The sequence below is a fragment of the Moschus berezovskii genome, chromosome 7 (genome assembly GCF_049115385.1).
Source record: "Moschus berezovskii isolate FMDL1 chromosome 7, NW_MosBer_1.0, whole genome shotgun sequence".
NCBI classification, from domain to species: Eukaryota; Metazoa; Chordata; class Mammalia; order Artiodactyla; family Moschidae; genus Moschus; species Moschus berezovskii.
In genome coordinates, this window is record NC_142466.1 from 67295395 (window position 1) to 67352376 (window position 56982).

Below are 56982 nucleotides of genomic sequence, written 5' to 3' on the forward strand. Positions count from 1 at the left end.
GTTCTACACATACTCCCCAGTTCATCACACGGAATATTGAAACACTTGTTACTACAGGACTAAGATTTAACAAAATGAATACTTTTTGCTGCTTCATCAAGGCCATTCTTCAGTAAGAAGCCAGCATTTATATCTTACATTGTTAGGCCTTGGTGGTGAAGAGTACAGTGACTATAGTACGGTTTGGGCTACTGCCTTGATTTGTGCTGAGGCAGCTTACCCACCTAATGTTCTTTCACTGTCAGTGCAAATGCTGACACTCTGAAAAAGGAAAATAATGTCTTAGTGTTACTATGAAAGTAATCTTTTCTCTATTTATTTTTGGCTGTGCTGGGTCTTCATTGCTGCGTGGCTTTTCTCCAGTTGTGGCGAGCGAGGGCTACTCTTCCTTGCAGTGTGTGGGCTTCTCATTGCAGTGACTTCTCTTGTTGTGGAGCACGGGCTCTAGGGTGCGTGGGCTTCATTAGTTGCGGCGTGTGGGCTCAGTGGCTGTGGTTCGAGGACTCCAGGGCACAGGCTTAACACCTGTGGCGCAGGGGCTTAGGCGCTCTGCAGCATGTAGGATCTTCCCTGACCAGGGGTCGAACCTGTGTCATCTGCATTGGCCAGCAGACTCTTCACCACTGAGTCACCAGGGAAACCCATATGAAAATAATCTTGACCTTATGGACCCCTGAAAGGATCCTGTGCACCCCTAGAGGCGTTGAGGGTCAACCGCACTATAAAAACTGCTGATCTAATAGGTATTTGAGTCTCTCTCCAGAAGGCTCCCTGAGGCATCAGTATCGAGAGGAACGTGATTGGTCACAGTTCCTGAGGCTATGGCAGGGAAGTGGTAGCAGGAGTCAGCTGCTGTCTGGGCTCATAGCTGGAGGAGTTCAAACGGTCTGGACTACCACTTGTTGGGGAAGTGGTAAAAGGGATTTGATCTCTAAGGTCCTCAATGATGCCAGGACACTGAATCTGGGGTTAGGGGGCCAGAGCCACATGGACTGCAGTTGCCAGTCTGCATCAGAGAGGTGATAATACATCTCTGTTTTCCAGTGCTTAGCCTGGCCCTGGCTTAGTAAATATTGAATGAATTAATCACAGGTGACACGAGTGATAGTAGGAAGCTGGCACCTCCCCTGATGGGCTTCCCTGGGGAGGACAAAGTCATTTTACTTTAAACCTACTCTAATGGGGTAGAAAATGTCATGCCTTTAAGGAGGTGACAAGAGTAGCAGCAGATTGGGTGGTGTTTGTGTTCTACTTGGAGGGAGAAGCAAGGAAGTAACATACTGAGCAATAGGGCTGGTTGAAGAATCATACATGAAAACAGTGGCAGATCTGAGACGACTGCCAGGTGGTCCAGGCGGCGTGGGCAATGTGGGCAGATGTGGGAGGAAGTAGAAGCACACGGCACTCCCTCACCTCCCCCACTCAACCTCCAGGTGAGCAGGGCAGCTGGCACAGGGCTCCCAGCACCCACCTGGCCATTAGGGGAGCTCTGGCCCCTGACGATGCGGCCTCATGCTTGGGTCTGGTTTTTTCAGTTCCTTTTCTTCTAGTGCTGTTCTGGGCAGGAGGGGAAGCGAGGCCTGGGAGGGGCTGGAAGTGCCCAACCTGGCCAACAGTTGAGCCTACCTGAGGCAGCCTCAGGCTGGATTTTTGGCTTGTTAACTGCCTCAACCAAATCTGGCTGTAGTTCTCTTAGGCTCAGACACTTGTATCCATAGGCTTGTTTTCAGCAAAGCTGCTTCTTGAAAATTCGGACTTGGTGAGGGACTAGATTTGTTCACATGAGTGGTAATGAAGAACAGATTGTGTCCCTGGTAGCCGCAAAGAGCACTGGCAGCTGCTGTCCCAGGAACAGAAGAATGACACTTGGTGTGGCGTGGGTGCTGGCCGGAGAGGCAAGGGACAGCAGGAACATGACTGCTCAGGGACAGCTTCCTGACTAGGATGACTTTAGGGCTCTGCGTGTAGTGGGAGCAAGGGGCCTCAGGGCAGACTTCTGAGCCCATCAAGCTGGGTCACAGAACTCCATCCCATTCTCTCCCCACCTGCCCTCAGGGCAGGTACCTTCCTCATGAAGCCAGGCTGAGGCTGCAGGTAGAATCACCTTTATTGGAGCATGACCTGTTTGGGGCTTACACCCCCGGCCCCCCAGGTAGTTGGGGTTGGGGGGTGGATAGTATAAAAAAGGATGAGTAGAGCGGAGGCTATGGGAACTGGCTGGAAGCTGCTGGCAGGGTGGAGCGGGCTGGGGCCCTGGCAGGTTCAGACTGAGGTACAGCAGCGTTAATAATACTCTGGGAACGTTAATACTCTGGGGAGGGGCAGGCACTTAGGAGGCCCTAGGGCATGAAGGCACTTGGAGTCCGGGAAGGGCCAGGGAACGTGCGGTGGGACTGGGTGGGGCCAGGCCCGGGGTTTGGCAGGCACTTGGGGGTGCTGGGGTTGGGCAGGCTGGGCCCAATAGCCCAGGAGGCTTTGGTAGTGAGGCACAGTCTCTGGGCTGGGTCTGTGATACACACAAGCGGCTGCCCTAGTGCTCGTCTCGAAGCTCTGAAGGTAAGAACTTGTACTGCTGCTGCCGGATCTGCGCTAGCTTCTTCCGTGCCTCCTCCAGCTCTCGTTCCTTCCGCAGCATCTCTTCCTGGGCGGCAATGATCTGAGGGAGAGAGATCAGGGCCTCAGTCAGTGAGGATGTGCATCAGGGTCTGGGGGAGTGGGAACCAGTCAGGCATCGTGACTGCCCTGCTGACGCCCCTCCGGGCTTACCTGGGCAATGCCCCCGACCATCTTCTCCTTCACCACCACGGTCTCATTCTCCTGCTCTTCAAAAGCTGCAGCCTTCTGGGCTGCCTTCACCAGGTTGTCTGAGGCTCGCTTCACTGCGTTGCCAGCAGCCTAGGTGGAGAGAGAGAGCAGGCAGTGTGAGTTGAGAACTCAGGAAGGTCCCAGCTGAGCAAGGCCCTCATCTCCCTCGCAGAAAGCACGTTGGGGGTGACAGTTGAAAGCAGCACAGCTCAAGGCACAGGAGATGGGCCGGGGGCCTCACCTGAAGCCGCTTCATTGCCTCAGAGTCCTGGTCGGCCTTGACCTTGCAGGCTACAAGGAGCTGGGCTGTGGAGGCGGCGACCTGCTTGGCCGATGAGATGAGCTTCTCCTGGCTGGCGTGGCCTTGGACAGCTGCATTGGCCGCCTCACACAGGTTGTTGGTGGCCGCAGCCACCATCCGGGCCTGAAGCAGGGAGATTAGGTTAGAAAGTGCCTCCTGCCCTGGTCCATCCCCTCTTCAGCCCCTCAAGTCCCTGAAGTGCAGAGGGGCACAGGGGTAGTTGTACACTCACAGCAGAGATGAGGCCCTGGGACCACTGTCCATCATCCAGTGCATTGGCTGGAATGGCGCCCACCTGTAGAGGAGGGCAGGAGTCCACTCAGACTTGTGCCCTCCTGAGAGCCTCCTGGGGGAGACCATCATGCCATGGGGAAGGCAAAGCTGCTGATATCCAAGCCCTTACCTTCCCCTGGGCCACCAGTTCCCTCTGGGCAGCTGAGGCAGCCTTCACCAGGGCGCTGGTGGCTGCTGCGATGGACTTGGCAGCTTCCAGTATCTGCTCCTCAAAGTTCAAGGACTCGTCCGCCTCCTGCAAAAAAGAGACAGGAGTGGCAGAGAGAGATGCAGAGTAAGAGGAGGCTGAAGGCACAGACACTCTGAGTGGAGGGGAGGAGAAGGGAGCAGGGCTGACCTTGGGTTTGGCCCGGGGCTTCAGCTGCTCCAGCTTCTTGGCCGCAGCCTCAATGGCAGCCGCGGCTCCCAGGAGTTCATTCTCGGCAATGACTGTGGGGTCCTCTGGGTCTACCCATTCTGTTCCTGGTGGACAGAGGAGGGAAGGGGCTAAGGCAGAGCAGGGAGATCAGGAGCACCGGGCAGCATGCTTACTGTCACCAGGTCCTGGCATCTGTGAGGGCTCTGCAGAGGCCATCTCTGAGTAGCCTCCCAGAAGCAGAGTTCTCCCCAGAACAAGGGTTTCCCTTCCCTCCCTGCCCCTGGTCACCCCTTACCCTTCATGGCCTCAGCCGCCTGGATGAGCTCAGTGACTGATCCAGCCACACGCTTTGAGTGCACCGTCAATTGCTGCTTCAATTCTGGGCTTGGCTTCTGCAGGGTCTGGGGAGGATGGGGGCAGGGGGCAGAGAGCATGAGATCTCAGCTTCTACCTTGACCCTTGAGACAGGGCAGACCCCGACCCCTCCCGCCACCCCCACCCTAGGCCGCTCCACACCAAAGCCTGAAACAGGACACAGCCTATCCAAGTGCACGCCAGACATCACATTGCATGCACGGTGAAGACAGTGGGGCTGTGTGTCACTCACCAGGTGACAAGGAGCCAGAAGGATGAAATGAGAAGAAAGAAGAGGTGATGAGGCAGAGAAGGGGGAGGTCAGGTGGGAAGAGAAGAGACAAGAGAAAGAGGAGGAGATGAGTGGGAGAACCAAAGATGCGAAGACTGATAGAGCCCCAGTGGAAGGGAAATGTGGAAATAAGGACACACTCAGGGAACACATGGTGGGGTGGGGAGGAGATCTGAACCAAAGATTAGAGTGCAGGGCCTGAGGCCTGTGTATTCAGGGAGGCTGCTGTGAGGAGCAGACACCTCCCGCCTTACCAGCAGCACGTGGTCCAGCAGTTCCAGGTAGCCATTGGCACATTCCCGGCCAAAGTGTAGGGCTCGGAGCCGCACATCTGGAGCCACTTCCGGGTGGTAGGCGGCTTCCTGTAGCACAGAGTATACATTAGCATTAGGATCCCAAAGAGCTCCCAAGTCCCTGCAGGTTCTCCCCTACCACATGCTGCCCTCAAGCTGCCTCACACTTCTGCCTCACCGCCGGGATATCTACCTTGCAAGCCCGGAGCATATCTGCAATAGCACGGCGACTCAGATTGGCTGTGGCAATGACATCCTCCTGGCGACAGGAGTTTCCAGCAGCAACGGCCTTGGCGGTTGCCATGGTGATACCCTTGGTCATGCGGATGAAATCTTCAGGGGTAGAGGTCTTGGCAGGTGGCTCTGGGGAGCAGAAGACCTGTTGGGGGAGAACAAGAAGAAAAACTCCACAGTGAGTGAGGCTGTGAGATGATGCAGCACTTGTGTGACTGGTTCATTCATCTGCGTATTCAGTCAACAAGCAGCCACTGAGTAGTTATTATAGATCAGCTCTTGAAGCTTTCACACATTCACAGCCAATACAATAGAAGGCAGCTAGTCCTCATTTCTGACTAAAGTGATCGGGGAAAGTATATTTGTTTGAAATTTAAAAAGTACCTTTGTGCTGGCTTTTCATTCCTAAAGAGAAGTCGTAATGCGGTGAGTGGCGAAGGTGGGTAAGGAGCTGGGCTTTAAGGATACAGATAACAGAAGTGCCCTGACATAAGTGGCAGAGCACAAATAACCAGGATGTCAAGTGTGAGAGACTATTAAGAAATGTTCCAGGGTACAGGGATGGCAGAGCAGAGGCTATTGGGACCTTGGATATCAGAACAAGGAGCTTAGAATTTTACACAGGATGTAAAAGTCATAAAAATATTTTTCTGTATGCGTTCACCCAACAAATTCAATCCCACTAGAGATCAGCTAGGTGGGAGACTACGTGAGGTGCTGGGGGTACAGTGGGGGATACGGTAGACAAGGTCCTTGTTCTCATGGACCTTACATTCTGGTTTTGGGTACAGATGATAAATAGGTGAACGAGCAGGGAAACTACACTGTGAAGGGAAAAAAAAAGAGGGTGCTGTAATGAGAAAGAAAAAGGAAATTCTTTTTCAGAAAGGTGGACAAGGAAGCCTCTGGCGGAGGGGATGTTTAAATTGAAGCCTGAAGGATCAGAAGGGGCCAGATGTTCAAAAAACTGGTAAAAAGCAAGAGCAAGAACAAGGGTCTGCAGTGGGAAGAGCTGAGAATGCAGGGGCCTGGGCCCTGGCCGGAGGAGAGAAGGGTGAGGAGAGACTGGGGAAAGCAGCAGGGGCCCTGGAGCCTGGAAGGCCCTGGTAAGGAGAGTGGACTTTACCACAGATGCCAGGGCAATCACTGGAGGATTGTAAGCACTGAAGTGACATAACCTGATTTATATTTTTAAGAGATTATTCTGGGAATTCCCTGGTGGTCCAGTGGTTAGGTCTCAGCACTTTCAGTTCCATGGCCCTGGGTTCAATCCCTGGTTGAGGAGCTAAGATTCCACAAGCTGCACGGTGAGGCACCCCCACACCCCCCTAAAAGTTAGCCTCTGTATAGAGAGGATTGACTGCGGAGGAGGAGGTGAGTGCAGAAGCAGGGAGTTTACATAGATGCTGTCACATAAACACAGCTAAGGTCTGATGATGGTTTGGACAAGGTGCTGGTAGCAGAGATGGGAAATGAGAAAATGTCTATTTGGAGGGACCACTAAAAGAACTGCTGATGAGCTCGGATGTGGGGAACAATGAAAGATGTTAAAACGGAGTTTCTGGCTTTAGGAACTGAGTTACTGAAAGGTACTGTTTAGTTACATGGGAAAGAGAAGGGAATGAATGATCAGGTTTGGGAAGTAGAAAGGAATTTCAATTTTAACATCTCTGAGGAGAAGTGAAAACAGAAGATGAAAAAGATAAATTTGGAAGTTAGAAAGATGGGGACTGCCCCAGTGGTCCAGTGGTTAAGAATCTGCCTGCCAGTGGAACATGGGTTTTGATCCCTGGTCTGGGAAGATCCCGCAGGCGGTGGAGGAACTAAGCCTGTGCACACAACTACTGAACATAACTGAAGCCCATGTGCCTAGAGCCCATGCTCCACAACAGAGAAGCCACTGCAATGAGAAGCCAGTGCACCGCAAGAAGAGCAGCCCCGGCTCGCCACAACTAGAGAAAGCCCACGCGCAGCAAAGAAGACCCAGCGCGGCCAAAAAATAAGTTAAAAAAAAAAAGATCAAAGTGACAAAGACTGAAGGCAAGGGGACCAGGAAGAAACCTGGCACAGCAGTCACAGTGAGGGAGAGTGGTGCCTGTGGGCTGGGCGAGAAGGGGTGAGAGGAAGAGACTGGAGGAGGGTGGGGGGCAGGACCTGGCGATGGCCTGCAGGCTGTGAGTAAGGCAGTGAAGTTAAACATGACTGGGAGGGAACCTTCTGGACCGGGAGGCTGTGACCATGCTTAGTGGGAAGCAGCACGTCAGGAAGAGTAGCTGGTGGGGAGGCACTGTGTCTCGGTGCTAAGGTCAAAGAGGAGGCTGAAAAGGACTGAACGCAGAACTGGAAGTCTACTTGTCAGAGAACAGTGATGAGAGGGTTGAACCTGCCAAAGAGGAGTAAGAAGGAGATCGGTGCAGTTCCAGGGAGGCCTCTAAGATTTATCTGGTTGAAGGTGAGTACAACTATAGAGGAGATGTGGGTGGCAACAGAAAAGCCAGTCTTACAAAGGCCAAAGGAAGAAAGGCTTTCAAAGAGAGGCTTGTTAGGGGGTCCACTGTTTTGGAAATGTCTGAAGAAGATGAAGGCCAAGAAGTGACCCCTGAATGTGGCAACTGAGAGGCCAGAGAAAGTGGGGGGAGGACGAAGAGGGTAGGTGTCAAATTCCGAGGAAACAGGTGAGGAAGGGGAGACACAGCGCAGCATGCACAGGAAGTCTGGCAGGGGGAGGAGGCAGTGTGCAGGAGATGCACGGTCACAACCACCCAGACCCCGCCCCCAGTCCAGGCCCCGCCCCCCAGTCCGGCCCGCTGCCCAGCCTGGCTCATGGCCCTCCAGTCCAGGCCCCGCCCCCCAGCCAGGCTCACCGCCAGCTCCTGCCGTATATGTTCCGTGGTGGCCTCCAGGGCGCGGGTGCCTTTGGTGGCCTCGTCCTCCACAGCTTTCACGGTCTTGAGCAGTGACGTCACATTGGTTACCATCACCTTCGGGCGTCAGAGGAGGGAGGGCAGCATCGTTTTAAGGACCGGGCAGAAGCACACTGGTCTACTCACCCCCGGGGGCAGCTGCTCTCTTTTCCTCCCACCTTGGCAGAGTTCTTGAGCTGCCACACAGCAGGGTCATCGCCGACTTTGCCAGCCGCAGCCTTTGTAGCGCTGATGAGGTCTCCCAGGGCCTTGGCCACATCTTTCACTGCATTGATCAGCACCACCTGTGTGCGAGAGCAGAGGCTCTGGTCTGTGGGAGGAAAGCGGGTAACAGGAAGTGGTTCTGGCCAGAGTGAAGAGTATGGGGCAGATACCTGGGTCTCTGGGTCCTCAGCTCCCAGGCTGGCTGCACCCAGCTTGACCACATCAGCGAGGCGGGTGATGGTGGCCACAGAGGACTGGGCTGCCTGTGCCAACTTCTCCTGGCTTCCAGCTGCGTTCTGCACCAGGACCTTGGTGTCTTCCACCAGCACCTTGGCAGTCTTCAGAATGCCCTCCCTGGGAGACAGCCCAGCCCAGTCAGCTCTTCTCAGGCCTTCCCCAACCCCTCTGGCCCCCCCCCTCCCCCGGCACAAGGCCCAGTTCCCTCCTCACCGGTGGTCAGCGAAGGTTTCGGCACCCTCACGGTTGAGTGTGCCTGCAGTGGCGAACATAATGGTGGTGTCCAGGTCGGCAATGATGCCAGACACAGCACTTGCGGCTGTGATGCAGGCCTGGGTGCCACGATTCCCAGCCTGGAGCGCAGCTAGCACGTGGGAGACCTGCGGGAGGAGAGTCACGGGGTGACTGTGGTAGGGGCCCCGTGACAGGATAGGTCCTGGGTCTGGGAGAAGGGACAGAGGAAAGGGCTGGGGAGCGCAGCCCCCAGGCCGTGGGGACAGGCTCAGTCACCTTCTCAGAGACTCTCCGGGCACACTCTATGAGCTCCTTCTTGGTGTAGGCGTCACTGGGGCTGCACTGCAGGGCGCCTGCCTTGGTGACCAGAGCGGCGCAGCCATGCCCCAGCTCCTGAACCCGGTGCTTGATGTGGGCGCCTATCTGAGAGTAGATGAAACAGGGAGATGGATTTTACGAGAGGATTTGGGATGCCCCTGCACTTGGAGAAGGCACTAAGGACCTAAAAAAACACGCACTGAGGACTAAAGAGGTAGTGAGAAGTACCCTGCTTGTCCTGTTTCACAGTCTTTAGTCAGGAGGTCTCCTCCCACACATGGAAAATACTAGCCTGTGGGCACCAGCTGTGAGGACCGTGTAATAAGCACAGCGAGGAGGGGGGGAGAAGCCCTCATGCTGGGGTATCTGAAGCAGAGGCCACGGCTTACAGTTTGGCGTGTGTGGTTGTGGAGGGGTTTGGGTTGGGGATTAGGTGTGTCAGGCTAAGATCCAATTACTTGCTTTCTTGGAAAGCCAGGAGCTTAGGGAAGGAAGCGCTTCAGGGCTTTGCAACATGGAAGACTAGGAAGGGAACAAAGGCTTGCAGCACAGCTGAGAAGCAGCCACAGGCCATCAGGGCCAGCAGGGGAAATAGTGGCAGTCGGACACGACTGACGCGACTGAGCAGCAGCAGCGGGCAATCTCTAGACCCCGGGCTGCCCCGTATCCCTGTGATGGAGGTTCTGATCCCACCCTTTACAGGGCCCTGACCACTCTTTCATGGAGCAGCCCTGAGGATGAGTTCCCCTTTCTATGAAAGACCCAAGTGGCCGAGGGTGGGACAGCCCCAGAGGCTGACATCATGGGACAAGGGGCACGCCTTGGGTTTTCTGTTGGGCAGGGGGAAGTTACCTCTTCATTTTCAGCAGCCACAGCTGCAGGCTTGGCCTGGGAGGCGAGACGCCCATAGTCACTAGTCAGCTGGTTAGCGAGAGGGCCCAGCTCCTCAGGGCTGGTGTTTGACTTGGTTACCTGGTGACAGGAAGAAGTGAATTGATGTGCAAACTCGATGTCCAAATTCTCCAAGGGCAGGCCTCTTATATTCTCCCAAACTTACCATCTCCTGAACGGTGACAGCAATGGCCTTGGCTGTCCGCACCATGGTAGTCTGGTAATCCACGAAGGAACCCTCTGGTTCACCCATTGGTCCTTCATCTAGCTGAGGGGGGAGAATGGCGGAAGGGGAAAGACTGTGGGCTCAGGGACACTGGTCCACAGGCACCTCTGTCCACAGGCTCCCCAAGACGCCAACCTGGTTGATGGCCTGGGTGATGGAGTCCACCATGCCACCGACGACCCCGGCAGCACTGGCTGCCTCATTGAGGGTGGTTGTCAGGTCCTCCACGGCCTCTGTCATCATCTGCACAGCCTCCTCCAGGGCTTCCTGGGTGTGAGCTGCTTGCTGTGGGGCAGAGTGAGTGAGGTGGGGCAGGGAGTAGTGGTTCCTGCTTCTCTTACTATAGTAGCAGCCCCTTAGCTCAGTACCTTGGGGTTACCGCCAGCTTCCTTGGCTGTGTACAGCAGCTGCAGGGCAGACTCGGCCAAGGTTTTAGTCTGGTCCAGGAGCGCCATCTGCTGTGGGTGGCTCAGGGTTTTGGAGGCAGCACCCACGGCAGCCAGAGTGAGTGGCTCAAAGTACTGGGCCATCTGGGACACCTGCGGCAAGGGGTTTGGATGGGGGTCAGCCCGGCCAGGTACTGTGGTTCAGCCTACCCAAGCCCACGTGTTGCCCCAGGTACCTTGTGTCCCAGCTGGGAGGCTTCAGCCCGGGCAGCGCTGGCCAGTGGCTCAATAAGATGGGAGATTTCCTGCACCGCAGTGAGCATCTGGGTGTGCAAGGCCTGGGGAGGAAGTGGACTTTAGTCCTGACTGTGACCTGCACAGGACCCCACTCTTCCTTCCACACCCAACCGACCCAGTATCCAGCACGTTCCATACCCTCCATGTGTCTATAAGCTCACTCCCAGATCCCCCACCTTCCTTAAGCCTGCCCTCCCTCCTCCCCTTACCTCCTGAGAGATCCCCTCACGGGGAGCGAGCTGCTGGCTGACCGCAGCAAGAGAAGCCTGGTCAAGGTCCCGCAGACAGCTGTTCAGAGCTGCGATGGCTGTCTCACACTCCAACTGCCCTGGAGCCTTGTCCCTGCAGACATATCACAGACTCCAACACCGAGTACACCTCTTGAGTACAAGGCTGGCCCACCTTTCCCTGTACCCCCGAATCTTGGACCACAGATGCCCTCCAACACTGGCCCATCTCACCATACCACAGTGCCCATCCCTCTGTTCTGTCAGAGGGATGTGCATCCCCCAGGCACAAGGTTTTCCACCCTGCCCCCTACCTCATGCTTGTAATCAGCTTCTTGATGGAGTCCGAGACAGTACGGGAGTGGCCAGCCAGCACGGACCAGCGTGGTGGGTCCCGCGGATTGACCGCCAGGGCTCGGGCTGTCTGGATGAGGCCCCCAGCACTCTCCAACATTGTCTTGGCAGAGATCACAATGGGTTCCATGGCAGCCCGGCCCTGGAGAGAGGGGAGGCAGAGGGGTGAGTCTCAAGACTCCTGGAAAGAAGATGAGGTGGCCGGCAGTTCATGCCTTCACCCTGCCTCACCTCAGGGCTGATCTGGGCAGGAACACTGGAGAACTCAGGGTTGGACGCAAAGGCGCTCAGATTGTCCACAGCCTCCAGCAAAGGGGCTGTTGCTGCTCGGCACTGGGCACGGTTCTCCTCTGTGAAGGCCCCATCCAGCGCCTGAAGTGGGAGTGACAAGCAGGAGCTCAGGATGGACTGTAGACAAAGGCAGTGAACCCCAGGTCTCCCTCCTGAGCTCAAAGGGCATGGGGCGGGGCTGGTGGTGACCAGTGTGGACAGGAAAGACCTTGGGCTTAGGCAGGTGGGACTGGGTGAAGGCCTCAGGGAATGACGGGGTGTAGGGGTCGGGGGAGAGAAGACTGGACAGGTCAGGGAGAGGTTGAGAATTCAAACACTGGGAACCTTGATGGTCTTGACAAGATTGGCCGTGCTGTTGGCCACCTCCTTGGCTGATTGTACAAACTGGCGCTTGGCGGTGGGATTGGCGGTTCGGGCAGAAGCTAGGCGGCAGCTGTTACACAGTGCAGACGTGTGTTTGGCCACAATGGTGGCTGCAGAGAGCACCTGAGGAGACAGACGTGGAGAGCCACGTGAGGGCAGGAGGGCCGTGTCTACACTGGCGAGCGGCCCCTTCAGCTTGGGGGATGGACAGCAATCCCTTGGAAGTCTCATTAGGAAAGACAGAGTCACCTGAAAGTCAAGATCTGGGAGACAGATACCCAAAGATGTGCAGGGTGTAGGAGAAAGGAAAATGAAAAGCCGACACACTAGTGGAGAAATCGTTAACAGGCTCAGGAGGAGAGTGAACTCAAACCTCCACAGAGAAGTGGTGAGCTTGGCAGTAATTGAAGGAATGATGAGAAACACAGCTAGAGAAGCCAATGACCCAGAGAAGCTGTGGGTTGGAGGTCAGCGCTGGGGCTCCACCCTCCTTCCCCACATGTCCTGCATCTCCTCCCACCATGGGCGTGGTCTGTCCTGGCTCAGCAGCCTCTCCCAGGCTTGCTCACAGTGACTCTACCCCCGAGTTACCTGGGCCTGGGTGCAGCCAGGCTCCCCCAAACTCTGACAGGCCATCTGAATTGCCTGGTTTGCTCGGGCAAACTGTGTGGGCTCCACCAGCCCTTGTTGTCCAGCTTGGCTGTTGGGGTCAGACACGCCAACCAGATATGCAGCCTGTAGAGAGAGAAGAGTGTGGTGAGGAATAAGGAATATTCCTGAGGTAGGACTAGAACAGCCAGAGTGGGGACAAAGGGGAGCAGGGGTAGGTTCAGTGGCCAGGGTTCTACGTGAGTGGAGATACATTAGCAAGCTACGATTATACTATGAAAGAGGGAAAAACTTCTGTTTTGTTCAATGTGTTCAAACATTTCAGAAGATTAAAAAATAAAAAAAAAAGGAAGCAGCACAATAGGCTTATCAAAATTCAGTTCACCTGTTTATGTGTTTGTATGTTGGGTCTTAAGGTAAAAAGTACTGCTTATTCTAAGTGTTGGTAAAAAAACAAGTTTGAAAGACACACACACACACAAAGCCTCCTTTAGAGACAGTTCTAATAAAACTGTGGGTGGTGTTAGGCTAATTAACACATAACGCCTCCAAGCTTCAGAGATTTGGAAAGAGGGAAGGGATGACTGCCAAAAACTGTTTCTGCTTGGAAGATCATCGTAAGGTTTGATTCTTACTTCACCCAACACATGGTAGCTTTGCATTTTCTTCTTCATGCTTTTCCCGATATACGTTAAACCATATAGAGCAGGCCACCCAACAGAACCGGGCACAGGGAGGCAGGGAGACCGAAGGAAATAGGCTGAGAGGATGCGCTCTCAAGTCAGTTTGTTTTAAGGATTCATATACAAAGGCAAAACACTGAGCCAACGGATCATTTTATACTTCATAATGTAGAAAAAGGCAAAGTTAGGTGGTGACTCGAGTAACTGGGAATTTAGCCTCTGGTACTTTTCTAACAGTGTGATAATTGTGCGTGGACTTCCCTGGTGTCCAGTAGTTGAGACTTTGCACTTCCACTGCAGGGTACACGAGTTCGATCCCTGATCGTGAAACTAAGAGCCAGCATGCCGTGTGGCTCAGGAAAAAAAAAAAGTACTAATTATATGAAAATAATTTGCATATGCTAGTCAGAACATACCAAGAAAGCTGGGGCTGGATTCAGTGGTTGGACAGTGTAATCACAACTGAAAGCACCAAGGCTCAGCGGTGACAGTGATTAATTGTTGGTGTTCTATGCCTGCTGACAAACACCTCTACTTTAGGTGGGGTAAAGATTCCCATTTTCCACACAGCTGGCTTTACAAGCATGACTTTGTTTTCTGTGCATGGGTGTCAGGCTGCGAGGAGGTGGGGCAGGGACAACAGGGGAGCTCCAGGGACCATCCCAGGAGAATAACCTGTGCAGCCGCCTCAGTGAAGCCGCAGAGGGCCTTGGAGGCTGTGGCGACAGCCTCCCCAAACTCCGGCAGGTTTCCATTCTTGGCATTTTGGGAGATGCCGGTCATGGCCTCACCCAGCACCTAGGGAACAGAGGGTATCGGGAGAGTCAGATCTTGTCCTCAGAGGGAGAGGGCAGCCCCTGGCTGGCTTATCTTCCTACCCTCTCCCCTCCTTGGGAGGGGACTGGGTACACCTACCTTTGAGTTTTCCATGACGCTGTCCAGACAGCCAAAGTAGGACATGTCATTGATGGGTTGGACTGGGTTCTCTAGGAGTTCCCGGACCGTCTGTCGGGTGGGGGAAGGAGGGGAGGTTGGTGGTGAATTGAGATCCAAGACGCCCCCTCACTGCCCTTAGCCAAGAACCCTTTCCTCAACTTCAACCCCATTTAGTCTGCCAAGGCCCACCTCCAATTCCCGCAGGGCATTGTCACACTCTTTCTGGCCTGGCGCCTGCTGGGTACACATAGTGATGAGCTGGTTGATGCTGTCGGTCACTGCCCTGGGAGGAACGGGAAGTCGAGTGAATAAGTGCATAGGTCATCACTTCTGCATCCTGCTCACGTAGCAAGTAAGTCTCTAGCCATTTCTTTTTTGTCTGGAACAATTCCTGGGCCAGAGACTTCTTACAAAACGTCCCCTCCCCAGTCTGCAAGGGCTTGGTTTCCCAGCTCCCACTTACCGGGCAGCTGCAGCCAGCTGACTCTTGAGGGTTGGGGCTGCAGGGTCTGTGGACAGGGCCTTGGCAGCAAGAAGAAGTTTGCTTGAAGACATGGAGATGCCCTTCAAGTTGGACACGACCTGGGCCCGATCCTCTTGGCTCTGTTGAGGGCAAGAAGGTCAATGCATTGTTCAATCTTTTCTTGTCTGTCTCTAAAAGGGATCCTCTGTCCCAGACACCCAAGTACTGCTACTGACTGGGGAGGGGAGGGGGTCAGGAGCAGGTCAGGACTCCGTGGTCACAGAGATGCCTCTGACCCTTGAACTGTACCCAGCGCCCCTTCATACCGGAGCCTGGCCTGCCATCTCCACGCCGGCTTCCAGGAAGGTGCTGAAGTCCTGTCCAAATCGACCTGAGGCTCGGGCCAGGTCCTGAGGGGTTCCCCGAGAGGCCTGCACCAGCTCTGTGGCTGCCTGATTCAGCCCAGCAGCGGCTTCATTCAGCCGGCTCTGAGCCTCCTGAAAAGTCCCAGTGCTGGGGGGAAGCTGCAGGATCAGAGACAGAGTCAGGAGCAAGGATGGGAGATGATGTGAGGGAGAGTGTGGTGAAGGAGCTCAGGGAGGTGGGCACAGGCCTGGGGGAATGGTGAGGGAAGGGGGTGCAACTGGGGAGTTAGGGTGATGGAGAGGTCTAGAGGTAGATACTTGCAGTCCTTTGTCCCCATGTCCCCTCACACCCGTCCACCTACCGAGTCACTCAGGAGTCGCTTGCTGGCATCTCCCACTGCCCTCAGGGCATTGTCCACATCACGCTGGCCAGGCAGGCAGCTGACACAGCGGTTTAGGGCCTGGGTCACAGCTTTAGCCACCTGAGGTAGTAAAGGAGACAGGGGTTGCCAAAGCAGAAACAACTGGGAGATCCCCGCCTCCATCCATGGGAGCCTCGGAAAGTGAAAGCAGAAAGGGGGTGCTATAGCTGAACAGGCGAGAGTATCAAGTTTGGGTACCAAACTTCCCCAAACGTGGTGTTTGGCTAGGCCCAGGCTTCCCTTTTGCTGAGACTGTTCTACTCAGACTGAGAAGGAAGGGTGGAATCCAGAGAGGAGCCACAGTGCCGATGAGATGCCCCTTCGAGGCAGCCTTCTGAGGGGGTCGGGGGAGAGGGAGGAAGCAGTCTCGGCCCCAAACCAAACCTGGGCAAGCCGCTGCTGGCTCTCAGGGTCCCCTGGATGGCCGGCTGCTTTCTTTGCCTCCTCGATGAGGCTGCTGGCCTTGTCCAGGACATCGCTGGCTGTGTCGAGCACAATGGCTTGCACTGCAGGATCTGATGTCAGGGCAGCTACACCCCTAGCGGCTTGGGCCAGTGACCGCAGCCCACCTGCCACATCCCGAGCTGCAATGCCTGGGGAGACAATGAGAGAGAAAGGAGGGGAAAAGGTACCCTCACTGCCAAGCCCTGATGCTGGGGGCTTCCTGTGTCGCCCCACCTCTCCTACAGTTCCCATTCCCCCTCCTTCTCCCCACATGCCCCATCCTGGCCCGCCCATGTACCTGCGTAATTCTCATTGCCCTGGGCGACCTCCCCCAGCAACTGGGCAATGGCAGAGCTCACGGCTTTGGTGCTGTTGCCCAGGTCCTGGGCACATTTCTCCATCTAGGGATGACAGGGAGACTCAGGGACTCAGCCACAGGAGAAACAGGGAAGAGAGAGCTTGAGAAGCTACTGAGGGTCAGCAGGCAGTTTCAACAAAGGTTCAGGGCACCTCTGGGGCACAGGTGAGAAGGAGACTTCAGATCTCACAAGTACTTACCGTCTCCCCAGGCAAGGGCTTCAGCTTGCCGTCTCGAGCAGCTGCCTTCACTTCCTGCAGGTCTCTCTCTAGATTCTGCACCACACTCAGAGCAGAATCCATTTCCAAAGGCCCACATGCTTCCTGAGCCTACAAACACACGGGATGAAGGGAGAGAGTTTGAGGGGTAGGAGGTACACAGGGTCTCACTCGTGCCTCAGGTTACAGGTATCCATTTCAGGAAAGCCTGAACAGATTCTCCATCATCCCAGGATACCCCCTTCATCTTCCAAAAAGATAGCCAGCTCCCATACCTTCTGGGCAGCAGTACGGAGTTCAGCCAACGCAGTGCCAAGGTTTTTAGCACACTGACTCAGCTGCATGGCCGATGCCTGGTCCTGAATTGTTGGCACGGAGGCCTTTGCGGCTGCCACCATCTTCCCACCTGGCTGTTAGGGAATAGGTGGGCAGATGAAGCATACCATGTGCCCTCTGGGCTTGGGTACAGGGATGGATGAGGATCAGGATGTGGTGAGCACTGGGGTTCAGTACAGGGAGAGAGACTACTGGCAGAAACTTAAACTGATGAGATCTAGAGGCCCTAAGAGGAGTGGGAAGGGTGTGGTCTGAGTGGTCAACAAAGGGGCCTTGCCTGCAGGAAGCTTTGGCTGGCAGCGATGAGGGCTAGCTGAGCACTGGGGCTGTCAGGCTGCGCTTGGCTCCCTCGGACGCCCTGCACCAGCAGTGGAATCTGCTCTGCCACAGCCTGTGTGTAAAAATGTCATGAGCACCACCTCCCCACAGGCTGGGGCAAAGTCCCCACCTCCCGTGCCTCCTCCGGCCCCCATGTGCTTCCTGGTGTCTCACCTTGCAGCTCTGCACCAGCAAAGGCTGGGGGCCAGCAGAGGCCTTGGGGGTGGAGGTTGCATGTTGGGCTGCTGCGATGGTCTGTGTAGCCGAGGCTGCAGCCTGTTTGGCTGCATGCTTCAAGGACAGAACAGTAAGGACAAGGCTCAGACGGTCCTGTTCCCCGCCCCTGGCTTACCCTGCCACTGCTGCTCCCTGAGGAAATAGCTGATGGCACCGAGGATGCCAACATGCACCAGAGACACCGAGCGTGTCCCCGCACACGCTTCCTGCTTTCACTCCTCCCACAGCACCTACACATGCCTGGTTCCCAGTCTCACCTCAAGGCGCTGCACCAGCTTTTTCTTGATGGCGTTCTGTGCAGCGGCATTGGTTGCCATGCGGAGACCCTCTGCTGCCTCCCGCAGCCGCTGCTGTTGCTCCTCACTGTCAGGATTGGCGGCTGCTCCCTGAGAGGTGGCAAGAGAGACAGTGACCACTCAGAATCCCCGTGGATCCTAGGTAAGCGCTTCTCTGATGTCTCCATATTCCCACTTCTTTTCTTAAAGTCACTTCTAACCACCCCCGCTGAAAGGTAATCATGGTTGAGACAAGCTCCCTCAGGTGGGCAAATAGAGAGTCGTGCGGGCCCTGGCTTCCTTCTGGGATGCTGAAAGCCCTTCCTTAGGCGGGACTGTTTCTGCTTCCCCTCTGGGGAAGTGGTCATATTTCTTCCCCACTCCCCACAAAATGCCACCAGCAAAGGGGAGTGAGCAGGGCTCTTGGGGACAAAGAGGACACAGTTTAGAGCAGGGATCTCAGAATACCAGGGCAGGGGCCCTGGTTACTCTGCAAAGTGAAGAGCCCAGTGTCCAGGGACCCAGGAATCTTCTGGCTTCTTCCTGCCGTCTTCTACACCTGGTGTCCCTGTGTCCCACTGCCTGGTCCTTCTCTGTGCTGCTAGCAATGGATCCCCTGGGACTGAATGCCCACGTGCAAGCATTCAGGGAGCAGGCAAGCGGTGGCCGCAGAGTAGGGATCAGTCAGAACCACAGACCCTGGACTTAGAGGAAGCAGAGGGGCATGGTCTCCTGTCAGCCAGCAAGAAATCTGCAAGGCACACTGGCAGAAGGCCTTGCGCCATCCGCTCACCGCCGAGGGGCGCGTCTACTTCCTCAGTGCTCCTGTATTTGTTCTCTTGTATCTTCTGCTTTTCCCAGGTTGCTCCCATAAATGAGGGTGATTATCTGGACCCTTCTACTTCCCACAGGGCCCAGTCTGGGGGTCTGTACAGAAGGCTCCCTACCTTGGCAGCCTCCACCATCTTGGCTGTGGCATCGGCCAGGATCTTGGCAGCACTTAGCAGCTTGCGGGAATTCTCCAGATCACTCTCCCCTTCGGCATCAGCCTTGATGGCATTCACCAGGTCAGAGGTGGCTTGGGCGAGGATGCGGGCCTGTCGTACCATCTCACCTGCGAGCATAGGCACAGTCAGCAAACAGACCAGAGACGCTGAGAGGGTGTCAGGGTGGGGAGAGAGATGCAGACAAGGTAGATAAGGCTTTTAGGGGCAGTAAGCAGATGCAAGTTCTTGAATTGATTTCCCTGAAGTTACTGTTTTCTGGGTTCAGGATCTTGGAAAAGGACAGATCTCTTGGTGGGCTTTGATAGGGGCAGGAGTGACAGGGGTGGGGTGACAGTGGGGAAGACAGTCTCCAATGAGTATTTTTCGCAGTCTTAAGGGGATGAAGCTCTTTGTGAAGGATTCTGGGAGTAAGGGAATGGAGGCGGGACAGCTATCTCATAATAATGCCACTTTCCATCTATTTTTGTGTATACTTTCGTATGTTCTTTAACTGCACCAAGGAAGGCAGGGCAGTGATTCTATTCCAGCCTAACAAACGGGGAACTGGAGATTTCAGAGACTGAACACCCAGTCCTCAGCGGGGTGGTGGCAGGTCTGCAAGGAAGAGTCCAGCAGGCTCAGAGAACCTCATCGGGGTTATCTTTCCAGGGGGGTGTCCTTACCAGCATCACCCATGGAGCTGAAGATGTTCTCGGTGACAGTGAGGATGGTGTCAGTGGCCTGGTCGTAGCGGCCAGCAGGCCCAGCCCCTGTGGCATGGGCCCTCACGTGCTGCAGCAGCTCATTCAGGGCCTGGGTGACAGCTGTGGCCGCTGCACCTACCCCCCGTAACAGCTGTGCATCCTCTGTGGCGGCCTGGGAGGCAGACACACAGCCCTCCACAGCCTTGGCCACTAGTCGCCCAGCCTCCACCAGCTGTTCTTGGCAGACTGGGGAGCTGATAGTAGGAGCCACCACCTGTGGGCAAAGTGAGTGTCAGAGACGCAGGCGAGGGAAAGGAGCTGTGAGGTGTGGTATCTGTGGTTCTGTGGTGTTCACAATAGTGATTACGTTGGACAATGAGGCCTTGGGGGCCAAAGAGATTAGATGAGAGGCTGTGTGTGTGTGGAAGCATCACCTCTTGGCGCAAGCTGGCGCACCTTTTGGGGCTCACCTTGGTACAGGCCACCAGCTGGGAGGTGGACAGGGCACACTGTGTTGCCGCAGCGATGACCTGGGTCTGAAGCCCTGAGTCCTCTGTTCGCTGGGCCACACTCTTGGCCTTGAGGACCAGAGCAGCTGCAGCGCTTGCCACGGCCTTGGCTAGCTGCATGAGCACGTCCTGTGAGAAACCAGCGGTCAGCATGGCCCGAGATACAGTTTGGGGTCCAAGGGCCCTTCTCAGAGGCGTAAGCTGTTTCATTAGTCCCACTGCCTTCAATCACAGAACTGTGTGCAGAAGCAACCAGAACCTACCCAAGCCACTGCCTTGAGCACCAAGTAGGACAAAACCCCCACCAAGGAACAAACCCACACCAAGAGAAAGTGTACACCGAAGGGAGGCGGATACACCCAGACGGCGATGGGGAGGGAAGGCGGGCAGTGCTGTTACAACAGGATGCCAGGAGGGTCCCTCCCACCCCCAGCATTTTTTCTCTATTTCTTCTCCGTCTTTGGTTGGAAGCAGTCACCCTGGAGTCTCGGGAACAAGTCCCTGTACGACCCTCTGGATCCCATTTTCTCAGGTCCTGCCTGTGCCACGCCTCCCCAGCTCCCGTCATGCTCTGCTCCCCGGAGGCCAGGGCAGAGTGCAGAGCGAGTGTATGCGGCTCAGAGAGGACAAAGCTGGGAAGGCCCAGGCCAGAGGCCATTACCGTGGGGGGATCGGGGGGAGATGGAAACCCAGCCCCGCTGGGTGCACAGATCTGCGTGGGAAATCCAGGATGACAAGTCAGCTGAGGAAATTGGCATGGGGTGGGGAGGGGGCAGCATCCTCTGGGTATGTGGTTAAAGGACTAGAAGGGGGTCAAGAGGCCCTCAAGTTGGGGTGAGGGCTACATATGGGGAAGCCTGGGAAAGATGACAGTGGCCAAAAAAAGTATCACCAACAAGGGCCAAGGGTGAACTAATAGGTTAAGTTGGGATTCAGGGGTTCTGAATTCTTAGCCCCCTCTGGGGGTGGTTCCCAGTGTGATTCCTGGAAAGAGGTTCAGGTTGGCTCTGAGGGGTCAATTTATAGTAGCTGGACTAGAGCTGGATTCAGGATCAGAGGTCACCTCCTAGAAGCTGGGGTTCTGAGGGCTGGGTGAGTCACCAACCTGGAAGTGGGGGTCAGTATCACTTTCCCCAATTTGTTGCAACAGCTCCCCACTGGCCTGGCCCACGTTCCCAGCTGCTTGCAGCAGGTTCTGACGGGGCTGTGGAGAGTGAACCCCAGTCAGAAGCTGCCCAGTCTCTGCCAAGACGTCCATGGGTCCTACACGCCCACGGTTCCCCATTTCCACCCTGCAATCCTTGGGCTTGGACCCTCTCCTCTCCCTCGTGCCGAGCCCTGGCCCCTGACCTCGGCACTGGCTGGCTGGGCACTGCGCAGCAGCTCTGACACCGCCCCCGCCAGGCCCTTGGCCGCCTGCAGCAGGGGCCGGCCGCTGCCGCCTTCATCTTCCAGCAGGGCGGCAAGCAGCTTCACGCCACGGGACATCTCCGTCAGGTTGGAGGAGATGGTGGTGACTGCACAGCCCACTGCCGTGTAGTCTGTCTCAGCAGGGTCCCCTTGCAGGAGGAGGAAGACGAGGAGATCAGTCACAGGCAGTTAGTCACATACGCACACACACACATACACACACAGACACCCCACCCCCACCCCCCATGCTGAGGGAGACGTACACACACAGTCCCTTCCATGAGTCAAGGAGCAGTCACATCTGAGCCAGTCACACGCATGCTTGCACACACTCGCCCTCCCACCCCCATTACCCAGAGAGCTCGGCATCCAGCCTACCTGCTGTCAGGTTCACCACAGAGGCAGTACCAGCAGTGATGGCGTCTACCTGGGAGTGGATTTCATGCTTGGATTCATCCATCTTGTTCTTACGCCAGGCCTTTGAGGCCTGAGGGGAAGAGAAACCAACCTCAGGATTGGCTCTGCTCCAGTTAACCCCAACCCTGGTCCTTGGAGTTCCAGCTTCAGCACCACTGGCCCTCCTCCATCCCACACTCACAGCGTCCTGGCCCAGAGGGGGCAGAGTGTCAAAGTCATCCAGTGTGGCCTGGGCGGCCTGTACAGCCTGCATGCTGGAGTTGATGGTCCCAGTGAGTGCCTGCTGGGCTGACGTCTATAAGACAAGGAGAAGAGTAACAGGGAACATTTAGAGAGAAAAGATAAAGGAGAGCCTGAGGCCAAGGAGAGGAATATGAATAGGGACACAGGAAAAGACTGCCTAACTCCCAGCCAGGCCCAGCAGAGGGGGGTCGCCCAGAATCATGGCAGCAGTAGGGGCACTCTTACCAAAGGAGGCATGTGTCCTCGGTGCATCTGGCCACTGGTAATCTGCTGCTGGGCAGGTGGCATGCTGCCCACCTGGAAATTTTCGGGACCCGAGGCTCCGGAGCGCATGATGGCGGGTAGGGCCACGGAGCCATGCTCCACCTTCCCCACCCGGTTATACTGCTGCTGAAGCACAGTGGACCTGAAGAGGAGACGTTCAGGGAGCGTTCCGAGGACCTCCTCCTCTCATCCCCTTCCCACCGGCTCTACCGCCTCTGCCTGTCCTGTGCTCTGGGGGGTGCGTGAGACCTCACCACAGCCTGAGACTCGACAGACAGCCATCCTAAGGACCCCCACCCTCCCAGTCCTTGGGGTCACGCCTTGCCTTCCCTGCCTGAGGAATGGGGTCAGCCCAGCTCCCTTCGTACTTTTTGGGGGACACTGAGTCCTCCAGCATAGTAGATTCCTCATCTCCCTCCAGCCCAAAGTGATCCTTGCTTTTTTTCTGTAGGAGAAAAAAGGAACAAGCGTCAAAGAAGAGGGAAGTGGAAAAGGCAGCCTCTTCTTTCCCCAGTCAGCCATCTTCCAGGACCTAGGTCCCAGTTTCTAAAGGACCTGCGTGGGGGCAAGGTACAGGAAGAGACAGAGGAGGTGGGGGTGGGGGAGGCAGTGCTCACCTTCTTAAGGATGATGTCGATGTAGCCAGCGATGAGCTGAGCGATCTGCTCCCCCTCGGTCGTCTGCACTGAGTAGTAGCCATCTTGGTAGTCCCCGAAATCCTAGGGGGACAATGGGGGCGGGGCTCAGTGGGGAAGCCTGAGTCAACCTGGGACAGGAACGGGTGGGGCAAGAGCCCAAGGCCGAGCTGTTGAGGGTGCCCTCCCATGTGAGCAGCCTCTGGGACAACAGCCTTTCTTCTGTCTCCTAGTTCTCTATTTCCCTTGGAGGGAAATACTTTATTTCTAAGGAGTATCCTTTACGCTACACAGTTTCAAATACAAGGCATTTAGGAAATCTCGGTCACCCTGATGATAAAATTGGGAGACACATTCATCTTTAAATGACCAGAGTTAAGGATGAGCACTAATATCCAAAATGGAAAAATTGCCTTTACCAATTTCCCTTCTCAGTGGGGCACTTCCTCAAGGTGGGATCAGTCTTCAATTCGTAAATGCCAAAACAGAAAGCTAGAGGCAGGGCTGCTGTAAGGAGTTGCTGCTGAAAGAAGGGAGGCTTATTTTTCTATCATCTTTTTCTTCCCTCACTCCAAGTGGCCTGTGATCTCAGCTTGCTGGTTACAGTTTGGTTCTGCTGATTTTTAAAAATGTTTCATTTTAGCTTCTCTCATTCTCCAGGACAGAGTTTCTCCTCTATTCTAAACTCCAAGTTCCTACAATAGCTCCAAAGTTCTCCTTTTTTCTGGAATAATGATTTCAGGGTACCTACCCCTGCACAGATGGGTTGGGGAGACCTCTGTGGCTGCCCCTTCTTTGAAAACTACACAGCCCTTTCTCCCCAAGACCCAGCTCACCAGGGTGAAGCTCTTGGGAGATGCAGCCCAGCGTTTGATGTTGGTGAGGTTCCATTCCTGGATGACCTCCTTGGTCTTCTCATCCACTCGCATCACGCACTCCTTAGTGATGCCCAGAAGCCTGGGCACCAACTTGTTCTTTCCTTTCATCTTTTCCTGTGAGGCAGAGGTCGTGGATGCTGTTAGTCAGGGGATCAGATCCAGACCACAAAGGGGTGCTGATGGGGGCAAGAGAGCTAAACTGGGGTGTCTATGGATGGACCTGGACAAGGCTACATTAGGATAAAGGGAAAGGGAGGAAAAATGCAGGGCAGGGAGGGAAGTGCTGACAAGGGGTCAAGTTTTCACAAGGAACAAAACGAAACTCTTGGGGAATGGCAGAAAATGTGACTCAGGGCAGGGCTAGAGACTCAGAGAGGAAAGGGTAAGAACAGAGATAAGGGTGGACAGGGAGAAGGGTGAGTAACCCACCTTGACCAGAAAGAAGGAGACGCCATAAGTCTTGAGGGAACGGGCCAGCTTCACGTAGCGTACCTTGGCCTCAATCTCACTCATCTGTCCACAGTTCTTGTGCGCCTTCGAGTATGAAATGGGGAAACTTTTAACAAAACCTGAGTAAGAGGACACTGCAGACTAGAAGTTAGGTTGGTATGTGAACTACGGCAGGAGAGTATTATGGGAACACAGCAAAGGTTAAGGGATGCAGGCTATGAGAAATGAGAAGGTGAGGGGTGGGCTGATACAGAATATGCAGAAGCGATGGTTCAAGAAGCGAAGGATACAGTTAAGGCACTTGGAGATGTTCTACAGATGTGAAGGCATAGTTAGTAAGTAGAAGGTCAAACAGAAGGCCTTTTGGGCTGAGGATTCAAAGAGCAGAGATAACACCTTCCGTCTGTACAAAGATCTACTCTTTACAGTGAATTCCCTACCAGTCCTATTCAGGGAAGATTGCTATCCCATGTTAGAGGGAAAGGAAAGAAAACAAGATTATTGAACTGAGTTCCACAGCAGATGCAGTGATGTAGCACAGACCAGAAGCCCAGGTCTTTTGCTTTCTTGGCGCAGGAAAGGTAGGAGAATAGCTTGGTGGGCGGAAGCAGAGTAGGGGTGACGAGGAGGGGGCCCATTCAGTCAGTAGGATTAGGCAGCAAAGCTCCCAGGTCATCCCAAACATGTCCCTTGCCGCCATTCACCTGGAAGATCTTGCGCTCTCCCTTCTGCTTCACATACTCCTTGGGCAGGAAGTCCTTCAGGCTACACCAGAAAAGGGAGGGTCAGCATGTAGTGGACAGCATCAGGGCTATGTGGGCCATGGACTGTGGGCCTGGGGGTGTGAGGAGACGTCTAGGAAAGTGTTATCTTTGGGGAGAAGGAAGATTCAAGGCACGAGAGTCTAGATTGTCCGTGAAATTGAAGTGACTTAGTACTAACTCTTGAATGCAGCCTGCATCTCTCTCTACAGGGAAAGAGACTGAGGGAACTTGAGTTGGAGGCTCATTTCTTGGGGAAAAGAAAGACTAGATCACAATTTTAGGGAGCAGAAGGAGCTCACTAGAAGGATGACCATGCTTGTAGGAAGCTGAGAAAGACCATATCAAACTCTATATATTCTGAGAAATACCAGTGGATGAGACCTATGAGACTTCTGAAATCTGATGTTTCCTGTGACAAAAATGTACCCTGTTTGCCTCTGGCTATTGCAGCACAATTCTTCAGAGACTCTCAAAAAAGTGACATGCTTGCTTCAGAAGTAGGGGGCAGGGGCAGAGTCTGGACTACTTTCACATTCCACACGGGAAGAGACGCATGGAGGACGGAGGCTGAAAAGGCCCCCATAGGGGTCAGGCCCTGGGAACTCAGAAGAGGAAGCAGGGGAGAAGGCCTGGGATGGAGACAGGTGCACTATGCTAGGGCCGCAGTGGCAGGGAGTCCTGGGCCCTGACAGGTATGGGATGAGGGTCACTCACTCGAGGAAGCCGGCCTTGTGCTTCTGCTCATTGTGGGGCCCGAACTGGATCTGGCATTGGAAGCCAGCGAACTCACAGGCCTTGTCGAAGGAGACAGGGTGGGAGCCGTTCAGGATGTCATCTCGTGCCTGGGCAGCACAGAGAAAGGAAGCAAATGCTGTGTGGGGAGCAGGGGCACCCCACCACGCTCCTGCTTCTCTCCCTGCCGCCCACCACCAGGCCCATCCTATCCCTACCTGCACGTAGAGAAGGTTCAGCTGGACGGGGTCCCGGGAGTCCACGTTCTGGTCTGAGTAGAAGAACTTCCTCCGGAGCAGGAGCGTTTCGTGCTCCTCCACTCCCTGCTCCCTCAGGGTGCGGCCATGGTCCAGCCAGTTCACTGGGACACAGAGGGCCCCCTCAGTGCCAAGTCCCTGCAGCCCTTATACCGTCAGTCTTTGATTTTTTGTCTCTTCAAGTCCCACCCTCTCTCACTAATACATTCCAGTCCATGAGTGTAGGACTTTGTTTCACCTTAGATGCAGCCCGTGTTTAAACAGTGCCTTGCAAAAGAAAACTCAGAAAATAACGCAGAAATGGCGGTCCCGACACCCCAGTTGTTTCAAATGCCCTCCAGCCCCCTTCCGCTTACATTCGTCATCTGTGTGCAACTTCTGCTTCAGTTTCTCCATCTTCTTTTCGTCTCGCAGCAGTGTCTTGTCCTTTCGTAAGGTCCCTGTCACCTCCTCTTTCTTCTCTTCCATAATCTCTCGAACCAGCGAATATTCATCATGGTTGGTGATGCCTGGGGGAGGGGGTGGGTTGGTAGCATCCCCAGCAGAGTTTTTAGGCCTCCCTCTGAGCCCCCAGCCCCACAGGCCCCTTACCAATGCGGGCACAGATGGTCATGAGCATGTCGGTGACAGTCTTTGAGTCGTCCACCATAACAGTTTTCACGGTGCCATCCAGCATGCGGATCTTCAAGGGCCTCTGTTTCTTCCTATACTCCATGGTGTCCTATTGGGTCAGGAATAGGAGGGGCCCACTTTAAGCTAAAGATATTACTTTCTTTTTAGGCAGCCAGAGAGAGAAGGAAAGTCGATTACTAAAAGGAAGACTGTGGTGGCTTGCTTGGAAACGGTATTATGACTGCCTATATTAGAAAGCATGGGAGAGCTCAAAGACAACAGAGATGGGTGCTGAATAGGAGGCAGAAGGAGGGAAGTGATGGCAGAGGATATTGGTGGTCCTTGTGAAGTGATACTCACCCCATTTCGGAGCATGTAGTAATCCAAAGCTTTCCCAGCCTCCAGCCATATACCCTTTTTGGGGTCATCATCTGACAGAAACAGCCCAAAGTCGCTGGCTAAAAGAGAAGATGAGTCAGCTCAGGCTTATAAAAACCCCAATGTAGTTGAATGGCTACACCACTACTCCTTATTATTTTCCCAGTGATCCTGGGCCTAAAGAGGAGGGTGGGGGCCAAGGAACACACGCCTGAGAGATGAGAAGACTTGGGGGACAACAGAGTCATCTCCCAAGGCCTAGAGCCTGGGAACGAGAAGGGACCAAGGGCTCCCGCCCCAGCCACCTGGGCAGTCAGACTCACGAGGGCCAGATAGGGCCTCTGGGATCCGCTCACGGATGATCCGACAGGCGTCATACACCATGGTAGACGGCTCAAATTGCATTGTCTTCACCACATTCCCAATGCTGATCTTCAGCGAAAGTGCAACCATGGTGGCGGCTTCTTCTCTCCAGCCTGGCTATACCTGGCCCATGGCATCAGGGCATTAGAATACACCCTCATTGGAGGAGAGGAGGCCCCCCACATGGAGACCCAGGAAAGGGCGTCACCAAAGCAGAAAACAGTGAGCTTGTTTTATTTAATGATATTAAAGAGTAAAAGATGAGCTGTATCAAAAGGACTAGTCTTAGGTGTGAGACCTCTGAAGGAGAGGTTGGTCTGCAAGGCACAAAGGCAGGTCTGAAACAGTGTTGCCTGAGGACGCCACCCCACCCCGAGCACTGGAATCTGGGCCTCCATTCTTTCTTCCAAGAGTTTCTCTCTTACCCTTGTCCCTGCTCACCTCCTTTCCCAGTCCTGTCTCTGCCCTATTTTCACCTTCCTGGTTCAGTCTTTTTCTCTTTGTCTCTGACTATGTCCTTCTCGCTTCTCCCTGTCTGGGATTTCCAAAGTGCTGCCCTGACTCATCACGTGATCTTTCCTCGCACAGCTTTAGTCTCCTCTGCAGAATGAAGACGTTATATTAGATAATCCCCAAGGGCTCTTGAGCCCTGCAAACACTGACTTGAGCTAGTCTGGCAGAGAGGCCCAGCACTGCTGTTCAAGCCATCCAGGCTTACGTGTCTCAGCTCTCCAGTAACTTGACATGCTGGGGGCCTCTGGGAGCAGTGCAGTCCATATTTGGCTCCCCCAGCAGTCAAGCCAGAATCATGATTTTTCTAATCCAAAGGGATCTCAAAAGTGATCTAGTCAACTCTTTAATTTTGCAGAAGGGGAATCAGACCGGGTATGTGTGTGTTTCAAGGCAGCTCAGAGAGAGAGCCCAGTCCCTCTTAACTGCTCAGGCCTTGCTCCTTCTAAGATAGCAGGTTAATACCCAGTTCTCAGTAACTCCTCCTACGCTCTGTCCTCTTCACTAAGTCCTTTTCAAACACTGCCCTCCAGTTCAGCTGCCTCTCCTGACAGTGTCTTCCTTACAGCCCGCTGGGGACACTAGTTCCACCCAGCCTTACCCCCCGCTCCAGGCTCCACCCTCCGTGGAGGTGGCAGGTGGCACACAGTGCACCAGACAACAAGTCTGCCTGACAGCTGATGATGTGACCAGCTCCGTCCAGGGATTGGTGCCTCTTACCTAAGAGAGGTGAGCAGATCCAGGTAGCCCATTCCCCTCTCTGCAAACTGCTAGCCCCAAGGGGGAGAAAGCACAGCTAGAGAGAAGCTTGGAAGCGGAGGCTGGGGTCTTAAAAGCAGAAGGTAGGAAACAGAAGGCAGCAGCTGAGAACCAGGGAAGCTGGGAAGGGGTATGTTTTTGGAGGGTGAAGAGATGAGGAGAGATTGAAAATCTAGGTGGAAATAGGAGACAGGAGGCAGATGTGCAAAGGTCTGGATCAGGAGTCTGACAGACAATTTCTGACCTTATAAATAACCTTGGAGTCTCCAAAAAGAATAAACCACAGCTCGCCCTCAATCTTTACTCCCAACAAGAGGGGACCCTCCCACTCTCCCCAGTTCTAGGTCTCTGCCCCCCTCCCCTTCCCCGGCACACCTCTCCCGATAGCTGGACAGACCTGGCTGTAGGGTCGCTGGAAGGCTGGAAGGTCTGTCAAGCCGAGGACACACTGAAAAGACCATCCACCCTCAGCTGAAATTGCACATCTCCCCCCATTTCCTCCGGACATATGGACACCCCCCTTCCTCCTTAAGCACGGAAACCTCTGGTGAGACCCCGATAAGGGAGTTGACTCATGGCTACCCTCACTTTCAGGCTGGTCCTGAGTGGACACCCACACAGCTCTAAGTGGCTGCAGGAGCAAAAGGAATCGACTGAGTTGGGGACAAGAAGAGCACAGAGGCGGGCCCCCGGGGGTAAGGGGAGAAGCTGTCCAATTCCTGTTCGGCTGCAGAACTTTGCTCCCCTTTCTGCTTTCCGCCATGTTTTACAGAACAGCAACAATCCCCCCCACCCCACCCCCCGCCATGTCCCCCTCCCAGAGAGCTCCTCCTCCCTCAAGACATTCCTGAGATGCATTCCAGAGGAGTTGGGCAATTGGGGGGGTGGGGGGAGGATAGAGAACAGAGGTCAAATCCCAGCAAGGAATGGAATGTAAGTGTACTGGGGGTAAGGAATTTGGGGGACATAGAGAATACAGTCAGAGCAGATACCCACAAAGGGCGCTGCAGAGAGACAGGGAGTTACAGAGAGGGACAGAGAAAGCTGAAGACAGACTCAGAATGTAAGAGGGTTGGGGGGAGTAACACTCAAGTCTGTTACCAAATTTGGCCTCTGAATCTGTAACCGCGGGGAGGGGGGGAGGGCTGTGGGTGAGACTGACATATCCGGCCTCAGGCTGCGGCGGGCTCATTTAGGGACTGGGCAACTGAAGGGCTGGACCTGACCTCCCCCAGCACAACCCTTCCCTACCTCCATCCTGATCCATGCATATTCATTCTCCCTAAATGTACCCCAGCCTACGCACAGAGCTTTCCCACAAAGTTACTTATAGTCTCTACATACATACACATTATCTCAAGCACACAGCCCCTACACAGCTCCATCACAACAGCGTTATCTTCCCATAAAAACTCTACCTCTGTCATCAAGCACACAACACTCAGCCCCAACATCTCTCTTGTGGGCATTCTCCTTCCAGTCTTCCAGTGAGCAGTTCTGAGGGCTTGTTGTGGGGAAGGCCCTCGTTCTCAGTGGCTGGGAACCAAGAAGGGTAAGCACTCGTGTTTGCCCTCAGCAGAGTGGATAGCTACATACAGAGTTATAATAGAAGACAGGATGAGGTAAGAACCAAGCAGTACGTGCTTATGGGAGAGATCCCTTTCAGGTCAGGGAAAGGGGACTAAAATGTCTCCATGAAAAGTGTCATTTGAAGTCAAGATTTAAACAAATAAAGATAATAAGAAAAAACAATGATCTATCTTTTATTGACGATATGTCAATTGCTTTGCATACACAATTTCATTTAATCCTTACAACAACCCTGCAAGGTAGGTGTCGTTATTTCCATTTTTACAGATAAGGAAACTCAGGCTCAAAGAAGTTAAACACTTGCTCAAGGTGCTTGTCCAAAGTCACACAGCTAATAAGTTGTGAAGCCAGGATCCAAACCCAGGTCTTTCCAAAGCCCAAGCTCTCTCTACTATTCCAGCCAGCCGGAGATGAGTCAGGGGTGGCATTCCAGGCAGAGAGAATAGCATAAGCAAAGGTGGAGAAGCAGGAAATCACGGAGAAGCATTCAGGGAAGTGAGGAGCAGGCTGATTGAAGCACAGGGTACCTGCAAGTGAGCAGTGATGGGGAAGTCAAAGTTAGGATGGAAAGGCAGGGGTGGACTCAGGAGGAGGATGCGGGATTTCATCTACTAGAGAGCAACAGGAGGCCAAGGGAGGCTGTGATCAGAGACGGGGCACAACCAGAACTAGACTTCAGGAAACTCACTCTGGCAGCTGCCTGGGAGGTTAGTTATAAAGACCCTGCACTGGCACAAGTCGGAGGTAATGAAGCCAGAAATAGAATGGTGGAGAGGAGGATGTCACTCATCAGAAATTTGAAGAGGTAGAACCAACAGGATCTGATGACAGGCTTAACTCAGGAACCAGGACCCAAAGTGAGGCTGGAGGCCCACAGCTTCCAGTCATCAGCAGGTATTCAAGAGTGCCTGAATTTAGGTAAAGTACTGGGGAGAGGGGAAAGAAAGGACAGGAGGTGAGAATACAAACATGAGGCTGTGTTAGGGGATGCAGTTAGCAGTCAGGTAGGGGCAGAAAGGATGGGCTTAGTGGCTATTATCAGGCTGGAAATGGGGGAAGAGAAAAATGCAAGGACAGGCTAGGGAAGATAACAGTAGGAAAAATATGGATATAATTAGTTACTGAATCAGCCTGGGGGAAGAGGAAGAATAATTATGTGGATGGAGGCTAAGACAGGGAATGAGGTCAGAGGCCAGGTCAGGCAGTAGGAGGTTGAGAAGAGATGTGTGGTCAGTGGCTAAATCAGGTTAAATGAGTGCAACAGGGGGACAGGGACGAGACGCTGGCAGTGTCTAAGTAAAAATGGAGTTGAGGGGGATGGGCTGACGCCAGTGGCTGGGTCAGGCTGGGTAGGGGACAGTGTTGTGGTCAGTGGCAGGGTCAGGCTGGGAGTGAAAGGGGGTGTGGTCAGTGGCCTGGTTGGGCGTGGGATCAGCAAGACCCAGTTTCCTCTTTGGGTCTCATTTCCTCTTTTCTGTTGGGGGAGTGGGGGAAGGGGATCTATAACTGGGCCAAGAAATTAGGAGGCTTAGAATCAGAGAATGGCATATAGCAGGAACTGAGGGCGTGGCAGTAGTGTTGGGCTGGTGGTGGGGTATTTAGCAGATAACCAGGAGGTACGCAGGTGAATGAGCCGCTGAATATGGTGGGAGAATGCTTTAAAATGATGGGAAAGCTCAGATGTGGATGAGCATAAATGAAGGTGGGATGTGTGGATTATGAGGTGGGAAGGGAGGCAGAACTGAGGCTGCGAAGGTAACATGAACAGCATGAGAGAGCTAAAGGCAAGGGAAGTATTCTGTCAGTGGGTATGCCTGACGGGGTGAAATGCAGAGCCAGGGAGGAGAGTTGGAGAGGAAGGCTTAATTTCGAGGGACTGAGGGAAAATGGAGGCAGAAGGGCTGAACTTTCAGAGAATTAAGCCATCCTCTTCTTGCATGGGAACAGTTTCCTTGGTCTGCTTCCCCCTTAATCACCAGTCCCTTCTCCCCTAGGCTGTCCGCCACTATCACTAAGCCCTGTACATGTCCCGGGTCCCTAACTCTTTTCTAACTCCTACCTTGTAAACAACAGGATCCGAGAACTCCTCCCCCTCAACTGTGGTGGTCACTGCAAGAGCCTGAGGCTTAGAGAATAGAATTAAGCTGGAATCCCTGAGGCCAGCAATTCCAGCTAGCCCAGAACCCTAGCCTGAAATTAGTTTGTCATTTCCCTGGGCCAAAGAAGCCTTCCCCACAAAACAAGGGCATCTACCTACTTCCAGTCTCTTAAATTTCACCTGCCTGAGGTCAACTACCCTGACCTCAACTACAACACGGAAAACTGCCTGAAATTTCTAACATTAACGCTGACCGTAATTGTCTCCTGATTCCCAGTACTGGATTTGACAGGCATCCCTGTCCTACCACATACCTGAATTCAATCCCTGAGCCCTAATTTTGATCTAATTTTTACCTGTAGCACCAACTCCCGGCCGTTAACCCTAAATCTTGATCCCTAAACCTAAAGTTCATTTGTCACTTGATTCCTGATTCACCCCTTTCCTGTATAGCCCTTAAGCACTGACTATGCTGCTGCTGCTGGTAAGTCGCTTCAGTCGTGTCCGACTCTGCGCGACCCCACAGACGGCAGCCCACCAGGCTCCCCCGTCCCTGGGATTCTCCAGGCAAGAACACTGGAGTGGGTTGCCATTAACCTTCTCTAATCCCTAAAACTGAATTTCTAACCTAGTTCCTGTTGTTGACCCTTAACCTGAACTCTGACATACGTTAACCTGAACCTGAACTTAACTTACGTTGGTCGTTATAGAAAACAAAATAATGTCATCGGAACTTCACCTACACAAAACGCACCTCATACTAATAAGTCTAAATTTTAACCCCAGCTTTACACTCCTAAAGCTAACCTTAACTCCTAAAACCCAACTCCACTTAATCCCCGACTCACCCGTTCCTACTCACGTACCCGCTATCAGCTAACCTCAAAGCCGATCCCCGCCCTGCGCCACACTGCCACCCACTCCTCACCCTCCCCCAAACTTATCCCAGGCCGAGGACTGCTCCAGGAAGGGCCTGGCTGCCGAAAAACGGCCTATTTAACTCAGAGCACAAGCCGAGATACACCGGACGCGAACCTCTCCAAAACAGGACCCGAAACAGACGCAGAAGTCAGGGGCCCTGCCCGCCCGCCTCCCTGGCCCGGCGTCGCGGCCCCACCCTGAGGCCCCAGTTCTCCCGGTCCGGCCTACCTGCGCTGCCCGGCTCTGTGCCCCGCCCGCCGGCCCGCTAACCCGCTCGTTCTCCCGGTGGCTCTCGGGCTGCGGCCTCGCCCTCTCTTCGACACTCTCGGCCACTTCCGTCCCGGGAACGTCCCCCACCCGCGGGCGGCGCCCTGGGCCCGCGCTCTATGGTCGCGGGCACTGCAGGAAGCTGCTCTGGCCCCAGCTCTCGATGCTCGGGAGCCCGCCGACGACCGGCAGCCCCTCCCCAGCAGGAAGCGAGGGTGCGGCGCAGTCCCGAGGAAGCGCCCGCAGTGCGCCCTAGTTCCCTTTTAGGCTCTAATCCTTTTTTCTAGCCCGGGGCGGAGCCGCTTCCTCAGAAGGCCCGCCCTCGGGGACTGCGGGGGCGGAAGGCACGTCCCCTCTATTTGCATCGCGCTCTGGACGTGGCGCGTACCGCGGCCGCCTCCGCGCCGGGGTGGGGTGGCGGGGACTCCAACTCCCGGCATGCCTCGCGGGCAGGTGCGTCACTTGTGTTCTGTTGGATGTCTAGCGGGGAGTGGAGTCTGGGAGGCGTGTCCCGGTTTCAGAGTTGTCGCCAGCAGCTAGGAGGAAAACGCCGCTGGAGAGCCGATCGCGGTTACGCCTGGTTGGGGATAGGGTCCGGGTGGCGAGGTGAGCTCCTGTGTTTCTGTGCATCTTTTCCGTAAATGTCTCATATGGAGCTGGCGTTGGACCCGGGTGACCACGACCTGCTAGGCTTCCTGCTAGAGGAAAGCGGTGGTTTGGGTGCGGCTCCCGACGAGGCCTTGGCGTCTCCGCCGGATTGGGAGCTGCCACTTTCTGAGGTGAGTTGGGGGGGGCTCTGAGTCGGGGAGGCGTGAGGCGGGTTGGTGGGCGAGGCGGGGGATGTCCCTGAGGCAGGGGGTGGTGATGGTCAAAGCCTGTTAATTTGAACCCTGTGCAGTCTCTGAGCGATTGGGACGTGGAGGATTTCCTGAGCTGCCTGCCGAGTCCCCCAGCATCGTTGAACGTTTTCAGCAGCTCTAACCCCAGTCTTGTCCAGCATGACCACACCTATTCCCTCTCACAAGAGCATGTCTCCATAGATCTAGGTAAGCCTGAAATAAGTGAAGTTCGGGAAAGGAGAGGACTCCGGGTCCTGACTATTTTCCCTTTTGCAGATAATGAGAGCTATGGAAAAGAGGGGGCTCAGATGACACCACTGCGTGTGGAGGAGCCGGCAGATCAGGTACTTGACTTGATTTACATGAGGGTTATTCCCTGCGCGGGTCGGGGCAGTATTACGCGTTACTTTCTGAAATCCCTTTGCAACTCTGCTGCCCACTTCTCCGGAACCGCAGGAGATTGCTAGGCTGATACTGACTGAGGAGGAGAAGAGGCTGTTGGAGAAGGAGGGGCTTACTTTGCCTGGGATGCTTCCGCTCACTAAGGTAAGTTTCCCATTGTAGGGACGGGGGTTGTGAGTTCCAAGTAGGCCAGTTCTGTAAATTTTGTATCAGTAACTTGAAAAAGAACTGAGGTGAGAGATTAGCACATTTGTGAATGGGAAGCTGGAGCATGTGGTTAGTATACTGCTTGCAAGGACAGATCCTGGTTTGTAGTGCTTGTATAAAATTTGGTGTTCTTTTTAACTAAGAATTCAAAATTATCAGGGTCATATTAGTAAAGAGATTTGGAAAGTACTGTACAAGCACGGAGCTCTGATACTTATATTTCACTGGTTTCATGCTAATTTACTTGTAGCTGAATAGTAAATTAAGTATTAGAGTTCATCAAGGCTGGATTAAGTAGTATAACAAGAATAAATGTAAAATTTGGAGTTTCAAGCAATGAGTGGAAGTTTCACATGCACAGTATTGTGATACTATGATGAAATCAATGTCCGTTAACGGGTTGACTGAATTTTAGTTTCTTAAAAATATAAGTTGAGGCAATTCCCTGGCAATCCAGTGGTTAGGACTCTGTGCTTTCACTGCTCAGGGTCAGGGTGCAGTCCCTGGTCTGGGAACTGGGATCCCACAAGCAGCGAGGCGTGGCCAAAAAAAAGTACAAGTTGAGTCAACAGTGTGATATGGCTACTAAGGAAGTGAATGGGGTTTAGAAGCTGTATCATCAGATTTAGTTGTTGTTGTTGTTTGGTCGCTAACTGCAACATGGTTGCAGTTCCATGGACTATGGCCCGCCAGGCTCCTCTGTCCATGGGATTTCCCAGACAAGAATACTGGAGTACGTTGCTATTTCCTTCTCCAGGGGATCATCCTGACCCAGGGATGGAACCTGTGTTTCCTGAGTTGCCTGCATTGTCGGCAGATTCTTTACTGATGAGGCACTGGGGAAGCCCAGTTGTATCATCAGATACCAGTTATCTAATAGTGTTGCCACTAGAAGGGCAGTAACCATCTTGTTTTCCTTTATATTGGCCAAAAAGCTTCTTAAGTTTTGAGCCTATTATCTTTGACAGATATTAAGAAGATGCAGTCCATCCTGAGAAGAGAGAAGATGATGAGTTAAAATTTTTACCCAGTTTTTTTTTTAAAAAAGAAATGTCAAGTGCTTTAAAATAGCTGAAGACCTTTGTTCTATTATGGCCCCAGAGATTAGGTGCTAGGTAAGTCCAACAGGTAGAAATAACAGCGGCAGATGTTGGCTCATGATAAGGAAGGGTTTTTTTTAAAATTATTATTTAATAAAATTGTTACAATGGTTTGGCTTGTGAGGACATTAACACCTGGTCCTCAGAAGCATTCAGACAGAAGCAAAGTGCCTATTGGTCAGGGAAATTGTAAAAGGAATTTCTGCTTTGAGAAGATTGAACTTGGTTGCCTTCAAACTCTTTGGTCTAATGTTCCTCTGATGGGATCCCTTTTCCTGTATTCTCCCAGATGGAGGAACAAGTTCTGAAACGAGTGCGGAGGAAGATTCGAAACAAAAAGTCTGCTCAAGAGAGCCGCAGGAAGAAGAAGGTGTATGTGGGGGGTTTAGAAAGCAGGTATGAAAGGGAGCTGGACTCGGGGATGGGAGAAACAGGTAATTGGAAGTGTGAGGTTTTTGAAGGGGAGGATACAGGCCATGTCCGCACATCCCTATTATTCCTCCAGGGTCCTGAAATACACAGCCCAGAATCTGGAGCTACAGAACAAAGTACAGCTCCTGGAGGAACAGAATCTGTAAGCAACTCTTCCACATCAGGCTTTTCTCATCCCTCCCACTGAATACTGTCTCAGTCTTTCTCCTGCCCCATACTTGATTTCTCACGGGGCATCTCTCACGTATAAGGTCTGATGCTTGGTCTTTAGTGGGTCTCTGATTCCATGAAGCTCACAGTAATGGGGAATAAATTCACAAGTATCAGGAAGGAAGAGAGGGAGTAAGACCTCATGTGGCAGATGGCATTTGATAGTAGATACGATTCTGGGATGGGGGTGGGGAGCATTCTGGGCAGAGAGGACACAGCCTAGTCCAGTCTGGCTGGAACCCTAACATAGGTGAGTTGGGCCAGAAGATAGAGAATATAATCCCTGGTGAGGATTGTGTACAGAGCTGATCAAGTAGTGGAGAACCACTGAAGGGGTTTGCAAAAGGAGTTAAAGTCAGGGCAGAAACGTGTGTTTGTGTTAATGAGGTCTGACATTTTGTTCACAGAAGAGATCACTTGCAAAAAGTAAGAGAGGATCTAGTGCACACATGGAGGGGATGGCCTTAACAGGAGGGTTTTGTTGTATGGCAAGGTGCCAGGTTGGGGTGCTCACTGTCCCCTCTTCTAGGTCCCTTTTGGATCAGCTGAGGAAACTTCAGGCCATGGTGATTCAGACAGCAAATAAAGCCAGCAGCGGCAGCACCTGTGTCTTGGTGAGGATGGTGATGGAAGGAGATATTCTTTTCTCAGGTGGCAGGGAGAGTGGTGCAATGCAAGAACCCTTCTTCATCTCTTTTCTCCTGTGCTCCAGGTTCTACTGTTTTCCTTCTGTCTCCTCCTCGTACCTGCTATGTACTCCTCGGACACAAGGGGGAGCCTGCCAGCTGAGCACAGAGGTGAGAGTGCTTTGAGGATACCACTTAGAAAGGGGTAGGGGAGAACCCCAGCCTGCCCCTGAACAGGCTTTGTCTCCTCAGTGTTGTCCCGTCAGCTTCGTGCCCTCCCCAGCGAGGACCCCCCGCAACTGGAGCCACCTGCCCTGCAGTCAGAGGTACCAAAGGACAGCTTGGACCATGAGATCCAGGCTCCTAGCAACTCTTGCTGCCTCTTCCATCTCATGCCTCAGGCTCCTAGAGCAGAGCCTCCGCTGCAATTGCCACTGCCTGATGGTTTCTCAGAGTGCTCCTGCCCAGATTCCATATCTCCCCTGCATGCAAATCTCACAAGAGAGGAAGGATGGCTCCCTACTCCCAGCCCCACATCTGTTATCTTGCAGGGCAGATACTCAGGCTAGATGGGAGGATGTGGGGGGCCTCTGTCAGAGTCTGGTGCCCCCTAGTCTGTGTTCAGAGGAAAGGGAATGGGAGAGGGCTAGCCTCAGGTCCTGTGCCCTGTCAGGAAGCCTGAGGACTCAAACACACCACACTTACTGGTTTTCTGGGTCTTTTATTTGAACATGTGTATGTCTGTCACCCCATGAAAGGGCCTAGGAGAATAAGATGACCTCCCTGAACACTTCATGCAGTGAGGGGATGGGGTGAGGAAAGAAATAAATAAGTGATTCTGATGCATGGTTCACCCTCAACCCCTCTTTACTGGCGCGGTGGGTAGGTAGAAGGGAGGGCATGATTGTCCTGGTGGCTCAGGGTTGCAGGAGACTGGGGGTAGGGGTGGTGGCAGAGGAAAGGTCAGGCTAAAGGCTAGGCTGTTAGCGCCTCCTTCCACAGTTCACACGGCTCACTCTGGGCCTGGGTTTGCCATGGCTTCCTTTGGTCCATGTTTGGGCCTGGTGCATAGTGCTGTGCCCCGTTTGGATATTGGCTCAGAGGCCTTTTTATGTTGCTGCTGCTGCTGCAGGGCCAGCTGCATGGCCCAGATGCTCAGCGGCCGCATGTAGGCCAGTGAGCGGAACACCCGCCGCTGGCAGTACGCCTCAGGGGTCTGGAAGGCCAGGCCCAGGCGCTCCCACACAGTACGATAGCAGCCTTCAGCTGTCCGGAAGCCCTCCCAAGTCAGGCCCTGTGAGGGAGAGAGGGAAGTCATTACTTGGCAACCCTTGAATAGCTATTTCAGCTGGACAGATGGAGATAATAGGGTCTCTGCCCCCAGGGAGTTCCTGGTTAGTGGGGGAGATAAATTTGGCTCATAGGCAGAAGCCTGAAGACAGGCAATAGAATGCATGCCAAGGAAGTGGGGAGGCTCTCTGAATGGATAAGATGGCATTGAATTAGGTTATCAGAAGTCTGATAGCCAAGGTACAGATGGCAGAGAGCCGGGGAAGGGAGTGAGTTACCTCTTGGATCATGGTGGCTGCCAGCCCGTAGACCACGCCCACCCAGACTTCATCAGACTGGACACTGGATGTGTCAGGAACACCATGGGGCTGCATGCCATTCACAGCCCCCATGACCCCTCCTGCAAAGGCCTGGACATTGAACTCGAAGATCGTTTGGAGAGCACGGACCACCTGTTGGGTAGGAAACACCTAGAGGGACAGGGAAGAAACACGGTCTTTTATACTTGCTTCCCACCCCCAGGAAAAACCCTTACCTTTCTCTAGGATTTCTCCTCCTAGTCTCTCACCTCACTGTCTCCTTCTCCAAGGCCACTGGCCCTTAGGAACCACTGGCCAGCACACTGGTCAGACATGATGCTATAGGACTGAGGCTGAGAGCTGCAGTCGTAGTTGTAATAGCGGCCTGGAGAGGGAGGACAAAGTAAGTCTCCTGCCTCCCAGAGCTGCCTTGAGATTCTTTAGGATCCCCCACTCACCATTCCACAGCAGCCGATCATAGGCTTCCTGGCCCCGGCTAAGGATGGAAGAAAACTTATTCTGGGCCTCCTGTGCTCCACACAGAGCAGCCATCTGGACCATCACAGCCACGGCCGCCAGCCACAGTCCTCCGCAGTAAGCACTGATGAGGGACATGGGTTGGGGGAATCAGCCTGGCAGCTCCAGGCACTCTCATACAGTATAATAGGCACACTGAGCCCATAATCCCTTGATGCCCAGTTCCCCACCTCAGGCCCTGGAAATCCCTACCCCCTAACCTGGGGCCTGTGGTGACCCATCCATCATAGGTTTGGTCTGCATAGCCTCCATTCTCGATGAGTCCATCGTGGTCCTTGTCAAACTTCATTTCAGACTCCATCACGGCCTAGAGAGGGATCAAGATACTGAAGACCGAGATACTAAGAAAAGACAACAGTAGCCATCTGGGCTTTCCCCAGACGCCCAGAAACATGCCCCTGGTACACAGACCACTGCACATGTGTCCCTTACCAGACACACAGGCCACATGTCCCTCAAGAAACACTGGTCACCCGTCAGGTAGTAGTCCCGATAAACCTGCAGCACAAACTTCAGGTTCAGGTCCTTCCAGTCTCCAGTATCGTGGATCTCATACGCATTGACCCGGAGCCATGGCTCGTCATCTGGGGAGGGGAGGAAATCTGGTCACCTGCACTGCGGGCTCGGGTGGAGGGCACAGAAACTGAGGAAGGGAAGCGCCCTTGTGGTGGAGGGACTTGTACCTGGGTCCCCAACATCATGGGGGATGACGTTCCTCCTTTTCACAGGTGCTGTTACCCCACTCATCAGGAACCGTCGCTGTGTCAGGTCCTCCCTGAGAGTGGCCAGAGCTGGGGGAGCAGATACACAAGGTGGGGTGCGGGGCAGGGAATGGGTAGGCTTGGGGTGGGGCACAGAACTGTGTGTGTGACTCGAGGGGAACCAGTGAACAGGATCCACATATGTCTGAGTGGAAGAGACATCAGGGACCACCAAGGTTCAGGGCTGTGAGGAACTGAGAAGCAGAAGGGGCATAAAAGGGACCCTCACCCATGTCATACTGCAGGCTGAGCTCAAGCTTGGGCCAGAGCATGATGAGGGCGAAGGAAGCATAAAAGTGGACATCGTATGTGTTGTACATGCGGTATTCCTGGCCTGGAGAAATGAAGGAGATAACACGCTGCCAGAATTCCTGCTGCTGCTTCATACTGCCCTGCCTAGCTGCACCTCTATAATTGGGGTGTAGGGCACCATCACACTCCATGTTCTAGCCAGTACCCTGGGATAGGCAAAACCCATCCTCCTGCCGTGGGGCAGGGCACTAATTGGCCTCATGGACACGCACCACATCCCTCAGCAGCCCGTACCTTCAAGGTAGGCAAACCGGCCGTACTCCTGCAGGAGGGGGCGGAGCTGACCCATGCCACCCACCAGCTCCTCTGGCAGGGAGTCTTCAGAAACTTCCAGCCATACTGTGCCTCCATCAGCCAGGAAGTAGAGTTCATTGAACAGTGCAGATTTGTACCAGGCAGGCAAGGATCTGGGGAGGCAGGAGGAGGGAATGGTCTCATGAGGGTGGCACTTCTAGGAAAGGAAGGATTCTGGGGTTTAGTGGAGTAGGGGTCCCAAGTGAATCCCAGCTCTGTTGACTTTGGTGGTGGAGAGTGAATCAAGGGGTCTTAGTGAAAGTGTGAGGGCCTGGGAGAAAGGCGAGAGACGGGCTCCACTGGCACCTGTCCTCCAATACCGGGCTCTGCCAAGCCGAGATCTTCTCTTCCCAGTCGGCATAGTGGCTGAGGGCATAGTGGCTGAGGGCGGGTGCTGCATCACCATCTGGGCCAAAGAACCTCGTATACCGCCTGGGTGGACAGAAGGGGAGGGATGAGAACGTGGACTCCGCTCAGAGCCCCAGCTCCATGATCCATGCACACTCTCATTCCCGTCACCTGTAATAGACCTGGCCCTTCGCTCCAAACATGATTCTGGGCATGTCCCAAGCCAGTGAGAACTCTAAGCGGTGCCGGCCTCGCGGTGGCAGCTTGCCCGAAACACACACAGCCCCAGCGATGCCCACTCCTTTCTGCGAAGGGAGGCTTTTTCCTGAGAGAAGCACAAAATGAGTGAGTACCCACTTTGGCCATAGGGATCCCTGACATAGGAAGAAGGCCTGTCGTTACCAGGCCTCCCAGCCCTGGTCTGAAGACAGGGACATCCTCTCTTCCCTCCCCCTCCCCATGAGACCCCCCATTACCAGCGAGGGAGTCCAGCTGTCCATCCAGAAGTAGATCCTGCCACACCTGCTGCCCGGCGCTGTCAGGGTCAAAGGCTGTAAGGTGGGTTACCGTTGTGTCTGCCTGTTAAGGGGTCAAAGACTTTGTGAGGAGAAACTCCATAGGTGCGTGGCTCCTGACTAACTCCCTTCTACATCTTCCCGCCTCCAAGTTCCACGGGTTAGAGGGCTATGGTAAGGGCGGAACTCAGGAGCTGAGGAAGTGAAGAGACCAGTGGTATGGGATTGGGCTCAGGGGCGAGGCTGAGAGCAGGGCTTCAGGGCAATGCTATAGGGCAGGCTCCTCCGTACCGAGAGACGCGCAGCCACAGCCATGGTGTAGGGATTCGGGGGGGTTGGATGATGCAGCAGCAGCCCCTGGACAGTCTCCCCATCACGCTCCAGACAGAAGGGCTCATTCCACAACCCCCCGGAGGCGTCATCTTCACCACCGAGTCCATTCCGCATGGAGAACATGATGGACACTTCCAGGGCTTCATCCCCTTCATTTTCCACATCCCACACAAAGACTCCTACAGGCAGGCTGCTGTCCTGGGAGCAGAAGGTCAGACTCAGATGGTCCCTGTGTAGCCCTTCTGGCCCCACTTCCCAGGATCAGTCCTTGGCACCGAGGAGCTGACTCAGATACCCGCTAATTGTCTTCCACTTGAATCTCCCCATATTGTCTGGCAGGCTGTCTACTAGGAAACAGAAGACCAATTGGGTGGTGGTCCTAGGAATGCAGCGTGAAGCTCATGCCCCACCCCCTCTCTTGCACAGGTCACGACACTTCCAGGAAAGAGAGATCCTGGGGAAGGGAGAGCACAGAGGAAACCAAGGGGGAGTCTCACCTGGTAGTCATGGGGCAAGATGGGTGTGATCTGGCGGCAGGTGAGGGTGACGTTCTGGCCAGGAAGCTGATAGACAGTCCAGGCTCTGGGATAGAGGGCATGGTAGAATGCAAAGTACCCACACAGACCCCAGTTCCAGCTGCGCAGGACACTCGGGCGCTCCACTGACAGGACTTGCTGGTACACCGTCTGTCCTCTGCGGCGCAAACACACTGTGAACTAAACCAAGAAGGTATGTGGGCTGGAATGGGGTAACAGGTATCTCAAACGAGACTCCTCTCCTCAGAGTAGCTCCTTCCCTGCCAGACCCTGCAGTAGTGACCCAAGCCCCACAGCTTCACTTATCTCCCCCAGGCCTTCCCCCTACACTCAATGAATCACTGCAAATCGTGCCTTCTCCATCTTTCTCCCTGCTTGCTCTCCCTTCTCACTGCTCTGGTCTTAACTGCCCTAAGACAGGCCTGCACCATCTCTGCCCCACCCCATCTGGATTTTGGACTGATCATTCTTACAGAGAACTCAAGATATGTTAGTCTGTGTTTATAATGTTTCAGTGACTCTCTCAGGCTAAAATCTAAAATCACCTACCTGGCTTTCAAAGCTTCATTCTTGAGGTGGCCTCTCCCCGCCCATCAGATTCATTACTTGTTCAAGCCCTTATATTCTGGTAGTATCAAATACTGTTCCTTGAGCACAATACATTTCCTTCTCCAAGCTTTTGCTTGTGTTCATTCTCCATTTGGTAAAACCCCTCATGCTTAAAGGCCTAGATCAAATGCCATCTCTCCCCTCAAGCAGTGAGCCATTCTCCTGTGTGTCCCCCTACCCGTCTAGTCCAGCATGTGATAATGTGTTTACATTCTGACTCCCTGACTGCTCTGGAGGGTACGGGCTGTGAGGAGTTAATATCTCCTCCCTCAGTTCAAAGTACACCTAATATCTTTAATGTATACATCAAATAATTTTTTATGTTGTTGGAATAGTAGGTAATGGTTAACATTACAAGCTCGTAACCACAGAGAAAACTGGTTCTGTATCCCAGTGCTTCCATTTACCAACCATGTGACCTTGGGCATGCTACTTAGTTGCCTCATGTGTAAAACAGGCATAATAATGGTACTTCCCTTATAGGACTGTCTTTACATATTAAATATTATACAAAAAAAGAGTTATGATTCTGGAAGGCATTCGCCTCAGGATACCTCAGAGATGAGGCAGAGAGGAAGCCTGGGGCCTTGGGCGGGGCTGGTGAACCTGAACTAGGAAGGGCAGTGTCATTAATAGGATTCAAGGTCTGCTAGTCATTTCTCCTTTGAAGATGAGCTGGAGGCCTCCCTCAGACAGGAAATAGGAACCTGGTGGACAACTCAACATGGGAGGGCACTAGAGAGAGATGATGAAAGGTAGCCCACATGCCTCTGGCAGTCAAAGGCCTAGCAGTGACGAAGTGGCTGACGGCTGGCAAATCACGGCAAGCAGTGGGTGCTCTGTGCATTCATCTGTTTTCCTGTGCATTTGCAGACTTTTGGTTTGTTTTCCCTTCTGATCTTTCAAGCAGGTTAAATGATCCCGGAATTGTCTGACTGTCTGTGGCTGGGGACAGGCTCAACCAGTGGAGCTGGGATGGCAAGGCAGGTAGGAGGCATTTACTAGAGAAATAAAGGGCACGGGGGTACCTTTTCTTTTTCAAGGAACATGAACTCTCAGTGTCTCATTGCTACAGTACACCCCAGCACAGGGCTTGGCACACAGAAAGCATCCTGAAAATACTAGATGGAAACATGTACATCTCTAATCGCCACATCCTACCCTAGCCAAGAGACCCTTCCTGCCTGGGAAGTATTGTCCGGGACCTCTGCTCTACTTCCTGCCTCTTACTTGGTTAGCCATGACTGTCTGGTGCTGGTACATTCCAGGATTAAGCTGCCAACGACAGAACTGGCCTCTCCAGCCTCTGGTGATAGTGCCTCCCCCAATGCCACCCAAGGGACAACCTAGAGAAAGAATCAAGATGTTAGAGAGGCATGGGAGATGAAAAAGAGCCCATTTCTCACTTTCTAGACAATAGAGGTGGGTTCCCCTAAACCTGGGGTGGGGGGTCAGGGGAGAATATCAAATTCACACGTTGTGCACTTTAAACTTATACAGTGTTCTATGTTAGTTCTATCTCAATAAAGCTGGGGTGGGAGGAAACCCTAGGGAATGGGTCAGTGCAATTTAAAGAAGCTGAAGGTTTCTTTGCCTAGCTCCAAGTGGGCCTGGACACTGCCCTCTCTGACTGGGCAGGGCTGGAGTGAGGCTCACCATAGATCTGTCTCAGGGGCACAGAGTTGATGAGGTCGATAAAAGGTTTCTTCTTTTCCACCTGGGTCTTCCGGTACCACCACTGTAAGTACCTGAGGAGCAAGGGGCGCTGTGGGTCAGGGCACAGGGCTGCACTCACCTCTCTCTCTTTGGACACCCAGCCGTGGCTTCCCATGTTTAAGTATTCCAAGGACCCATTGCCTTCACCTCCAAACTTCTCCTCTCGACTTCTCTGTAGTTCAAGGTCCTCTCATCTTCCCAGTCACCCCCAGTCATGGCATGGGACTATCTTGGTTTCTCCTCTCTACTCTCCTTAGAAGGAACTCTCTGATCTTTCCTCACTTCTAACTCCACCACTGGTTTAATTTATTCCAGGAGCTTCCATCTGAGGTGCTGAAAGGGCCAGTTAGTTTCCTGACTTATAATCACTCCCACCCCATAAACAGGCATAGGCTGCTGCAATAACTTTCTCCTTTTTAAAAATGATTTTTCTTCTGATTATGAAAGGTGAAAATCTGGAGAATGCACTAGGTGGAAGGTGAAAAAAATCCTGCCCATATACATTTTGGGCCATTCTCTTTTAAGTCTTTTTCTTTCCTTTTTCTGTCTCTCTTTTTCAGTTCAGCATTTAAACTGTAAGATTTCTAATTTGTTCTCTTATTATATCCCAGAAAAGCCTTCTAAAAACCCCGGGTTCAAGGCTTTGACATCTATCTCAGCCTATTGTGTGTGTGTGTGTGTGTGTGTGTGTTAGTCACTCAGTTGTGTCTGACTCTTTGTGACCCCACAGACTGTAGCTCTTCAGGCACTCTGTCGATGGGATTCTCAAGGCAAGAATAGTGGAATGGGTTGCCATTTCCTTCTCCAAGGGATCTTCCCACCCAGGGATTGAATCCAGATCTCCTGCATTGCAGGCAGATCCTTTACCATCTGAGCCACCAGGAAAGCCCCAGCCTATCTTACTTCCTACAGTTTCCATTCAGAGTGAGTCCTCACTAAGCAACCCCTTCCTGCCGGGACTCTCTCCCAATTCCACTCTCCTCCCTCACTAGTTCTTTTCTCCCATTATTCAAGCACACTGCTTATAACCCTGTAATGGGATAAGTAACCCTGCTGAATCCATAGGGATACTCTTGCCCTTCCTACCTCAAGGGATGGTTGGAAGGGCACAATAGATGCCCTTCTATTGGCACATTTGTGCCCTTCTAAGGTCACAAATGACACAATAGATAGGAAAGCTACAAAGTGGAATATCTGTGTCACATATCATCATTACTTGTACGTACACTATCTCAGCTCCCCACCAGACACTGTCCTGTTACTTTAGTGTTCCTCATGTGAGTCTGACATACTTTTCAGTTCCCTGGGGAAAGGGACAGCGACAAAGACTTGTTGCTTATTACCCACAGCTTCAAGCACAGGGCAGGGCACCTGGTCTGCAGTCAACAAATATTTGCTGGATTTATAAAGAACATATGTACAAACAGTGGAACATAAGAAAAATGAACAGGGACAGAAGCAAGTGGAGGAGAAATATGATTAAAGATCAGGGAGGGTACCTTCTGGGAGTGAGGGGAGACGGAGGGAAGATGAACATTGGGAAAGTGGGAAGGCAGCTCTTCTTTGCCAGCTTAGAGGAAACTGGACTTTGAAACTGGTGGCCAGAAAGGATTGCCAAAGGGAGGGAGGGCACAGCTCCGATTAGGGCAGTGAGGAAGAAATGCAAGATGTGAAGATAGCAGAACAAAGGAGTGTCGAGCACAGAACAAGCACTCAGTACACATTTACTGAATGGATGGATTCGGGCTGAAAGGGAGAGCAACCAAAACTGAGTTCTTACCATTCTGAGGCCAAGAGAACTCTGTCTTACTGGGGCTCCTGATCAGTGTGCCCCCAGTTCAGCTCCCTCTTAGGGCCTACGTTTCTCTCACACCATTGAGCAGCTGGCTATTCCTGATCGATTTGTCCTTTTCCATGATTTCAACCTCAATCATTCAGAATTCTTGTCTCACCCCTGCATTCTCCTCAGGGCAGAACCTCATCTCAAAACCCTGTCCTGGGATGAGGAGCTGGGTCCAGGGGCTGAGGACAGCTTCAGGCATCTGTGATGCAGCTTATACTTTGGGATGGAGGGCCTAAGATGCCTACGGACAGGTTCTTGACCTCAGTGTTCCCACCACATGCACCCCAAGGTGCTTCTCTCAGTACCCTGGCCCCAGATCCTGTTTTGACCCAAAGCCTTTTAGGGTCAAAACTAGCCGAGTCAGTTTCAGAAGCAGCCTGGAGGAATTACCGTGCTCTGGTACAGGCCACCCAGAGGAACTGTCAAAGGAGTCAGACACCCAGTCAGCAACAAGCCCTCCCCACTGCCGAGGGCTTGGGTTAGGTCCATGGGCTCTCCACCCCAGCCCCACAGCACTGACCACAGAAGAGAAGGAGCCTCTACTTAAGAGGCTGTCAAAGCTAGGTTTCCCATACTTGAAGCCTCCCTCCGCAGTTCTGTGTTTACTGTGGCAACTGACTCAGGATGACCTCAGGGTGATGCTTTCTGTCCTCAGAGGCACCTGTCCCTGTTACTGGGTCTTGGTCCCAACACTCAGTGAGGATCCGGAGCAGTCCTACAGCCCAGGATAAGCTCTCAGCCTGTCTGCAACCCCTTGCTGGGGCGGGGGACCAGGAAATGCTCTGGAAGATTATAACTAATCTCTAGGAACACCTAAGGCAGGGCCATTCTGGTCAAAGGTCTTCTTTGCTTTTTATATCAGGGGCCATCTATTCCAGAATAGAGTGAATATTACCTTTTACCACCCTCTTCTTAGGGTTGAGAGCAGGCAGGCTCTCAACCACTCCCTGAAGCCAGAGTTTGAGACAGAATCCAAAGGGTGTTGGGACTGTTAAATGCTGTGCCTAAGTGAGGTTCAATGAATACTCCAGTTGCTTAGGGGAATCTGGAGTTGAGAACCCTCCCCTCCCAGAAGAGGACATTGTATCAGTACTGAAACTGCCAGAGTATCTTTACTACCTTGTCACAAAGTATAACTAGTCACAAAGTATAACTAATCCCAAAGGGCAGTCTTCAGAGAAGAGAAAGCAACTGAGAGGGAGCCTAGATGTGTAAGGCTTACTACAAGGCTCAAATGCCCTTTCTTGCTAAAAAGACAAGTCACTGGAAGTAAGTGGGTTGCAGAGAGACTTGACCTGGTCTCACCCTCCAAAACCATGGGCTTAGATGATGTTGGGAATAGGGGCCGCCTGACCAGGACAAGACACCCTCCTGCTCCCTCACCCTTTCCTGCCTCTGCTGGAACAAAGTGAGGCACAAGGTCCCCTAGGCAATGGGATCGACTCACCTCAAGCCCATGCCCAAGTGCTTTATCAGGTTGCTCAGCGAGATGTCGTTGGCATTAAAGGGTTTCCTCTTCTCTGCAAACTCGTGAGCCAGGCAGATGCGCCAGCCAAAGGGAGGCACCTGGTAGCCCTTAGCTTTCCCCTCGTAGGAAGCCATCAGCTGCCCGGAGTCCTCCGGACTGCTGTAACCCTGTTCATGCTGGGGTTGACTGTCTTCAGGGATCGGACAGTCTGTAACCTGCACAGCCTCCGTGCCATTTTCAGGGCAAGAAGCCTGTGGATCCCCTTTGGCACAGCTGGTCTGCTCCGAGGCTGGGACTCCGGTTCCCATATTCCCTGGATCCTGGGTCTCCAGGACCTCGGTGGTTTCAGTTCCCGAGCTTTCTGGTACCAAGTATCTGGCCAGCCAAGCCCAGATGCGGGCGTGGATGGTTGTTAGGTGTTGTCTCGGAGAGCCGGCCACTGGGGAAAGCTGGGGCGAGCTGGTGTCTCCGTGCAACCAGGTGGCTGATGCTGCTGCAGCGGCGGCGACAGCAATAAAGCCGCCACGGTCTCACCCTCGGTTGTCTCTCTGGGTCCTGGGCGGGAAGGATCGGGTCTCGACGTCATTGGGCCGCGGTGATTAGTTGGCCCGGCCAAAGGGCGACTGGGCCCGCGGAGAGGGGAGGAGCCCCCAGGGCCGGCCCTCCAGGCACCGCCCCCGGGACCGGCCTGGGAGCTCGCCGCAGCCCAGGCACCGTCCCCGGGCCGCGGCACCAGGCCCCCCAGCGGTGGGCGCCGGGTCCCGCCGGCCGGCGTCCGGGGCGGCGCCCGCGCCCGGGTACCAGCCCGTGGGAAGGTGACCCAGGGCGGCCGGCCCACCCGAGCCCCTTCCGGCCTAGCCGGCCCGGCGCTTCCGGTCGGAAGGGACTCGGAGGGAAGTCCCGCCTCTGCCGCGGCCGCAGCCACGCACTTGGCCCGGGCCCGGAGGGGCGGCCGGCCGAGGCCTTCGAGGCGCCGGGTACCCTGTTTCGATCTGAGGGGTATCCGGGCTTGGGCGCGAGGTGCCGGGCGGCCGGGGCCCCGGGCAGGGACGTGGAACTTCCAGAGAAGGGGTCGGGGCGGCCTGGGGGTCCCGGCGGGGAAGCAAGGGGATGACCTGGCGCCGATAGGGGCGGAGGGCTGGGACCCTAAGCGGCGCCGTCTCCCTCTGCAGTGCCCGGTCAGCTGCCGTCATACTTGCCTTCCGCCTTCCCGCACTCCAAACCTGGGCGCTTCCCTCTGACACCGTGGTACTGAACGCCCGTTTCCTCGGTCCTCACCCCCAGGCTCGCCCGAGACACCCTTCCCTGCCGTGGTGCTTACCTCTGATATCCCTCGTTTCCTTCTAGACCCGATCCCGGAGCTGCCATGATTGAAGTGGTAGCAGAGCTGAGCAGAGGTCCTGTGTTTCTGGCAGGGGAGGCCCTGGAGTGTGTGGTGACCGTCACCAACCCCCTGCCCCCCACGGCCACTTCTGCATCCAGGTGGGGACACTGGTAGCGCAGAAGGCGGCCCTTCTGGGAGGAAGCCTGGTATCTGTAGTGCTGAGCCAGAGCTCAGGTTGTCCTGTGGCTACATCACCACCACCTTGCCCATTGTGCTCTCATTGCAGGGAAGGGCTAGTTAACAGAAGGTGTGGGTGACATAACCCTTGGCGCACCTTTCCTCTCTCCTCCCCCTGCTACCTATGGTATATTCTCTTCGTATGGTGGTTTCTCTTTGGGGTTCTGGATTCTCTGATCTGGACGACAGCCACCTCTCTGTGTTGGGCTTCTCAGTGTGGTAGGGAGTTTGGGAGAGCATTTGTGAGGTCAGGAAGTCTCCCCCTGATGCCTTCTTTTCCTCCTCCCATAGTGAGGCTCTGGCCTGGGCCAGTGCCCAAATCCACTGCCAGTTCCACGCCAGTGAGAGTCGAGTGGCACTGCCTCCCCCCGATTCCAGTCAGCCAGATGTCCAGCCTGAGAGCCAGACTGTCTTTCTCCCACATCGAGGTTAGAGATGGGGCTTTTGCCTTCAGAGGGGGATGGAATCATTGTTACCCAAGGGTGAAGTTGTCAAATTGTTCCAGTGGGTCATTACAGTCGCTGTCCTATCGGGGATGTGGTAGAGTGTAATTATTGCTATGGGGGGCATAAAGTTGTTCCTATCTCACCTTGAGGAAAGAGAAGTGGCTTAGTTTGGGTTGCTCTGTGTTGGCAGTGCTTACTGCCCCCACTTGCTGTGCTAGCCTTCTCCAGCGCTAGACAATGGGGTTATTAAGTTGCAGTTTCCTATTTTTTAGGTGAGAGGGGTCAGTGTATCCTTTCCACTCCACCAAAAATCCTCTTCTGTGACCTGAGGCTAGACCCTGGAGAGTCCAAATCATGTGAGTTACTGCCCCCTGGCCCCTGGATTGCCTTCTGCGGCTCCTGGAGGGAGGACTTCTCTGGCTACTTACGGCTGCCCTGACTGCTGCTTCCCAACCAGACTCCTACAGCGAAGTGCTGCCTGTAGAGGGACCACCCTCATTTCGGGGTCAGTCAGTCAAGTATGTCTACAAACTGACCATTGGCTGCCAGCGTGTCAACTCACCCATCACTTTACTGAGGGTCCCTCTGAGGGTTCTTGTGCTCACTGGTAAGCAAGGGTTCCTGGAGGGAGGGGCTGGGGAAGAGCCTCACCAAAACAGTAATGCTCTTTAGAGATCTAGTTTGTGAAAGGGGCTGGAGGGAAGCTTCCTGATCTTAGTCAAGGTGTGAGGGAGTTGGGGAGAGAAAATCCTAGAGCGCAGGTGAGATGCCTACCCCTCAGTTATGGCGCCCTGTACCTCCAACCCTGATGGCTGGTGTCTAAAACCCTAACCACTGCTCTTCTCTCCCACCACCTCTCCACTCACTCTCTCTCTAGGCCTTCAAGATGTCCGGTTTCCCCAGGATGAGGCTGTAGCCCCATCCAGTCCATTCCTGGAGGAGGACGAAGGTGGGAAGAAGGATTCGTGGCTCACCGAGCTGGCTGGGGAGCGCCTCATGGCTGCCACATCCTGCCGCAGCCTCCGTGAGGATCCTTCCAGAATTGCCCCGCCCCTTCCTCCCCTGTAGTACTGCTGTCTCAAAGCCAGACTCTCCTAACCGCCATATTCTTCTGAGGACCCACAGATAGTTCATGATTATAAAGGAAGGCCGACTTTTTGGACTCCCCAGTATGGACCCCAGGCTTACAGTGTCCCTCTCTCCCCAGATCTGTACAACATCAGTGATGGCCGAGGAAAAGTTGGGACATTTGGCATCTTCAAATCTGTATACAGACTTGGCGAGGACGTAGTGGGGACCTTAAACTTAGGGGAAGGAACTGTAGCTTGTTTGCAGGTGAGAGAAGAGCAGGAACTTTGGGGGAACTGGGCCTGAAGGGTTAGGGTGGAAGGAGAGGGCCTGCAGAAAGACAGGTGGCATGGAGAAGTGGGCGTCACCCAGGGCCCTCTGGTAAAACAGTGTGAGGTTGGACTGCCCTCTTGCCCAGAGTCAGCGCGTCCCTGTGCCTGCCTGTACACCCTTGTCTTCTTGATCGCAGTTCTCAGTGAGCTTACAGACAGAGGAGCGTGTGCAGCCTGAGTACCAGCGGCGCCGTGGGGCAGGAGGTGCCCCCTCGGTGTCCCACATCACTCATGCCCGGCACCAGGAGTCCTGCCTACACACGACCAGAACCAGCTTCTCTCTCCCCATCCCTCTCAGCTCCACCCCAGGCTTCTGCACAGCCATTGGTGAGAACCTGACCATTGTTGGGGGCGAGGGGAGCCCAGGGTAAAATGCTGTGCTTTGGTACAGTATAATGGAACCTGGTTCCTAACACACGCCCAGATGTTTCCACATCAAACCTCTGACCCTTAACACTTCCTCAGACCTTCACCCTGTTTCTTGGGTGCACGGACCCCTAAATTCTTAATAGCTGCACAGATCTCCTCTCCCCCCTGCCCACTGGGACCCTGTGGTGCACTTATCTCTGATTCCGCAGAGCATTTGCTTCAAGCTGCCAAGTCCTGACTGTCCCGCACTTGGGTTCTTAGGTACTTGATGCTCTTGTCCTTATTGTCACGTTTCTAGTGACAACACACTAGATTTCTTCAGCAAAATCCTCGATCCTGGCTCCCTGCCCCATGACTTCCCTGCCCTTCCTGAATACAGGGTTCTGTTTTTGTTTTCTAATTTGCTAACCACATCCTGTCATTGGCTTTTACTCCTGGCCTCTAAATGCTTCTGTATTTATCTCCCCCCACCACAGTATCCTTGAAGTGGCGTTTGCATTTTGAGTTTGTCACCTCCCGAGAACCCGGTTTGGTGCTCCTACCTCCCATGGAGCAGCCTGAGCCCGCCACCTGGACGGGGCCTGAGCAAGTGCCCGTGGACACCTTCAGCTGGGACCTGCCCATCAAGGTGCTGCCTACAAGCCCTACCCTGGCCTCCTACGCGGCCCCCGGCCCCAGCACCAGCACTATAACCATCTGAAACTGGCCCACGAGGCACAACCTTCTTCAGGATCCTGAGAACTCAGCCCCTGGGCTCTAGTAGGGCCCATTGTTTCCTTCCACCTGGGGTCCAGTGGCACAGATAATGAGAGACAGGCTTTTGGCTGGAGCATTAACTTATTTATTCAGAATAAATCGGCAGCTGCTAGTGGTTTCCCTGGAAGTGGCAGCAGCAGTGGGCGGTCAGCAGAAGGGCAGTCAGTTGCGTTTAGCTGGAGTGGGGAGCAGGCGCCGCAGGCACAGGGGTGTTAGCTGAGCCCCACTCTGGGTCGGGCCCTCCCCCTTTGCAGGGCAGCCGAGGGTCAGATTTTTGCACGAGGGAGAACTGGCATGTTCCTGCCTCCTGGCGTACCTCACAGCCCGCAGGGAAGTCGATAGGATGCTGGGACCTGGGGAACCGAAGGACGGGGGCAGGGTCAAGACAGTGAAGGTCCACCTTTATCCCTGCCCCGCATCCCCTCCCCAGCGCTCTTCCCACGGCTCCCCAGTGCCCCCGACCCTGCAGTATTTCTCTTGCCTGCCATGTATGGATTTTTTTCATTTCATAGCAGGAATATTTTCCCTCCAGATCCACCTAACTCCCATCACTCTGTAGCCTGAAGCCTCTCACACCTTCTTGTTGGTACCGTCAGGTTCAGCCAGCCTCTTACTGCTACTCCGTGCATTCTCACATCAGAGCAATCTAGTCACACCCTGGCCATCTCTCAGTCCCTCACATCGGAGCCATTCTCTCTGGCCACCTTTGGTCACTCACGTATCACAGCAGCCCACACCGACCGGATGCAGACAGGTGCAGTGGAAGCAGTCCTTGCGGAGCCAAGACTCGCCCAGGGTGAAATATTTCCCCTCATAGTGGCAGGGGGCTGGGGAAGAACAGGAAATGTTAGAGCCAGAGCGGAGGAGTAAGGGCACGCTGCCCCTCCGTGTGGTCTCTCCTGTGTCCCAGCTCCAGGGAGTCTGGGTTTGCTGCCACGGGACCATCTCTGAAGCCTTGCTCCCAGTGCCCTCTGCACCCATCCTTCCTTACGCCTCACCCAGCTTTACCTTGAGCTTGGAAGTAGCACTTGCTGTGGACTCCTGGGTGCTGGAGGAGCAGAGATACCACCAAGTAGATGACCCCCCAGCCTCCCCACGTTCCCGTAGCCTGTCCCGCCCAGAGCATCCCTGGGGCCATTCCGGCAGCACAGCTCTTTTGGACCCTTCTTGGCTTCCGTTCAGGCTGCTCTGGCCTCGTCTCCTTGGCTCTTCTCTGTTCCTCTCCTTGAGCCTTAGCTTCTGTCTCTCTCCCCTGGGCGCCTGTCTTACACCATCTCCGTGCCCTCTGTTCTCACAGGCTTGGGGATGTTTATAAAGTGAGGACCCTGGCCCCCTGCTGAGTGGAGCTGGAAAAGCTGTAACTCTGTTTCCTGAGGTGAGGGCATGAAAACAAGAGGTCTAGCTTTAACAAGCTGTGAGAGCTGATTCATGCCCCCGCACAGCCAGGGGGAGGAGGGTGGCCGGGGAAGGGGCGCTGGACTGGGCACTTCCCCAGTAAGGAGGGGGCGGGGTGAGGGCCCTCAGGTGGTCCCCAGAACTCTCCCTGGCCTGGAGAGAAGGAAGCATTCCACCATCTCCCCCCACCCCGTAATACACACACACATACAAACACACACACACTCTCCAGGGGTGTGTACGCTGGGATCCCTGCCTGGACCGGAGGGAGGCATTTCCTGGGGATGGCTAATCCTGTGCCCCAGCCAAACCAAGGAGATGCAGTAGGGTGCGACGGCCAGAGGCTCCAGGAGAGCGAACAGGCACCTGGTGTGGAGAATGTTTCTCTCAGACCCTAGGGCAGGGTCTCCTTGCAGTGTCCCAGAGACATGGCTGCCCCTCAGAAGTTAGGGGTGGGGGGCTGGGGGCAGGTGTCTCTTTTTTTTTTACAGGCATCCCAGAGATAAGACTATTCATTGTTCATCACCCCAACCACAGCAAATAAAAGATCTTGCCATATCTGGGAATGGTTCTTTTCAAAGAGGAATATCTCTAAGTGCCCTCACAGTATGGGTCATTCTAGTTTTCATGAGAGGCCCCTCTTTTCTCCTGTATGGAATGAGGATTTAGAAACGTATCCTCTGACATCCTCTTTTGGATTTTCTGTAGGTTCTGGAGAACCTGAAGAGAGGTGATTAAGAGCATAGGTTGTAGAGTCAGACTCTGGATTTAGATCCTAATTCTACTAAAAAGCTATATGACACTGAGCAAGTTAGTTCACCTCTCTAAACCATGTCATGCTCCTAGCACTGTGCCTGGCACATAGCCCTCCAGAAAGAGTAAACTTCTGTGGTCGCTGCTAGACGTTCCATTCTTTGAATGATGCGGAAGAACCCTGTGTGCACGGCCCACGGCTTCTGTTGGAGCTGCTATAGACTTCTTTCACTTGCACACGTATGCTCCTTTCATCCTATCACTTCCTTCAAAAATTACCTCCAGGATGGTTTTGGTCCTCGTGTCCTTTTTGAGAACAGCGTTGCTGATAAGCCTCCTTTTCCTAGGTCAGAACCCTTACTTCTTCCCTGTTTAGACATATCCTTTTTCCATCCTTCTAGCTAACTTTGGGACTCCTGCTTTTTCTCATAAGGTTTCTGAACCATTTCTCCCCATCCTACCGTGAACTCTCAGGTTCTCCTTTCTGACGAGTCTAATGCTGGCCTTTGGTATTAATTGCGCCAGCCACACCGGATTTCTTTTGCTATTTCACACTCCGAAGACCCCTGTTCCAGCTATCACTCTCCTACCCACAGGGTCAATCACTTTGGCACTTATCTATTTTCCTTCTAAGTCTCCAGTTCCATTTACCCCTAGACTCCCACTCCCTGTAACCCAGTGGTTCCAACCCAACTACTTCTGGCTGACTTCTAGAGGACTGCCCTCCCTCTCACCTTGTCACCATTCAGAAACAGCTTCATCAGTCCTCCGAACTCCCTATCCTTTTCCAAGAAGACAGCTTACATGGCTGGAGATGAAGACTGTGCCGCACCTTCACCCTAGTCAGGTCTGATAGGCTTTCCATCTCAGAGGAGCAGCAAGAGGGAAAAAAAAAAACGGGAGCAGGGTGCCCTGATGTAGGCTGGCATGTGGGAGGCATGGCCTGGGAATTCTCTGGGCTGGAGCAGGTGGATTCAAAGGCTTGACCAACACAAGGGCCCAGAAATCCTGTCAGTGGCCAGTAGCTCTGCTGTTGCCTTTGTGGGGACACCAGCTGACACTCTTGATGCCTGAACCATAGGCTTGCTTTTGCTCCTGCAACCTGGAGCCAACCCTATGGGGGGCAGACACTAGTGAGAGAGTTAGAGAGCTTGAAGGGAGTGGTGGTCATGCTGTAGGCAGAGGGGACCCAGTGGGGATTGCTGTGTGTGAGGTCATGGGACAGAGGTGAGAGTTCCTGCCTGTAGTGAAGACGAGGTAGGCATACAGGGGAAGTAGTAGGGGGCTGCTTCTGCAGGACGTCTGGGGCGGAGACAGGAGCCCTCTCCAAGAAGTTGCGGGGTGGTGTGGCGGGGTGGTGTGGCGGGGTGGTGTTGGTTGAACCGGTTTCTTAAAAGCCTGCTGGTGTGCGGGCTCATGTGTGCATCTGCGGAGCTTCTCAGAACCAGGGCCACCCTTGGTGTGTGTGTGTGTGTGTGTGTGTGTGCGCGCGCGCGCGCGCGCGGGCGTGCGTGCCTGGGGTATGGCTGTCGAGGATGCCAGTTGTGGGGGGCGCGGCAGTTGGTTTTCGGGCCAGGAGGGACGGCTGGCTCGCGCTGCCTACGCGGGGACAGAAAAACATCCGCCGGAGGCCCGGCCGGGCGGCGCTCCAACCGCGCCAGGCAGGTGCGCGCCGGGAGGAAGTGAGCGCATTCCGACGCCCCAGCCGGACGGGACAGGAGGCTCTGGCAGCGGCCGTGGGGAGATTTGGGGGCCAGAGCCCAAAGGGGCGGCTGGCAGTGAGGAGCCCGGGGAGGGTCGTGGAAGCGCCGAGAGAGAGTTGGGGGGAGGCCCCCGAGGGGTCGGGGTCTGGGTTTTAGGTGTTAGCTTGAACACCTGACAGACGCTCTCCGACAGCCCCCGCCAGCTCCCGCACCCTCGGGAGAACTCAAGCCGAGGGAGAGGGGCCCAGGGGCAATTGCGAAAGTCGGAGAGGAGAGGCCGGGAAGGGCAGCGAGGAATGTGGGGCTGTGGGGCGAGAGCGCTGTTGGCTGGAGCGCGGGACAGGCTTGGGCCACCGGAGCATTAGGCGGAAGACCACCCCCGCCCCAGGTGGGAAGGGAAAGTGGCCACCCCCCAGATGCCGGTGCACCCCGAGAGTGAGCAGCAGGTTAGAGAGGAGTGGGAGTAGGGCTCTCAGGGTCCCATTGTGACGAAGTCGTTAAAGACCTTGATTAAGGCATGGAGATAAGGAGTTCGGATTGGCCTCGTAGGTGGAATCGATGGTCTCTTAAGTAATAATGAGGAGCTTCGAGGCAAGGTTATCTGTGTCTAGCACTACTACCATCTTTG

The 56982-nt window shown here is 54.1% G+C and overlaps 5 protein-coding genes across 17 annotated transcripts; 2 read left to right on the plus strand and 3 right to left on the minus strand.

Annotated features, from left to right (window-relative positions):
• Positions 1–2089: 2089 nt before the first annotated feature.
• On the minus strand, positions 2090–33532 carry TLN1 (talin 1). Of its 2 annotated transcripts, none has more exons than XM_055426993.2 (57): positions 33256–33532; positions 27110–27272; positions 26769–26866; positions 26388–26517; positions 26153–26305; positions 25758–25900; positions 25522–25649; positions 24748–24808; positions 24023–24127; positions 23552–23707; positions 22698–22799; positions 22449–22525; positions 22042–22222; positions 21755–21868; positions 21535–21643; positions 21097–21305; positions 20852–20950; positions 19708–19875; positions 19217–19511; positions 18495–18661; positions 17530–17658; positions 17210–17326; positions 16995–17108; positions 16657–16791; positions 16364–16492; positions 16104–16206; positions 15746–15954; positions 15302–15421; positions 14901–15098; positions 14575–14714; positions 14301–14394; positions 14091–14180; positions 13851–13973; positions 12475–12618; positions 11845–12006; positions 11461–11601; positions 11190–11371; positions 10858–10990; positions 10588–10689; positions 10334–10504; positions 10101–10250; positions 9906–10007; positions 9701–9820; positions 8807–8953; positions 8510–8676; positions 8230–8413; positions 8014–8139; positions 7796–7912; positions 4891–5076; positions 4659–4766; positions 4054–4159; positions 3738–3862; positions 3510–3635; positions 3339–3401; positions 3047–3229; positions 2767–2895; positions 2090–2656 (listed from the first exon to the last, which is right to left on the minus strand). In XM_055426993.2, exons 2-57 carry the CDS (start codon positions 27237–27239, stop codon positions 2531–2533), a joined length of 7626 nt encoding a protein of 2541 aa, XP_055282968.1. In that variant the 5' UTR covers positions 27240–27272; positions 33256–33532; the 3' UTR covers positions 2090–2530. The 2 variants fall into 2 exon arrangements, with proteins under 2 accessions (XP_055282968.1, XP_088694082.1); XM_088837956.1 differs by lacking the exon at positions 33256–33532 and adding an exon at positions 28816–28920.
• Positions 33533–33796: 264 nt separating this feature from the next.
• CREB3 (cAMP responsive element binding protein 3) lies at positions 33797–37970 on the plus strand. 2 transcript variants are annotated; one of them, XM_055426999.2, is made up of 9 exons: positions 33797–34073; positions 34193–34340; positions 34410–34477; positions 34590–34679; positions 36132–36238; positions 36348–36416; positions 37014–37098; positions 37197–37281; positions 37363–37970. In XM_055426999.2, the coding sequence occupies exons 1-9, from the start codon at positions 33936–33938 to the stop codon at positions 37677–37679; spliced, it is 1107 nt and encodes a 368-aa protein (XP_055282974.1). In that variant the 5' UTR covers positions 33797–33935; the 3' UTR covers positions 37680–37970. The 2 variants fall into 2 exon arrangements, with proteins under 2 accessions (XP_055282974.1, XP_055282973.2); XM_055426998.2 differs by having other exon boundaries at positions 34193–34477.
• Positions 37955–48777, minus strand: GBA2 (glucosylceramidase beta 2). 4 transcript variants are annotated; one of them, XM_055426994.2, is made up of 17 exons: positions 47951–48777; positions 44601–44692; positions 44175–44290; positions 42297–42515; positions 41758–41997; positions 41428–41530; positions 41123–41276; positions 40910–41035; positions 40544–40716; positions 40227–40331; positions 39920–40027; positions 39669–39820; positions 39437–39543; positions 39158–39300; positions 38969–39084; positions 38679–38870; positions 37955–38404 (listed from the first exon to the last, which is right to left on the minus strand). In XM_055426994.2, exons 1-17 carry the CDS (start codon positions 48277–48279, stop codon positions 38123–38125), a joined length of 2757 nt encoding a protein of 918 aa, XP_055282969.1. In that variant the 5' UTR covers positions 48280–48777; the 3' UTR covers positions 37955–38122. The 4 variants fall into 4 exon arrangements, with proteins under 4 accessions (XP_055282969.1, XP_055282970.1, XP_055282971.1 ...); XM_055426995.2 differs by lacking the exon at positions 40227–40331; XM_055426996.2 differs by lacking the exons at positions 44175–44290; positions 44601–44692 and having other exon boundaries at positions 41758–41992.
• Positions 42566–54456, plus strand: RGP1 (RGP1 partner of RAB6A GEF complex). 8 transcript variants are annotated; one of them, XM_055427002.2, is made up of 10 exons: positions 48863–48948; positions 49144–49219; positions 49319–49453; positions 49824–49960; positions 50251–50334; positions 50436–50585; positions 50856–51002; positions 51186–51313; positions 51516–51705; positions 52224–54456. In XM_055427002.2, the coding sequence occupies exons 3-10, from the start codon at positions 49338–49340 to the stop codon at positions 52445–52447; spliced, it is 1176 nt and encodes a 391-aa protein (XP_055282977.1). In that variant the 5' UTR covers positions 48863–48948; positions 49144–49219; positions 49319–49337; the 3' UTR covers positions 52448–54456. The 8 variants fall into 8 exon arrangements, with proteins under 8 accessions (XP_088694090.1, XP_055282978.1, XP_055282977.1 ...); XM_055427008.2 differs by having other exon boundaries at positions 48877–48948; positions 49144–49216; XM_055427005.2 differs by lacking the exon at positions 48863–48948 and adding an exon at positions 48952–48970.
• On the minus strand, positions 52676–53641 carry MSMP (microseminoprotein, prostate associated). Its single transcript, XM_055427023.2, has 3 exons — positions 53512–53641; positions 53222–53330; positions 52676–52856 (listed from the first exon to the last, which is right to left on the minus strand). Exons 1-3 carry the CDS (start codon positions 53639–53641, stop codon positions 52676–52678), a joined length of 420 nt encoding a protein of 139 aa, XP_055282998.1.
• Positions 54457–56982: the final 2526 nt, after the last annotated feature.

Excerpts from the sequence above, each read along its gene's own strand:
- GBA2 (XM_055426994.2), bottom strand. The coding sequence starts at position 48,279 with ATGGGAACCGGAGTCCCAGCCTCGGAGCAGACCAGCTGTGCCAAAGGG. Across the intron at positions 40,028-40,226 it reads CAGCCTGCAGTATGACATGG|CTCTGGCCACTCTCAGGGAG; the intron begins GTGAGGGTCCCT and ends CTGCTCCCCCAG. Across the intron at positions 38,405-38,678 it reads CAGCCACCATGATCCAAGAG|GGCCTGACTTGGGAGGGCTT; the intron begins GTAACTCACTCC and ends TCTCCCTCACAG.
- MSMP (XM_055427023.2), bottom strand. The coding sequence starts at position 53,641 with ATGGCCCCAGGGATGCTCTGGGCGGGACAGGCTACGGGAACGTGGGGA. Across the intron at positions 53,331-53,511 it reads GTGCTACTTCCAAGCTCAAG|CCCCCTGCCACTATGAGGGG; the intron begins GTAAAGCTGGGT and ends GTTCTTCCCCAG. Across the intron at positions 52,857-53,221 it reads GGTGTGGGCTGCTGTGATAC|GTCCCAGCATCCTATCGACT; the intron begins GTGAGTGACCAA and ends TCGGTTCCCCAG.
- TLN1 (XM_055426993.2), bottom strand. The coding sequence starts at position 27,239 with ATGGTTGCACTTTCGCTGAAGATCAGCATTGGGAATGTGGTGAAGACA. Across the intron at positions 21,306-21,534 it reads TGTGGTGAACCTGACAGCAG|GGGACCCTGCTGAGACAGAC; the intron begins GTAGGCTGGATG and ends TCCTCCTGCAAG. Across the intron at positions 7,913-8,013 it reads AGCTCAAGAACTCTGCCAAG|GTGATGGTAACCAATGTGAC; the intron begins GTGGGAGGAAAA and ends TGACGCCCGAAG.
- CREB3 (XM_055426998.2), top strand. The coding sequence starts at position 33,936 with ATGTCTCATATGGAGCTGGCGTTGGACCCGGGTGACCACGACCTGCTA. Across the intron at positions 34,478-34,589 it reads TGGAGGAGCCGGCAGATCAG|GAGATTGCTAGGCTGATACT; the intron begins GTACTTGACTTG and ends CCGGAACCGCAG. Across the intron at positions 37,099-37,196 it reads GCGGCAGCACCTGTGTCTTG|GTTCTACTGTTTTCCTTCTG; the intron begins GTGAGGATGGTG and ends CCTGTGCTCCAG.
- RGP1 (XM_088837964.1), top strand. The coding sequence starts at position 49,338 with ATGATTGAAGTGGTAGCAGAGCTGAGCAGAGGTCCTGTGTTTCTGGCA. Across the intron at positions 49,454-49,823 it reads ACGGCCACTTCTGCATCCAG|TGAGGCTCTGGCCTGGGCCA; the intron begins GTGGGGACACTG and ends CTCCTCCCATAG. Across the intron at positions 50,586-50,855 it reads GAGGGTTCTTGTGCTCACTG|GCCTTCAAGATGTCCGGTTT; the intron begins GTAAGCAAGGGT and ends CTCTCTCTCTAG.